The sequence below is a fragment of the Leucopleurus acutus genome (genome assembly GCF_964270905.1).
Source record: "Leucopleurus acutus genome assembly, chromosome: 2".
NCBI classification, from domain to species: Eukaryota; Metazoa; Chordata; class Mammalia; order Artiodactyla; family Delphinidae; genus Leucopleurus; species Leucopleurus acutus.
Window position 1 is genome coordinate 184,736,882 of NC_139143.1, and position 70,996 is coordinate 184,807,877.

A 70,996-nucleotide genomic window follows, 5' to 3' on the forward strand; every position below is an offset into this window, starting at 1 on the left:
AATTTAGTTGAATGTCACACTAGATTTTCATTTTATAAATTGCATTTTGGGGTTGGCAAATGTGTGTATCCTTCCTCCTCCCTTCCCCCCTTGCTTCCTCTCTTTTTCTAAAACAAAGCTTAATAATCCTGTCTTCTGGGATTCTACCCATAGCAGGAGGGTTGAACACAATTCAAGTCATAACAGGAGGCCTTGTGCATGACCACTCATCTTCCAGGAAGCTGACGCTGCCTTGTGAACAAGCCTGGTGAGTGACACATGGCCCTGTGACCCTTGTTCCCTCAGTCTGACAGCCAGCCCAGCCCCCAAAGCAAAATCACTCAGCTAACCCACAGTTGACTGCACACACACGTCGTAGCCCTCTAGGATCAGAAGAACCACCCAGCTGAGCCCAGCTTAATTTAATTAGCTCACAGAATCATGAGCTAAATGAATTGTTGTTTTAAGCCACTAGATTTTGAAGTGGTTTATTAGACGGCAAAAAATAACTGGTATATTGAGGCTCAGAGAGATCGTGTGGCTTGCACAAGGTCGCGCAGCAGCTGTAGGTGGCACCCAGGCAGGCTGATGGTCTGATTACCACACCACGGGGAAAGGATGTGTCCCGAGGTGTCAGATTCCTCAAAGTCTCCCTGGGACAAGGGGCCCACTAGGTGGGACCTCTGGAATTCAGTGACCCAGGAGACAAGGTGGGAGGAGTCTTACATCAGCTACACCATTTGCTTTGAGACCCTGGGAGAAGTCACTTCACCCTGCTCAGCCTCGGTTTTCTACTCTGTAAAATGTGGTGGTAATAAGCCTGCCTTGCAAAGTTGCGAGGAACCCATGAGATTCTGTGAGTTGCACAGGGTTGTACACATTTTGGGGGGGTCTCTCTTTTTACTGTAATAATGTCATTGATGCTCTCTGTCCCCTCTGATACCACCTGCAACACCGAGGTGCTCGGGATCATTGCTCCCTGGGGAGGCAGTTACAAGTAGTAGAAATTGACCTTGGGAGTCAGCCAGCCTGGGTTAGACTCCCAATGCCGGGTGAAGGTGGGCGAGTCACTTTCTCTTCTGAGAAATGGGGATACACCTTCCTTCCAAGGTGGGTGGTGGGGTTGAAGTGAGCTCATGGGTGGAGAGAAAGCATGTGGAAGAGACCCAGTTACATCTCAGCTTCCTTCCCTCCATCCTTCCCTCCCCTGCCCCGTTTCTGCCTGCCCTCACCAGGACAAGGCAGGTCAGTCCTGAAGGCGCTCAAGTAGGCAGAAGGGAGTGAGTGGGCACAGCCCAGTCAGAAACCCATCTCCTCTCCCTGAGCAAGCCAAGTGAGTACAGGCAGCATCTCTGTCAGGTAGATAGACTTGTGCAGAACAAAGGCTGCATTGACCTTCCGCTGACAAAACATGTCTTTCACCTCGAGTCCCTTTGAGAAGAGGCAGGGGAAGAGTCTAAAAGCAAGGAGGGGATGCAGGTGGCTGGAGAGCATGAGGTACCTGCTAACTCCTTCCCTGCAGTGAGACAAGGCACAGACATCGCTCTGCCCCAGTTCTGATGTGATTATCCCCATTTAACAGGTGGGCAGATCGAGACTTGAAGGGGTAGGAAGTCCATTCAGTCAATAAGCATTTACAATGAACACACTGTACGCCAGGAACTGGGGATACCCGGGCTTTGCCTTCACGGGGTGTGCCCTCGTGGGGAGAGAGACAAGTAGGAGGTCATTAAACATACAGGGCACAGGATGTAATGAACAATGCTTCCATCAGCTATTGCTGCAATAATGCTGCATAACAGATCTCCCCAAACTCAATGGCTTAAAACAATCATTAACGATGTCAGCTGAGAGCTCAGTAGACTAGGTCAAGACCACCTGGGCTTGGTCCAGGATACCGTGTGCGTCAAGTCTGCTCCATGTGTCTCTCAACCTCCTGGAACCAGTGGGCTCCCTGGGGCATGCTCGTCCCATGGAGAGGAAGAAGCTCGGAGGGCAAGTCCCCTTGGACAGGCACATTTCAAGCCTTTGTTTGCTGCACTCTCGCTGCCATCCCAATGGACAACGCAAGTCACATGGCGAGACCCAACATCGATGGGACACGAAGACATATGCCACCCGTGGTCAGAGAGAAACTAGTCAGAGAGGGAGCAGTTCCTATTTATTGAAGCGCTTTGCTACTCCAAGCACATAAATGCTATCCTGAGTTAGGAGAACTCTGTTTTAATAACAGTGATAACAGAAATTATGATGGTTTAGCAGCTCTCGCTATGGCCAAACCCTTGGCCTATATTACCTCATTTATTAATAAAACACAAAACCAGGGACTTCCCTGGCAGTCCAGTGGTTAAGACGCCGCGCTTCCACCATAGGGGGTGCGGGTTCGATCCCTGGTCAGAGAACTAAGATCCCGCAGGCCGCACGGTGCGGCCGAAAAAACAAAACAAAAAAGCCAACAAACAAAAACCCACAACCATTCATGATAGATATTGTTATTCTATTTAACAGATGAGAAAACGGGTTAAAATAGAGGACATGACTTGCCCTAATTCACAGTTAATGGAGGCAGAGTAAGGATGCTAACCCCCAGTTTCTGGAACTCCACACCAGGAGGGTCACAGACCCCAACTGCAGCCTCTTTCTTTGTTGTTTTTTTTTTTTTTTTTGCGGTACGCGGGCCTCTCACTGCCATGGCCCCTCCCTCCGCGGAGCACAGGCTCCGGACGCGCAGGCCCAGCGGCCATGGCTCACGGGCCCAGCCGCTCCGCGGCACGTGGGACCCTCCCGGACCGGGGCATGAACCCGCGCCCCCTGCATCGGCAGGCGGACTCCCAACTATTGCGCCACCAGAGAAGCCCTGCAGCCTCTTTCTATTACCCTGTGCTGCCCTCTTCCAAGCGTGCCCTCTGCCTGCTCAACTACAAAGAGGCGAGGGAGCGGCATCGAGCAATGCCACACCCCTGATCACTCCAAAGGCTCTTGGTCTCTTTGGCTCCAGAGCGGGTGATGGTCCACATCGCTACTCAGACACGGTGGCAGGGAGGCTGTTGCTAGCCCCACAGGACGCTGGCAGCGCCTGGGTTTAGAGCACTTCAGATGATGTTTGTTGATGCCTTCTCGGGGTGGGGGCACACCTTCCTTCCTTCCTCACTGCTGTCCCTGCCCCACTCCATATCCTCCTGAGTGCATCCTCTGCCCGCAGCCAGAGTGAACTTTCTAAGGAGTAAACAAAAACCATGTCTCGTTTCTGCTTTTAAAAAAAACAACCATCCAGATAATATATTCCTGCTGTCAAAAAATGCAAGAGTGTGAGAAGATTTGTAATAAAAGTCTTCCTCCCGTGGCTGTCTGCCATCCGCCTAGTCGCCCCCGCCCACCCCTAATTCCCACAGGTAACTACTGCCTTAGTTTTTCTTGCATTCCCTTCAGTTTCTTTATGCATATACAAGCAAAATTAGCATACATTCTCTCTCCCACCCATTTTTTCAACATATTTTACACACACTTTTGCAACTTTCCTCTCTTTTAATATAGCTTGGTGGTTTTTCGCATATCAGCACTTAGAGAGCTTCCTTATTTTTCGTTTATAGCCACAGAGTATCCTATTGTCTGAACGGACTGATCATAACTTATTTCATTTGTCACTGCGCTGATGGACGTTTAGGAGCTCCCAATCCTTTGATATACTAGACAAGGCTTCAGGGAATAACTTGCCCTGTGGAACTTTATCCGCAGGATAAATTCCCAGCAGTGGCACTGCTGAATCAAAAGGATCGTGCCATTGTGATATTTACTGCCAAGTTCCCCTCCACGATGGCTGAACCAGTTTAAACTCCTACCAGCAATGCATAGGAGAGCCTGTTTGCCTATGTAGCCTTGTCAACAGAGTGTGTTACCAAACGTTTAGATTTTTACCACTGAACGGGCATAAGATGGTCTTCTGCTTTAAAAACCCTTCACTGTGTCCCCATCCCCCTTGCACAGAGTCCAGCTTCCTTGGACAGTGTAGGGGTGAGCTCAGCCCTGTCCTTTCTCGAGGGCTCTTTCCCAGCCAGGGAGATGGATGTAGACACAGCTCAACCAGAGCACGGGACGCGGTGTTCCAGTCAAAGAGCAGTGAGAAAAAAGACGGAGGCTTCAGGGAGGAGGTAGCATCTAAGCTGAGCCTTTAGGGACAGGTCAGAGTTGGACAGGTGTCAGTGGGGGAAAAGAAAGGAGGATTGTGTGGGTGTAGACCACAAGGGAGATGGGGAATGTCTGGGGAGGGTGAAGAGCCCAGGATGGCTGGAGGAACTAGAAGGAGATGAGCCTGGAGAGGGGTCGGGGACAGGTCACGATGGACCTTGAATGTCACGTGAGAGAGAGTTGGGGATGTAACCTGTAAGTGATAGGAGCACAATGAAGGCTTTTGAGAGGGTGTGTGAAGTGGGTGGGTGGAGGGAGTGTTTAGCTAGGACTTTTGACTTAAAGTCAGAAAGAATATTACTCAAAGTGGCTTAAGGAGAAGGGGAGTTTATTGTCTTATTTATGAAAATAATCTAGGGATACATTAGCTTCAGGCATGGCTCTATCTAGGGGCTTAAGTGATGTCATCAGAAATCTGTCTTTCACCCCTGGTTCTGCTTTCCTCTGTGTTGCCTCGTTCCCAGGCAGGCTCCAGTCTTTCCTCCCACAGCCTGGAAATATAGGTCAAAAGAGAGTGTATCTTTCCCAAGAAGATGCTCATGGGACTGATTTGGGTCAGGTGTCAATTCCTCAACCAATCACTATGGCCAGGAGGATGGAATGCACTGATTGGCTGGGTCTGGGTCACATACCTACCCACCTGGTGGAGGAGGCGGGTAGGGATAATGTAAGGGGGTGATGGGAGGAGTGTGTATGGCGAGTTTGCCTCAGCTTCACCTGCATCACAAGGTCTGGATTGGGGGAGGATTCCCAAAGAAAAATCAAGGTGCAGTGTCCAGAAAAGGGAAGGATGGGCGTATGTCGGAGACAATTAAAGGTGGGGAAACGGAAGCAGAGGCTGTAGAGCTCAGGAAGAGGATGAGGGAACTAGAAGAGGTTCCTTTTGAGCTCCTCCCTTGGAGGTGTGGTGCGGGGCCCTGAGCGCCTCCTTGTGGCCGGGAGGCGCACCCCACCCGCTGCTGCAACCGGGTCCCAAGGTGAAAACTGCAGAGCTAGTCTCAGGCAGAGCCAGGCAGCCTTGGCGGGCAGGGCTGGGCAAAGACATCAGGCCCTATTCCAGCCTGAGACCTCCAGGCACGGTGATGTGTGGACGCAGGGCCTCCAGATGCTGGGCTCCTATTTTAAGTCCGTTTGGAGTGGCTGGGTTTTCACATGACTCCACTGAGCCTTGAATGCCAAAGGCAGTGGTATTTAGCCTGCTGGAGAGGACATGAATGCCACTCTGAACTCCTCTGGAGGCCCCAGGAGGAAAAGGAGACTCGGTTCTATCTGGGCAACTTTCTCTGCAGTGACCGAGGCGGGACTGGGAACTGTGCAGGCCATTCCGTGCCTCTCTCTCGGGTCACCGGGTGGGGTGTGTGTGTGACTCTGAGCTTCTAGAACAGCCAGATGTTCTCTCCTGACCCAGCGTGTTGCCACTTTCCCTGTCCACTGCCCCCAGAAGCTCCAGCCTTGTCCCCTAAGATACAACGGAATCCCTCCTTTTATGCCTTAGCATCAGCCTGCGGTAGGCTGTCCTGTGGCTCAAGAAGGCCTGTGTCTGGTGGGACCAACCCCCAGAGGCAAGGGAACTGGCCCTTATCCTTTATTTTATTTATTTATTTTAAGGCATTAACCTTCTGTTTATTTTTTTTTACATCTTTATTGGAGTATAACTGCTTTACAATGTTGTGTTAGTTTCTGCTGTACAACAAAGTGAATCAGCTGTACATGTACGTGGTCCTCATCCCTTCAATCCAGGGCAAGGACCCCTCTGCCAGCCCCAGACACAGGGCTTTGTGCCCCCACCCCTCACTCTTCTCCCTCACAGCCCTCTGGTTTGTGGTTAAATATCTGAGGGGTTCTTTTATTAAAGATTTTCCCCACCTCGACTGTAAGGTCCACGTGGTCAGGTCTGGGTCTGTTTTTGCGTTTTCTTGGATGGCTGAGGCCTGGAACAGTGACTGGCACATAGTAGGTGTTCAATAAATTGTTGTTGAGCAGACGACAGCTCCAGTGGGCATCCTCCTGCTTATTGGATGTGAACATGACGAGAACAGGAGAGACTCACAGGAGAAGACGGCCACCGATGGCGGGCACTGGGGCAGCTTGATTTAAGGAGACTCAAATCCTGGCAGCATAGCCCTGGAAGGAGGCAGAGCCCCGGACATCACGCTGTCCCCTGCCCCACTTTGAAGGGCATTGAATCAGTGTGCAGTGGCTTGCTCTAGGTCACCCAGGCAGGGCTGGAACCTAGACTTGGATGCTGGACTCTCCCCTCTAGGCCTGGACTCTCCCTTCTCCAAGTAGCACACAGGTGGGTGACCGTGAAGGAGGAAGGACCCTGGTTGCCCAGTTGGCCTGGGACTGGCTGCTTCTGTGAGTCAAATCTGCTTGCAGAAAAGGCTGTATCAGAGAGCGAGCACATACTCAGGAGCCATCAGCCTTGGGTGGGAATTCCAACTCTATCTCGCACAGGCTGTGTGACCTCAGGCCAGTTACTTCACGTCTCTGGGCTTCAATTTTGTTAGCAGTGAAATGGGACAGAAACACTCCCTGCGAGAATTCCCAAGAATGCATGGATGGGGCCTGGACACGGCCAGCACTTCAAAGCACCCGGCTCTCAGTGATTTCCTGGCTTCCAAGTGAAGGGGAAAGAAGCAAGGGCTCAGGGAACCTCTGTCGGTGCCAGGGGTCCCTCTCCATGGGCTCCCCTCATCGTCCTCTGCCCCTCCTTAGCCCACCAAATGCCTGCACACCCTCACAGACCCCAAGCTAACTGCGGTGCCTGAGCTAATGAAGGGCATCTCATTAATGCTTGGCAAAAGCTCATTAAGACCATGAGCTGTGGACTTCCCTGGTGGCGCAGTGGTTAAGAATCCGCCTGCCACTGCAGGGGACATGGGTTTGAGCCCTGGTTCGGGAAGATCCCACATGCCGCGGAGCAACTAAGCCTGTGCGCCACAGCTACTGAGCCTGCGCTCTAGAGCCCGCGAGCCACAACTACTGAGCCCGCGTGCCTAGAGCCCGTGCTCCGCAACGAGAGAAGCCACCGCAATGAGAAGCCCGCGCACCGCAACGAAGAGTAGCCCCTGCTCGCCATAACTAGAGAAAGCCCACGCGCAGCAACGAAGACCCAACCCAGCCATAAATGAATAAATGAAGAAAGAAAGAAAGAGAAAGAAAGGAAGGAAGGAAGGAAGAAAGAAAGAAAGGCCCATCCTCCAGAAGGACCCATGCTGCCAACACCTTGCTTAGGAATTCCAGCCTCCAGCAGTGTGAGAGGATAAATTCCTGTTATAAGCCACCCAGTTTAGGGCACTATGTTATGACAGCCCAAGCAGACTAATACAAACCCTGAGAAGGGCGTCTGGGACAGTAAGTGCCGTGTCAACTTGTACCATTAATCGCGTTTGGTGTCTGTCTGATGCTCCCTCAGCAAATACCGAGCACCTGCTGGGCGCCAGGCATGCACTGGGCGGGGACACGGTGCTGCGTGTCTGTCGTGCACGCCCAGCACCCCCCGACCCCGGTCAATATTCACAGATGACCAGGTGAGCTGATCTGGAGACAACCCTCAGGGATGTCTACCCCGCCCTAAGGGTTTAGTCCCAGCTCAGTCTGTGTCCAGCTTCCGAAAGCCCAGGGGCCAACGTCTGTCCTGAGGAAGAAGGTCACAGCACAATACCAGACACGCTGAAGGGGCCGATGGACGTCCCTGTGGGGAGCCAGACGGGCCCCCTCCCACGGTGCTCCCCCAGTGGTACCCAGCCTCCTGAGCCTGCACAGCACTCTGTGACCCTGCTCCCCAGAGGGTCTGGCACCTTCCACCCCACCTCCATCTCCTTCCAGGCCCGGCCCCACCCCTCGTGCCAGGTTCCGGTCGGGCGGCATGCGAACACTTAGTTATTTCAATTTTAAGAATACGATGGAGCCAGCGATGCTTAAAATGCTCGTGTTAATGGCAGCGGTCTGCAGTTTCATTTCACTTTAATAAGAACCATCTGCTGTGAGCAGGCGGCAGGCACGGCCAGCTCCCCCTCCCCCAAATTCCAACCCCAGAGTCAGGTGGGGGAGGTAGGGGCTCAGATCTGTAAGGAAGGCTGTGCTGGGGCCCCATGGCTTCCAAAGAGCAGGAGCCCCTTGAGGCTGGGGCCAGGGGTGGGACATGCAGTACCCCAGGCCGGTCCCTCCGTGCTCCCCGGCCAGGACTAAAAGCCCTGGGGAAGATCACAGGACCACCCAGCACTGGCCGCTGTAAAACTGATGGGGAGGTGGGGGCAGGGAGTGCGAGGCCCTGCCCTTGCGCCCACTGTGCTCTTCCTGCAAAGTCCCCGAAGGAGGCAGCTCTGGCTGTGCCGCCACAGGTCAGTCACTTTGCCTCCTGATGCCTCAGTTTTCACATCTGTAGAATGGGGGAAGTGTAACACCCACATCAGAAAGTTCTTGTGAGCACTGAGGCAGTGTGCGAGGGAAGCCCCCTGAAAAAAAATCACCTGACCCTCATGGTGACCAGGCACAGGGGGAAGGCTGGTCTCTTCCGCCGCCAGGCATAGTCCAGGGCGGCTGCCAGCTTGACCACCCAGCGGTGGCTGGCACTGAGATGAAGGCAGTGTGGGTCCCACAGGTGAGTGTCGCCTGGCCCAGGCCTGGGAACGTAACTAGCTGTAGCCAAGCTGGGAACAAAGTGCCCCTGGGGTCAGAGAACGAGCATCTCGTCCCCAACCCACTGGACCAAAGGTGTGCAAAGCCGGACGTAGTGCCAGGGCTATAGGGAGGTCCCATCGGGCAGGGGGATCTTATAGCCGCTCTGGAGGAGCAGCAGGCAGGCGCCCAGCCCCAGGGCCCCTGCCAGGAGCACGGCACCCAGGGCTTTGAGGAAGGAAGTCCTGGTCCGGGTGAAGGAGCCGGGCGCCATGATGCCGAGCAGGGCTGTGCTGACCGTGAGCGTGTAGAGGATGGAGACTCCAGTGTTGAGTGCGACGATCTTGCCAAACTTGGCAAACGGGGCGATGATGCAGAAGAAGAGGGGCACCGTGGCGATGACTGTCGTGAGGGCGCTGGAGACGATGGCCACGCCCACATGCCGCACAGCCTCCAGCGTCCGCCACTGGCGCTGCGAGTGGGCATCCTGGGTGTGGGTGAGAGAAAGCTGGGGCCCCAGAAGCAGGAGGGGGTGCCTCCCTGCCTGGGGCTTTGGAATGGGGGCTTGGACCCGGGATGAACACGCATCGCTGTCCAAGGCCAGCCTTGCTCTCACGGGCTCCCCATTCCACCTCCGTGAACGGGGGTGATAAGAGCACCTGCTCCCCGGGGTTGGCGTGAAGCTGAAGCGGTTCCCCTGCAGCAGCTCACGGTGCACAGCACACAGTAGGGCGTGTTAAATGTGGCTATGACAACCAGAGCATTGACGATCTGCACAGGAGGTCCTCAAACATGTGAGCCGTGATTGGAACTGATTTCCTTCTTCTGACCAAGAGCAGCTAAATGTATAACCGATTTAATTTACATGTTTATGAATGTTTCACACCAACACAATTCCAAACTAAGAAAAGCCAAAAACTTGACGAGACCCAGAGCTAGTTTCGGCACTGGTACACGGGCGTGTCCTCCCTGAGCCACAGGGTCCAGTGGGGGCAGGGGTTGGTGGCCTCAGGGTCACGACTAGAAGGGCTCAGACTTGCTTCCCGGGCTCCAGAGTGAGACTTAGACTCGGAACCGAGAAGCAGGAAGGGCCCTTGGACATCGCCTGGTTCAACCCCTCATGCTCACTCAGGGAGACAGAGGCTGGGGGCAGTGGGCCCGCCCACCACCCACAGCGATGCTTGGGCGGAGCTGCTTTAGAACTTGAGTCCCCTGGATGTGGAGAATGGCCCTGGAAACTGAGCCTCCTGGAATACATCCTGGCTGGGCATTGGGTACCAGGGGTGTCCAGCCACCCTTGGGGGTCCTCATTGGCACCGAGGGGGGAGAAGATTTGCTGGGGAGCGGTGGGGCAGGCAGGGTGCTCACCTCGGCTTGGTGCGGGGGCAGGTTCTCTCCGGCCAGCAGATAGCCCTCGACCAGATGCACGCAGTAATCCACGGAGGAGCCGACGAGGATGGACAGGGAGATGGCTTCCACGGCGCCCATCTCCCAGCCGCTCCAGTACATGACGGTCACCACGAGGCAGACGCTGCCTACGGGGCGCGGGAGGCGGCAGGGAGGCAGCTTGGACCTGGTCCCACCCATACAGTCCTGGAGGATTGCTGGACAAATTCTAAGGGCCCCTGGGGAAGGTGGTAAAGTCTACAGTGGAGCCCCCAGCTCTGGTGACAGGTGCGATGAGTAGGGACAGGGCCAGAGAGAGCTGGGTTGGGGGGGGCTGCTGAAAGAGGGGACAAGTGCAGCAACATGTCCCTGGGACAAGAGCTACCACCTGGTGACACCTGGCTCCCCTCGGGGAGCACATGGTCCTATGAATGACTGTCACAGAGGCTCTTTTTGCTTGGGGTGGGGAGTCGGGAAACCTTCACTGAAAAGACGGGACAGTTGAGGGTGGAGAGAAACCTCCTGACCTGAAGCCACCAGCGAGACCCCTGCCCGCTCCCGACACCCGGGCCACTTACCCAAGATGCTCAGGAGCACGGGCAACAGGAGCAGCACGTGGGTGGTGAACACGGTCACCGCAGCCACGCAGATGAGCAAGGAGAGGGCCAGGCCGTACAGGGCGCTCTGCACCCCTGGAAGGGAGAGGAGGGGGCCCTCAGCTGGGCTGCACCGGGGGCACCCACAGTCCCCTCACCCTCGTGGACCAGAGGTACTGGGGTTATGCAGACGGGCACCGTCACAGCCAGCTGTGCCACTCTGGGTGAGCCGCTTGACTTCTCTGAGCCCCCATTTCTTCATCTGTAAAATGGGGTAATGATAGTACCTACTCCCTAGGCCTCGTTTGGAGTTTAAAGAGATAACATAGGTCAGGCCTCAGCCAGGGCTTGGCATCAAGAAGGGCTCCAAATGAGAGACCACTGCCATGAGGGTCATTACCATTGCTTTTTAGGTGGCCAAATTCAGGATCAGAGAATGTGGCCCCCCAAGCAGGAGGGGACCCAAACTCTGGTCTCTGATCAGTGTTCCCGGCCACTGTGTCATCCCAGTTTCTCCAGGGCTCTCGGCCAGAATTGAGAAGACAAGTGTGGCTCAGACAGGCCAGGTCGTGCCCTTCCTGCTCTAGGTCACCTCCCCGTGTCCCTGCTGCCAGCGCCCACCCCACCGGGACCCTGTGGGGTGCGGGCTGGGCTGCCGCTTGCCTATGATCTCCATGAAGATCCGCTTCCAGTGCTCACAGGTCTGGAAGCCGCGGTGCAGGGCTGAGCCCTCGGGGACCGTCTTCAGCTGCTGCTGCAGGAAGCTCTCCCAGCGCAGGTAGTCCGAGTAGGTCTGGAAGGAGGACTTGCCCTTGTACGTGGTCTGCTGGGACATAAGCCAGTGAGACAGGCGGGCAGCTGTGGCCCACGCTGCTGCCCTGGTGATAGCTGGTCTGCTCTGTGCCAGCTGCAGCTGGCCTCTGGCCACTTGCAAAGAGAGTGCGCTGTGTGAAGGGTGAGCCCACCTGAGATCACTTCCCACCAGCCTCTGGGTGCACGTGTGACTCTCACAGCAGCGGCAGGTCCCCATTCAAGCAAAGTCCCCGTCCCTTTCCAACAGAACCACCTCCAACTTCCAGAGCCCCCCAGCTCCGCGTCCCACCCTCGGCCCACGCTGTCCCTCTGCCCTCTGCACAGCTTGCTCCCACCCCTCCCTCAAGCCCCGTGAGGTTTCCGTCTCCTCTAGGAAGCCTTCCTCGATGCCCCAAGATGGTCGTCTTTCGGGCTCTGCGAGTCCTCGGTGCTTCCCCATCACAGTTCTCGTCACTGCCCGGCAACCTGCCCCTCCTCTCCCGGCTGGACTGTGAGTCCGGGAGGGCAGGTGACCTGTCTGGTTCACGGCGCCCAGCTCTGGAACGTTTATAGATGTTACCTCGCTGGTCCCATCCTGCTCTCCCTGAGCACAAACCAGTGTACAGCGTGTCTGTGTGCACGTGTGTGTCTGCGTGCTGGTGGGGGAGCCTGAGCAGGGATTCTCTCCTCCAACTGTCTGCGGCTTCGGCCTTTTTGAAAAAGGAGGGAAATTCAGACGCCGGCTACAACATGGAAGGATGTGAAGAACGCTGTGCTACGTGAAACGAACCAAGCACGAAAAGAACAGCGCTGTGGGATTCCGCCTCTGTAGTCAAATCCATGGGGGCAGAAAGCAGTGGTGGCTGGAGGGGGTGCCTGGGGAGTCCGTGTTTCATGGGGACAGTTTCAGTGTTGCAAGATAAGAAGCTTTATAGCTGGATGGTGGTGATAGCTGCACAACGCTGTGACTGTGCTTAATATTACGGAACTATGCGCTTAAAAATGGCTTAATGGCCAATTTTATTATGTATATTTTACCACAACTTTAAAAAGCTACGTGGGGCTTTGAAGTGGTGTCTGCGTTAGCCTGGGGCTCACTGAGGGCTGGGAGGGGGTCTGGGTTCTCCTCGTGGTGGCCAGGGGCTTGGCTGCTCGTGCAGTGAGTGGCACAGGTGGTGGGACAGAAAGTAGGGCTGGGGCCGAAGAACAAGAATCGCCCTTGTCACATGAACTCTCGTTCCCCAACACCTTCACGTGACTGACCTACCCTAGCTTCTCGATGACTGCCAGAGGGCGGGCAGGGAGCCGTAACCCTCATCTTTAGAGGAGGAACTGGAGGCTAGAGGGGATGCGTGTTTTGCTCAAGGACACAGAGCGCAGCAGGATCAGAGCCAGGACTGGACCCCGGGGCTCAGCACGGAGGCAACAGGGGCAGACCTGGCAAGTCTCACAGTGCCAAGTGCTAGGGCCAGGCCCACAATGCCCAGGTCGGGGATGTGCGTGTGTGCAAGTGTGCATATGTGTGTGCACATGTGTGTGCATGGGTGTGTGTGCATGGGTGTCTCCTTGGCAGAGCCTAGGGGGTGAGAGGAAGCAGTGAAGTGTCGAATGGCTGGTCCCCTGTCTTCCGATCTCTCCTGGGGGGGCCCAGCACGGGGGCTCTGTGGTCCCAAACCTGCCCCCTCACAGTGGCAGAGGGAGTGTCCTGGACTGTCACCTGCCCCCGGAAAACGATGTGGACCTCGGGCTGTCGGGGAGGGAGGGTGCTGGGGGGTGGGTGGCGTCCCGTGTGGCAGAAAGGCCGAGCTTGGCGCTCACCAACCCCGTGGCCTTGGGCAAGCAATTTCACCCCTCTTGGCCTCAGCCTCCCCTCTGAAGAACAGCCACTCTGCTCTGATCTGGGATGAGGTCCGGGGACCCGTGGTGACACTGCACTCTGTGAGGTCAGCACACTGCCCTGCACCCGGTGGCCCACCCGGGGCTCACCGACTCGAAGGCCATGGAGATCCACTGCACTCGGCCATCCTTGACGCCCACGGCCCCGTGTGACAGCTGCCCTGGGAGCAGGTGGGGCTCAGGCAGCTCCTTGCACTCGGGGTGCAACATCTGCAGGAAGGAGGAGATGCTGTAGCCTGTGGGGAGAGGGGAGAGGTGGGTCGGGGCGGGGACCCGGGAAGGGAGCACCTCTTCCCCCGATCCTGCCTGCGCATGTGTACTTACCCGTCTGGGTGTGTATGCACAGGGGCACGCACCCTTCCCCCAACCTCCTAGTTTAAAAAGTGTCTGGAACCACTGGCAATGCCATCGGGAAACCTACAACACCTATTAGCCGGCAGGGCAGAAACTGACATCTCGTGCCTTCTCAGGAAGAGCCCTGGCCGGACCCAGGTCATTGTCTGTGCCGGCTCCCGGCCTCGCTCCCAGTTCTGGAAAAGCTCCTCCTGCAGGTGCGCCCTGCACACCATACGCCCGCCAACGCCCGTGCGGCTCTGCACCAGTTCACCTTTAGGCACGAGCCCGATCTCATCTGGAAGATTCGCACGCCCCCCACCCTAGCATGGACACACATAAGCTTGGACACATGTCTGCAGATGCCCTCACGCCAGGCACATGCGCCCTCGGGGCTGTCCACCCTCGGGTCCCCCACACGCACCTGAGGGCAGGCACTGGGCCCCGCCCGGCTTCACCAGCTCCGAGTTCCCCGCGATGGCCTTGCAGAGGCGACACAGGTGCCCGATTTCTTTGAAGAGGTCAAAGCTGCTGTCGTAGATGACGCTGCCCTTTCCCAAGGAGACACAAGCCAGTGCGACTGCTCAGTGAGTCGGGAACTCAATCCTGGGCCCCACCCCCGGGGAGGAACCTCCGGCAGCTCCTGCTACCGTCGTCGCCAGCACTTGGAGCCCTCTGCCTGGTCACCCGCGGTCCTGCCGGAGCCTGCTCTGCCCTGCCCCTGGCAGCACCTCTGTTGCCACTGCTGCCCACCCGCACGGGCCCCCTCAGCCTCCCCTCCTTGATCTTACTCACCATGCGCTCACCTGGGCTCCCTGCCTTCCCCTCTCCCTCGGCACAGCCGAATCCCACCTGTCCTCCAGCGCGGGCCTCCTCTCCTCCCTGCCTCCCCAACCCTCCTCTGAACACCTGCGGACTCCTGATCCAGACTGGACAGATCTCCTCTGACCCTACCTGGCTCCCGAATTACTTTCTGTCTGAAACCCTGTACACCCAGCCAGGCTGACTTCCCAAGGCAGGGGTCATGACCAAGAGTACCGACGTCCACGGTCCTTCCCACCATGTATCAGTACCCACCAAGTGCCAAGCACAGACCTAGTCACACCTCCGTGTCAGTTCCTCTCCCGTCCGACGCCCAAGAGCCCAGCCCTGGTACAAAAACGTACAAGGTGGGGAGACCACCCCGAGCGAGGGCACCATGGCCGAGGCACGCAGCAAGGGCTGTGGGCACAGGGAGGGCCCCGTGCAGGAGGAGGAGGGCAGGGAGGCTTTGCACACCTGTACTGCCCTCACCTCCGTGCCACCCCTAATGATGCAGGGCCGCTGGCTCAGGCCCCACTGTACCCAGATTCCTGGGCGATTCTAAGAGCTCAACGCTGCTCAGTCCTCAAGAGAAATGGTGCCGCGTAGCGGAGCCTGTGGGCCAGGTGAACAGCCAGGGAGCCGAGAGGGGGTGTGCGGAGCCGGGCCGGCGGGCCCTGGGCTGGCGCTAGCTTGCAAGCCTGGTGTGGCCGGGCCCTCTGGCATCTGCCAAACGTGGGCACGCGTACCGGGTCTCCGATGACATGGTTGTCCACCTGCCGCGTGCGGTTGATGCCAACGATGCCAAAGACCACGAAGACCATGGCCCCCGTGTCCACGAGCGGCCGCACCGCCGGCTTCCCACAGCCCGTGTTCACGCAGGGGTTGAAGCCGAAGGTGGCAGAGGGGCGGGCCTTGGGCACTGCGGAGGGAGTCACAGCTGTATGGGAAGGCGGGGCCCAGCCTCCCAAGGCCCCGCCGCGGCCTCCCCGCGTGTACCTTTCTCGCTGGGCACGTAGAAGAAGCCTTTGGTCGGCCCATCGGGGCTGGAGCCGAGCAGGCAGCCAGGAGGGGCTGCACACACACGCCCGTGGAAAGGGGGCTTGTGGGACTGGGCAAAGTACAGCTTCCTGTGGAGGCAAAGGAGGCGAGGCCAGGACTGAGGCCAGGAAGGCCAGGAGCAGTGGGGGAGGGGAGGCACAGGCGGCCGTGCGCAGGGGCTGGAAGAGCACAGGGGACGGACTCGGGCTCCCCCAGCACAGGGATTTAATCTTAGGTTCCGGCCTGGGGTTTGGACACCTGTTCTAGTCCCGCCCCTGCCAAGGCCCACCCTGTGGTCCTGCTCAAGGCACTTCCCCTCTCTGCATGTGTCTCCTCGCCTGTGGCAGGAGGGGTGGAAGAGACCAGCAGCTTCCAAACGGTCCTCAAGGGGCCCCAGGGCTAGCCTTGGGGGTCGGTGCTCAGAAGCCCCCTGCCCCACTTTAACCTGAACAGTGACAGAGCCTCAAGATTCTGTTTGAAGAAAGGATTCCACGGTTAGCTTATTCACCACTGGACTTGATGTAGCTCAAGGCTCTTTCTAGAATGTTCTAAGCTCAGCCAGGCAGCCTGACCCCAGTGGCTACTGTGTATGTGCAGCATGAGCCCGACCATGGAGGGGAGGCAGAGGGACCCCCTCATGCCCCGAGCCAAAGTGTGCCAGGCCAGAAGGGCCCAGTGAGCCCATCTTGGTCATCCCCCTGCCCCAGGCATCAGCCTCGTGTGGGCGTTCAATGTCCTGAGGCCAGGCCCTGTCAGAGACCATGGGTCCCTGGTGTCACCAGTGCAGGCCCCGTGCTGCTGTCCTCTGGACCACAGCAGCAGTGCGCTCTTCCTTTCAGAGCACGTATTGTAATTTGCAATGACACTGTGCTGTCTCCCGAGGGCAGGAGTCACATCTGTCTTGTTTCCCATCCCCAGCACTAGCCCCGTGCCCGTTCACAGTCGGTGCTCAGTGTTAAATGAATGAATGGATGAGAGACAGGCCCTCGGCTGACACAGCCTCAATGGTCAGAACGTGGCGGGGGGAACCTGGGAAAAGATGGCCCCAGCTGGCTCAGAGACATCCGGGGCACGGAGTGCAGTTGATCATTAGGTGTTCATGGGGACTTACTTCGTGCCAGGCACCAGGTAGGGCGTGCGTATTCAGTAGGTAAAGACAACAGACACGGGCTCTCTCCCATCACCTTACAGTCCGAGGGAGGGGGAACATTCAATAATTGTTTTCTGAATTAACTGTAGGTATTGAGAGCGTGGATAGTGGCTTGGAGAGGAATGCAGAGTGTACTCATTCATTCATTCATTTACTCAGCAAGTGTTTCCTGAGCACCCGCTACCTAGCACCAGGTGAGGGGACACAGCACAGAACGGTAAGCTGCTCACGCAGGATGCCTGCGTGCTCCTGAGCAAGGACAGGTAATAAACCAGCAGGTCAGTATGATTCCAGGTGGTGGTAGAAGCCAGAACGAGAGCAGCGGGGTGATGTATGGGGAGAGGCGGGTGCGGCTATTTTCCCCAGGGAGGGAAACCTTGTTGGGGGTGGGTAGGCATCTGGGTAAGGACCTGAATCTTGAGAACAAGTCAATCCCGGGAGGAGCTAGGGGCAAGCGGCCTAGGCCCAGGGAATAGCAAACGCAAAGGCTCTGCGTTGGGAACTGCCTGGCGTGCTGAGGGGCCAGACAGCCGCTGCGCCTCCCGCGGGAGCCATGCAGAGGGAAGGCCGCAGGTGGGGGAGCGAACTGCGGGCCTGGCGTCTTGGCGTCCCCGATCCCCAGTCCTGGGCGAGAAGCATCTGAACAGATGGGTAGAAATGGACTGGGGTTTCTGAAAGGTGTCGTGGGAGGGGCACACGAGTGGGCCGGGCTGGTGGAAACCAACTTATCTGCGAGGCTGTTACCGGGTGTGCTGGTGCTCCTTGGCGGCCACGTAGAAGCTAAAGTCAAACTTCCAGCCCCGCTTGGTGTCGCAGGCCAAGGTCGTCACCATCCACCTGCCGGAGGGGCTCGCCGCCTGGAGCAGCCCTACTGTAGACATACAAGCGGTCAGCTTCTTGGTGAAGTTACCAAAAGGCGCTCTATACACCTAAGCAGTGGATTGACAGAGACAAGACAGGTGACTCTGGGAGGCTGCCTTGGCCTGGGCCCAGCCTCAGGCTCGGTCCCCTCCCTCCTTGGAGCGCTCGCCGCCCCCTGCCCCCATTCCAGCCCCCAGAGTCGGGGGGTAGAGACCTGGGCAGAGGCGCAGGAGGCCTGGGTTCAAGTTTAAAGACGGAGCAAATCCTTCCCTACCTCTCTGAGCCTCAGTCCTTCCTTCAACTGAGGATCTACTCCAAGCCAGGCCCTGAGCTGGGCTCTGAGGATGTGGCTGTGAGCCAGACAGGCTTGGTCCCTGCCCTCCTGGAGCTGCCAATTATGATGGCTTCAGATTCTTTGAAGGGCCTTGAATTAACTATTAGGCCGATAAGGCACAGGACGAATGGGGCAGTGGAAGAGGAGGCCAAACTGGTAAGGATGGTCAGGATAGGGTCCTAGGAGGAGGTGACATTTGGGCTGAATGGTGAGCCAGCCACGCATGAAGCTGGAAGGAAAGCCCTCCAGGCAGCGAGAACCACAGTGCAAAGGTCAGAGCCAGGGAACGCCTCACACACCCCATCTTTCGAATGGAAATATAAACCCCGAACAAATGAGTTGACATGTGGAACTGTCACCCAGGAGGTGTAACATGTTAAAGAAACACAAATTATTCCTGAGAGGAAAAATCAGAGGCCTGGGTTGGCCCTGGGAGCCCCTTTTCTGGGGCGCTAGAACAGACGGCTGAGAACAACAACCTAACTAACAGCTCCCATTTTACTGGGCACTTACTATGTTCCAGATGTTACAGAACGCACAGGCCTTGGCTCACGTACCTCCAACATCCCTGGCTGGTACCTTTCATGTCCCTGTATCACAGATGAGGAAACTGAGGCTCAGAGAGACTACATAATCTTCCCAAAGACATACAGGTTATAAATGGCAGAGCCAGGACTCGAACCCAGGCCTGGCTGACTCGGCAGCCCGTGCTCTCACCACTCTGCAGGTCCCTGCCGCAGGCCTGGCTGACGGTGGGAGAGGGTCCTCACCTGCCTGGAGCAGCTCCATCCTCGCAGGCCCTGCCCCCACCCCCATGTGGCCAGTGCCCACCAGTGTGGCACTGAGGGCCCCTCCCCTGGTAGTGGCAGCTCACTTAACGACAGCCAGGCTCACCTGGAAGGAGGGCACCTCCCCGTCCCCAGAGGACACGGTCTGCCAAGGGCCAGGCAGGCTGGCGTTGAGGGAGAACCTGTAGACAGCCGGGTGGCCTTTGCTCTTCACCTTGGAGACGTACACAGTGCCCGGGGAGTCTAGGGACAAATGAGGGGAGGAGGAGGGACAATCACCTCGACTGGCTTCCCCTAACCCTGCAACAGCCCAGCCTCTGCTCTGTTGACTGAGGAGCTGAGCCTGACCTTGGGGTCATCTCTGAATGGTGGCTCTGTTCCTCTCTACCGGACCGAGCCCATGGCAATGATGGGGGACTGGTTGTTGTTGGTGGACACTGGATGGGGTGGAGGTATAGATGGAGGGGAGGTGGTGGTGGACACTGGATGGGGTGGAGGTATAGATGGAGGGGAGGTGGTGGTGGACACTGGATGGGGTGCAGGTATAGATGGAGGGGAGGTGGTGGTAGACACTGGATGGGGTGCAGGTATAGATGGAGGGGAGGTGGTGGTGGACACTGGATGGGGTGGCAGCACGGGTAGAGGGAGTGACAGTGATGGTGGGAGCCATGGTGTGGTGTGCCAGTAGGAACTAGGGTAGTCGAGGTGACGCCAACATCGATGCCCAGGCCTGGCGTGAACGGTGGGGGTGTGCTGCTGGTGAGGATGGTGGGCACAGAGGGGTGACGATGGCCATGGATGACAAGGACATGCAGAACTGCCCCATGTGGGGGGTTTATTCCCACGTGCATCCTGGCATCCCACATCTGATGGAGACCCCAGCAGGGGTAAGCCCGCCTCCAGTGTTCAGGACGCCCCGCCCGCCCCCAGACACTCAGGATGGATCTGCCACACAAGGCAGTTCACAGTGCACCACACGCCAGGCTGGGGTGGCGGCAAGAAGGGACCGCCCTGTTCTGGCTGAAGAGAGCTGGTGGGACGAAGGACAAGGGCCTCAGGTTCACCCCCGCACCGACCCTTCCACGGTGACCCAAGAACACAGGCTTTTGCTCCCGAAGGAGAATCAAACCATGGATTTAATGTGCTCTCCCCACAGGGCCCCTGCACCCTTGTGCCAGGACCTCCCACTGCCCCACCCAGCCAGTGCACACTCCCCACTGACCCTGTAGGGCGGCCTCAGGCCGGCCAGCCCAGGACACCCCTGAGCCCCGCTGCTTCTTCTCCAGGGACGTCCGGATGTTCTGCAGGCTGTGGGGCTTCTCCTGGAACAGACCTACCCACCCCCCCCCCAACCCCCGCACCGTGTCAGACAGCAGGGCCTCCCTGGCTGGGCCCGGCCAAGGCTGGGAGAGAGACGACCTGAGGGACATGGGCCCCAGGGCCCTCAGCTTGGGAAGGGGGTGGTATCAGGGGTCTGAAAGAAACTAGATGGAACTGAAGAAAGGCCAAATGCTGAATTTACAAGAATCTTGAGGCAAAGGAAAGAACCTGCCAGCCCCATCCAGAGAAGGACACTCGCAGCCCACCCTGCTCATCCTCACCACGCCTCACTTCCCTCCTCTGTCAAGTGGGATGACACCCAGAGGGTACCTCCAGAGGGTGGGTGAGGGACAAAAGGGGATGCTGCGTCTCAGGCGCTTAGCAACGTGTCTGGCTTGCGATGAATGCTTGATAAACAGGAATAATTAGAAATGGCATGTTAGCAACTAGCAGAGACAGGGGGACCTCCTGTTTTGCCCCAAGCAAGCAGAGGTTCAGGGAGGTTACATGACCTTCAGGGGAAGTGAGAGGCACAGCCCCATCAGGATGGGTCTTGTCTGCCCCTAAAGCCGAAAATCTTTTTGCTACAGCCTGAAGGGCCCCTTTAAGGGGCAGTTCAGAGGCTAAGAGGTACAAGGGGCTGGGGCTGGACTCTGGCTGGGGTCCTGGCCCTTCTCCAGATGTTTCCAGGAACTTCGGGACCATCCCAGGGTTTGTCCATCTGTGAAGTGGGAGCAGACAGGCCCTGAAGGACGGTGGGAGGCCTTGCAGCGGCAGTGACATTGGAGCGAAATTCGATGCCCAGGCAGGTGGGAGAGGAGCGGGGATGTGGCCAATTTAGGAGGGGCTCCTCGGGCACCTCTCTGAGCTGCAGCCAATTATCATGCATTCGGCTAATGCCATTTACCAAGGGGAAGGCCAGGTTAATCTGAACACCACCCTAATTACATGAAGGCAATTACAGCAGTCAGCGGGTCTTCCCCCGGGAGCTGGAAGCAGTCACCCAAGCGTCTTCTCATTTGGTTTCTAACCACCCGGCAAAGCTGTATGACCTTGGGTCGACTTCCCCCGCCCCAACTCCAACCTCAGGCTCCCCTCTGTAAGAGGAGAGCCTGGATCAGACTAACTCTAAGGCAAGCAGACATCTTCATCTCACCTCTTAGCTCATCCCCGGCACGCGCTCCATCACCAAGTCCTGTGGGTTTCACCTCCTAAAAACCTCGAGTCTTCACTGTCACCATCGGCCACACCGGCTCCAGCCCCCACTGTCTCTTGTCTAGATGACTGCACGAGACTCCCACCTGGGCTCCCAGCCACGCTCCACGCTGGCCCTCCGACCACACAGCAGCTGGCCCTTCTCTGCTTAAAGCCCTCCACTAGCTTCCAGTGCCAATTACGATACAACCCAGACTCCTCACTGTGCCACAGCAGGCCCTGGCCCAGCCCGCCTGGCTAGCCTTAGCTCCTGCAACTCCCTCCATCAGACTTGGCCCTGGTCCCTCCCATTCTGGTGCCCGCCTCTGCCTAGACCGCTTCTCTCCTCTCCTCTCCCAGCTTGGTCAACTCCTTCCCTCCCTCCCTGCCACCCAGGCAGGCTCAGTCTTGCCTTAGACATTCCCTCCTCCAGGAAGAAGCCTTCATGCTGAGCTCCCCAGTCACCCTCCTTTTAGTCCACCACAGCTCAGATCTACTATTATATGGCCTGCCCCAGCAGTGGAATGAACTCCCTGAGCTCGAGAAGTCTGTCCTGCCCACTGCGGCCTCCCCAGCACCAGCACAGCTGGCACCCAGTAAGTATTCGTTTAATGAAACGTGAAAACACTTAGAGGTGGGGTGATTTGCCTGATTTGCCATCATACTGTGATGGGGAGCCTGGATCTCACATCTCTCGTCTTGGAGACGTGGACTCCAAAAGGGGCAGGGGCCCACAGGGGACACCCTGGCAGGAAACCCTCACCTGAACAGGTGATGCAGGAGATGCCCTCGGCGCTCAAGTTGTACTTGAGGTCTAGCAGCACCTGGATGTTGGTATCCGGCCGGAAGAGCAGCGGGGCCCGGCTGGCGGGGCGGAGCCGGCTGGCGAACACCAGGGACAGGATGAGGATGGAGACAAAGAGCCCTGCGAGGAAAGGATGCTGCGCTAGGCAAGGCTGGGGCCAGGGGTGGGGTGGGGTGGAGGCATTCGCAGCCGGGGCTTCCAGAGCCCTGGGAAAGAGCCGCTCCCTCTATGGGGACGGGATGGGGAAGGGGGGGCAGGTATCCCAAGGGAGCAGGCAAAGGCCCAGCGTGCCAGCCTGTGGGTGAGGCTGCTAGGGGTCCGTCCCTTGGAGGTAGGGGCCGGTTGTTACATGTGTCATTGGTGGTCAGACTGTAAGCTATAAGCTCACATCCCTGGACAAGAACCAGCCACCACCTTAGCGCCCTTAACAGTTTGTAAACAGCCAGCATATCCACTCGATCTTACACAGACCTGAATACAGGCAGTGATGATAATAATGATAATAATAGCAATAGCAGCACTTAACTTTCGTTGAGCACTTACTACATGCCTTGCGCTGGGCTCAGTTCTTTACATACGCTGTGGCTTTCCTCACAGCTGCCTTAGTAGATAGATACTATTCTTATCCTCACTCATAGGACAGGGAACGGAGGCTCAGACTAACTGGCACAGTCAAGGTGACACTGCTAGTACACAGCAGAATTAGGATTCCAACTTAGCCAAGCTGGTCTAAATCCAGAGCCCAAGCACTGGGCGCTCTGCTCTGCTGCCCAGCCTCACGACTGGCACATAGTAGGTGCTCAATAAGCAACAGCTGTCGTGGAACCAGCTTTATTCTACACAGGAAGCGGGGTAAAGCTCCGAGAGTGAGGGACACCAGCCCAGGTTTCTGACCTCTAGCTCATTTGGGGAACATGGGTGGGCTCCCAATGCCTGCACGTTCTTTGCATGGGGTGGGGTCTGTCCCCCACACCTTAGGCACTGGGAGAAGCTGCAAGATGGGGGAAAGGAGAGTGGAGAGCCCACTTACCCACAATCACCCAACGGCTCTTGACGGCCGACCACAGGACCCAGTGGTGCAGCAGCTCCTGCAGCTGGGCGATGAGCTGCCCCCGGCTGCCCCCATCGGGGGCTGGCTTCAGGCCCTTGGGGGGCACAGACACCAGGGACGCGTCTCCCAGCTCCAGCGACACTGCCAGGGCAGAGCAGCGGCCTGTCAGAGGGCCGGCCCAGAAGCGGGTCAGAGCCCACCCTGGTCCCTGCCCTCTCCAGGGAAGCCCAAACGCTCGATGGGGATCTCATCCTGCCCTCCTCTCAGGACCAGCCTGTCCTCATACCAGCTCGCCAAGGGCTACTTCCCCTGGCCGAGGCAGCCCCTGGGTCCCGGCAGGCTCAGCGGGAGGCCCGCACCAGCTCTCACCTGGCTCCTCCTCCACATTGAGCAAGGGGATGTCATCATCCAGGTAGGGCACGGGGCCCTGAGCAGGGCTGCCCCCAGCCCGCTCAGCAGCAGCAAACACGTCCCCGGGGAAATGCAGGGAGCTCCTGCAGCCGCACTTCTGGTGGCAGCTGTGGAGACAGTGGGAGGAGGGGGTGAGTCCTGGGTGTCCAGGGAAGGGGGCGAAGGTCCCGGCTACATGTGAACCCAGGTATCACACCGCTGCCGACAGCTCACATAGGACACTCATCACAGGTTTCCAGGAGCCTGCACCTGAGTCCTCTCTAGCCCTGGGGCCCTTGGGTGCCACTCTTCCTCTGGGGACACAAATGGTGACAGCAGCCATTACCCAGGGAGAGGGGACGATGACTCGCAGCCCAAGCATCAAGGTGACCAAAGCAGGGGAATCATGTCTCCCACATCGTGTGCCCAGGGCCCTGACACCAGGAGGACGGGGAAGCGGGGCTGGGCTGAGGACGTAGCTGAGGCCTCGGCTGGAGTGAATGTGAGGGAGACAAGGCTCACCCTAGGGACTGGGGACAAGAACAATGCACGCGGTGAATGTGCCAGGAATACTATGTGCCAGGCGGTGAGTAAGATTCTCTCATGAATCCTCACGGGGTGACATGTACCCATTTTATAGAACAGGAAGCTGAGATGCAGAGAGGTTAGGTAACACGTCCAAGGGTCCGCAGCCGCCAGGCAAAGAGGCTGAGGCTGGAGCCCAGGACTGGAAGACTGCTGCGTCCACTGCCCCCAGACTGGCGGGCGGGACAGGGCGGGCTTAGTTGGGGTCTCTGTAGAGATTAGAAACAAGGAGCCCTTTACCCGAGACACTTTGCTTCTATGTCACAAAACTGTCATAGAAATAGTCAAATCTGAACGTCTATCGTGCAGACCACTGTGCCTTGGCCAGAGTGCCCTTGTCCAGTGCCCAACCCGTACCACCATACATGGTGGCCCTGAAGCAGGGGGTGTGTGTGGGAGAGCTGAGTGTGTCCCAGGCCCGAGTCTGAGCTCCTCGCTGCCCCTCCTTGGCTCACCATGGTCAGGTGGATGCTGTCATGGACCCCTGACAGTCCTGCCCATGCATGCCCTGCCCCAAGCCCAGACCCTCCATCATTCCTCAGGACTCCCAACCCCAGCAGCCACCCAGGCTGGATTCCATTTGGTCACTGTCCCCACCCCCCCACCCCCCGCCACTGACCACCTGGCCCACGAGACCCCCAACCCCTAGACCTTCAGCAGCAGCTCCGGGCTGATCCATTCAACTCTGCACACCACTCACTGCACCTAAATATTGTTCCTCTCCCAGGAGGGGAGGTTAGGACCTCAAGGTCCTAACCTTGAGGACACTTAACGTGGCGGCTAAGAGCATGGGATCCGGAGTCAGGTTATGTGGTCTAAATCTCAGCTCCACTGCCTATTAAATGGGTAACCTTGAGAAAGTTGCCCAACTGCTCCAAGCCTCTGTTTGCTTGTCTATAAAATGGGTGAACTAAGAGGACCCAGCTGCCAGGGTCCTTGGGGAGGGTGGCAGTAAGATCTCGTACGAAAGCTCATTGCCCACTTCCTGGCACATAGTAGGTGGTCAGGTGTAACTGCTGGACAGGATTCTCTTCTTCCTCTGCTCCCCCAGTAGTGCCCAGCATAGGACTGGGCACACGGAAGGTGCTCAGTGGTGAATCACGAGGCTCTTGGGAGAGAGGAGGGTGTGCTGAATGGCCCCCCAAGGGCCTGCTACGGGTATTCTGTGAGAGGAGGACGCGCCCCCCTGCCTGGCTCACCTGGTCTGGCAGGCAGTCTCCAGCGGCGCCATATAAAGGCTCCAGATGCCCAGGGCAGCAGGCATGGTGAAGAGCACAGCCAGCCAGCAGCAGGACACGATGAGAGACATGAACAGGCCGAAGTCGTGGACGGCCGGGATCTGGCAATGGGGAAGTAGAGGGGGCATGTGGGACCACCAGGCCTGGAGCCCAGGGGGCCTGGGGGCTCTGCAGCGAGGCACTCAGGACCCCCGACCACCCTCAGACTGAGGCAGGATGAGGAGGCCGGGGCTGCTGGAACAGAGGCACTGGCCTAGGAGGTGGTCAGAGGGCCGGGCTGGTGCCAGGGGCAGGGCAGGGGAGGAAGAGTCCCACCTCTGGTCCACACTGCAGCCCTCTGCCCGGAACAGTGCTCAGCACAGAGCAAGCGCTCCATAACTGTGATTACATGAAGGACAGAGGAAGACGTGCCCTGCTGGAGCAGGCCACGGGTCAGCGAGGGGGAAGGGAGGGAAAGCTGCTGTGATGGGAATAGGGAGGCTGGGTGTGCTCCCTGCGCAGGGTCACAGGGGCCTGCACGGGGTGTGGCAGTCAGAAGGAAACTGTAGCCCACAAGCAGACAGGCCTTCACTGTTTGTGAAACACTTTCACAGTCATCTCATGTCAGTCCCGGATGATCCACACATGAGGAAAGCGAGGCTCAGAGAGGTTAAACAACCTGCTGAAGGCCACACAGCCAGAAAATGGCAGAGGTGGGATGTGAACCCAGCTCTGCCTGTTTTCTGGATGTGGTTCTCTAGGAAGGCCTGGAGAATCCCAAAGCACCTAGTGGTTTCTAGACAGGATCCTCAGCCCAGTCACAAAACCTCTCAGATTCAGGCAGGCTCACTGTCCTCTAGGCTCTGTTGGCACCAAGGACCTGGCCTAAGATCCTTCTCCTGAGCCCAACTCAGACGTGAAGGAGCGTGGGGTCAGCGAGAGAAAAGTGAGTGTGAGGCATGACCATGTGGCGTGAAGCCAGTGGGTGGAGAAGGCCCTGGACCCCGCTCAGCAGACATGGGCAGGCTCACCACTTACCAGCCGGGGGCCTCTGGAAACTGCCAAACGCCCTTCAGGACGGAGGTTGGATTATCATTAACGAGCATCAGTAAGAAACACTATTTGTATTATTATAATTCTCCCATTGGTTAAGTTCTAGTAATGACGGCTAGTAGCAAAAATGGACTCTAAGCGGGGGAGGGGTAAATTGGGAGACTGGGATTGACATACACACACTACTATATATAAAATAGATAACTAATAAGGACCTACTGTAGAGCACAAGGAACTCTACTGAATACTCTGTAATGGCCTATATGGGAAAAGAATCTAAAAAAGAGTGGATATATGTAAATGTATAACTGATTCACTTTGCTGTACACCAGCAACTAACACAACACTCTAAATCAACTCTACTCCATTAAAATTTTTTTAAAAAATGAGAAAAGAATGGACTCTAGGGACGTGGCAGGAGCCTTGAGGCAGAGGCTGCGTGGCCCCAAGAGAAGGGGCGGGTAGGCAGAGCAGAGACCGGGGCCAGGCGTGCACGGGAGGGATGGGGAGGTCAGGGCGGGGGGAGGGCGGGCTCCCACCTGGGAGAAGACGTTAGCTGCATAGGCGGCGGCCGTGGTCAGGGAGGTGAAGAAGGTGGCCTTGCCCGCCGTCTGAATGGTATGGGTCATCCGCAGCTGCGGGTCTTCCAGGTGGGTGGCCTGGCGGTAGGTGTTGATGAATACAAAGACATCGTCCACGCCTGTGGGAGGGAGCCCCGGGCCAGCAGGGCTCAGGGTCATTCTGCTGTGTCCATGGTCAGACCCAGCCTGGGCCAGGAACCCAAGCCCCACCCTCCATGCTCCTGGCTCCTCACCCCCGTCCCCACCAGCACCGGGCCCTTTCCTCCAAACCTCAGCCCCCTTCCCACCTTTCCCACCATTCTTAACCTCCACCCAGAAGAGCTACCCATTCCTTCCAGCCCGTGGGGGCTCCACCTATCATATGCCAAGGATCCCCCACCACTCGTATTCTACCCACCCACCACCCCAATTCCAAGGCTCCGAGGTCTGGAAGGGGACTTTCTGGAGCCCCCATGGAAGCCAGGCTTTGCCTCCTGGAAGAAGGCCCTTTTGGGGACAGAGTTCCCAAGGCCCATTACCATGGCAACAGAGGCAACTCACCAATGCCCACTATCACGAAGGCAGCCACCCCATTGAGGATGCCCAGGTACTGGATACCAAAGACCACATGGTACAGGAAGAGTGCCACCAGGCAGCTGAGGCCGATGCTGGCAATTCCGAAGAAGGACAGGAACACTGGGCAGGGCAAGAAGCACAGGGGACGGATGGAGTGGGTGGACCCAGAGGAGCGCACCTCTTCAGTGTCCCTGGCCCCTGCTGGGTCCTGCCTCACACCCCCCAACCCCAGGGAGTACCTCTACCACCCTATCTGAGCCCAGCACAGCTTTCTGCACCCAGAGAAGGGGCTGGGCAGGAGGCCTGAGGGGCAAATGAAGCCGTTTTTGAGTAGGTTCATCTTTGCAGAACTTGTCTCAAGTGCTAGTGGGGAATTATTACATATGTACATCTGTCACCCCAGTAGACTAGAGGTTCCATGGGGGTAGGAAGTGTGTCTGTGATGTTCACCACGTGTCTGGATCCCTGGCACCTTAGAGCATCTGGCACATAGTTGGTGCCCCATCAATATCTGTTACATGGATGAATGAATGTCTTTTCCATTTTTGAAGGTACGACCAATCTCTCATTCACTTGAGCAACCGGGAGTACCTACTGTATATGCAGAAAGAAGCAGCTAGGGTATATGGGGAGATGGTGGTGGAAAAGTAAACTGGGGGACTAAGGGCAGCTGACTGGGACTATAGAACAAGCTACAGAATAATTCATAAGGTGTCCGATACTCCAGACTCCCCAAAACTTATCAGCAAGTTTATCGGCAAGAAAAAGATGGTCAAAGGGAAACAGGTTCAACTGTGGGAGGTCATGGGGATGGGGGCTCTTGGGCATGGCCCAACCTGCCTCTGAACCTCAGTCTACCTGCCTGGGGTTAGAAGGTGATGTCTGAGCACCCCTCCCCCCACCAGTTCCGACATAGTGGATTCAAGACCATTTCCGGCATTCCTGAGCAGGAAGGCTTTGTCCAGAGAGAAGCACACTGGAAGAAGAGAAGGGGCTGGCTCCACGCGGGGCTTCTGAAGAAACCCTACCTGAGCAGGAGGTGAGAATGTAGACGAGGGCGGCAATGCAGCTGCTGCTGATGAAGGCCAGGAGCATGTCATTGTTGAAGGTTCTGCGAACCTCGTAATCAAAGAGGTCCGTCCCCCCATACAGAACCTGCACTTTGCTGAAGGAGGGAGGACACAGAGAGAGGAAAGACGGAGTGGATCAGAGATAGAGGAGGCCTGGGAGCCATCCACCTCACCAGTGTCTCTTTACCTTGGCTGTACATTATGACCACCTGAGGGACTTCCAAAAATCCTGATGTCCAGGCCATACTCTAGACAAATGAAATCAGAATGTCTGGGGTGGGACTGAATTATCAGTGAGGTTGAGGCCACTGCTCTACACAAATAATAATCAATTATAGCCAAATTCTATGTCACCTTCCAATTCTCAATTATCCACAGCAAAATTCTAAACTCAAACCAGCTTCCAGATACTGTTTTACACCGCTAGTGTGCATTTAACAGCAGTTGTTCTTAATAAGAAAAACTTCACCAAGCCGGTCAAGTTGGGTTTTAAAATACAAACAGGAGTGAGATCTGCTTCTGGCCAAGATGGAGTAACAAGGTGAAATCTAGATTTACCTTCCCAGTGAAACTAGTGAAAACCATAGAAAATACATGAGACATGAGATAACAAAGAATGGTGATCGCTGAGAGGTGAGAAGCAAAATGGACCCTATGCTTACCATGACTTACTGGCTTGAGAGAGTTTCCAGGCTTCACTGCAGCCTAATATATGGGTTAGTGACTTCTCAAAAGAGGCTGAAAGTTTTCCAAACTTGATGAAAACTATAAACCCACTGATTCAAAAGGCTCAAACAATGGACCCCAAGCCCCCCAAAACCATGAATAAAACAACAACAATGCACATCATAATCAAATTGCTCAAAATCAGTGACCAAGATAAAATCTTAAAAGCAGCCTGAGGAAAAAGATGCATTACACACAGAGGAACAAAAATAAGGATAACAGCAGATTTCTCTTCAGAAACAATGCAAGTGAGAAGATGATGGAGCAAGGTCCTTTACCAACTGGGGAAAAAGTCAACCCAGAATTCTATACCCAGAATTCTGTATCTTGAAAAATATATTTCAAAAACAAAGGCAAGATAAAGACTTTTTCAGTATACAAAAGCTGAAAGGGGGCTTCCCTGGTGGCACAGTGGTTAAGAATCTGCCTGTCGATGCAGGGTACACAGGTTCGGGCCCTGGTCCTGGAAGATCCCACATGCCGTGGAGCAACTAAGCCCGTGCGCCACAACTACTGAGCCTGCACTCTAGAGCCTGGGAACCACAACTACTGAGCCTGCATGCCACAACTACTGAAGCCTGCACACCTAGAGCCTGTGCTCTGCAACAAGAGAAGCCACCCCAATGAGACGCCTGCGCACCGCAATGAAGAATAGCCCTCACTTGCCACAACTAGACAAAGCCTGCACACAGCAACTAAGACCGAACGCAGCCAAAAATAAATAAATTTTTTAAAAAGCTGAAAGAATTCATCTCCAGTACACCTGCACTACAAGAGATGTTAAAGGAAGTCCTTCAGGCAGAAGGAAAATGATTACAGATGGAAATATACATCTACACAAAGGAATAAAAAGGACTGGAAATGGTAACAACATGAATAAATGTACAAAATTTTCTTATTCTTATGAAAATTCTTATTCTTATTCTTATTTTCTTATTCTTAAAATCTTTTAAAAAGATAACTGACTGTTTAAACAGAAATAATAATAATGTGGCATGGGGTTTATAACATATATGAAAATAAAATATATGACAACAATAGCATAAAGGCCAGGAAGAAGGAAATGGTGGTATACTTTTCATATATAGTATACACTATACATGAAGTGGTTTAACATCATTTGAAGATACACTGATAATTTAAGGATGTATACTATAAACCTTAAAGCAACCACTAAACTAAATATTTAGAGCTAAAAAAACAACAAAGGAAATAAAATGGAATAAAAAATTCTCAGTCTAAAAGAAGGCAGAAGAGAGGAAAAAGGGAACTGAGAATATATGGGACAAAGAGAATAAAATAAAATAGTCTTAGGTCTAACCATATTAACAATGCATTAACTGTAAATGGTCTAAACACCCCAATTAAAAGGCAGAGACAGTCAGATTAGATTTTAAAAAATCAAGACCCAGCTGCCTACAAGAAACTCACTTTAAATATAGACACAAATGGTTAAAAACAAAAGTGCAGAAAAAAATATACCACGCTGACATGAATCAAAAGAAAGCTGGAGTGGTTACATTAATAACAAATGAAATCAATTTCAGAGCAAAGAATACTACTAGGGATAAAGAAAGTAATTTAAAAATGATAAAGGGCTCAGTTCATTAAAAGAATACAATACTACATGCTTTGGACCTAACAACAGAGCTTTAAAATACATGAAGCAAAAACTGATAGAAATAAAAAAAGAAATAGACAAACCTGCAATTATAGTTGAACATTTCAAAACCCCTTTTCTCAATGATTGCTAGAACAATTAGACAGAAGATCAGTAAGGATATAGAAGACTTGAACAACATAATCAACCAACTTGACTTAATTGACTTTTATAGAATACGCCACCGAACAACAGCAAAATATACATTCTTTTCAAGTGCACAGGGAACATTTAGCAAGACAGACCATACTCTGGACCATAAAACAAAACTCAATAAATTTAGAATAACCTAAGTCATACAAAGCATGTTCTCTGACCATGATAGAATTAAATTCAAAATGAGCAACAAAACACTATCTGGGAAATTCATAAATATTTGGAGACTGACACATTTTTAAATAATACAAGGGTCAAAGAAGAGATCAAAAGGGAAAACTGAAAGTATTCTGAATTGAATGAAAATGAAAGCATATGTCAAAAAGTGTGAGATGAGCTAAAACAATGCTCAAAGGTGATTCTATAGCAATAAACACCCATATTAGAAAAGGAGAAAGCTTTCAAATCAATGACCTCAGTTTCTACTGCAAGAAAGAAGAGCAAGAGGAAATTATATATAAAGTAGGTGTAAGAAAGGAAATAATGAAGATCAGAGCATAAATATATAAATAAACAAACAGAAAGACACTAAAGAAAAATCCATGAAACCAAAAGCTAGTTCTTTGAGAAGATCAATGAGATTGATAAACTTCTAGCCAGACTGATCACGAAAAAAGGAGATAAAACACACATGAAAGAAGGGACATCACTACAGTTTTTATAAATATTCAAAGATAATAAGGGAATATTATGAATCACTTTGACATTTTAATGAAATATACTACCAAAGCTTGTGCAAGAATATAGAAATAACTTTAATAGCCCTATATGTATACTTAAGAATTGAATTTGTAGTTAAAACATTCCCATAAAGAAAACTCCAGATCCAGACAGTTTCACTGGTGAATTCTATCAAATGTTTGAGGAAGAATAATACCAGTTCGATACAAACTCTCCAGACAGCTGAAGAGAGGAGAATACTTTCCACCTCATTCTGTAAAACATTTTGATACCAAAATCAAACAGAGATATTACAAGAAAACTACAGCCTAGTATCCATCATGAACATATACCAATGAACAAAGAATACAAATAGAATCTAACACTATATAAAAAGGATGATAGATCATGACCAAGGGGGATTTACCCTAAGAATGCAAGGACGGCTTAAAATTAAAAACTCAATCAACGTAATTCACCATATTAAACTAAAAAAGAAATACTGTATGATCTCTCTCTAGATGCAGAAAAAACATTTGAGAAAACTGAATATTCCTTACTGATTAAAAAAAAAAAAGACACCAGCAAATTAGGAATAGAAGGGAACTTCCTTAACCTGACAAAGGACATGTACAAAAAACCTACATAATCCGGTCAGGGATAATACAGGGTTCTCCATTCTCATCACTTATTCAACATTGTACTGGATGTTCTAGCCAGTGCATTCAGGCAAGAGAAAGAAATAAAAGGCATCCAAATTGGAAAGCAGGAAGTAAAACTGTCTTTATTAGCAAAAGACATAATTAACTATGTAGAAAATCAAATGTAATCTACCAAAAATCTTCTAGAACTTATAAGGGAGCTTAGCAAGGTTGCAGGACCCAAAGTCAATTATATTTCTATATGCTAGCAACTAACACTTTTCAAATGAAATTTTTTAAAAAATACCATTTACAATAGCATAAGGATATGAAATAGGGATAAATCTGACAAAAGACATCATATACACCACATTCATTAGTCATAAGACTAATATTGTTAAGATGTCAGTTCCCCTCAAACTGACCTGTGTATTTGACACAATCATAATCAAGATCCCAGCTGACTTTTATTTGGAGAAATGGACAAGCTGATTCTAAAATTCACAGGGAAATGTGAAGGACCTAGAATAACTAAAACAACTTTGAAAAAGAACAACAAAGCTGGAAGACTAACACTTGGACAAGACATGGTATAAAGCCACCATAATCAAGACAGTGTAATACTGGTGTGCAAATAAAAAATAGATCAATGGAACAGAGCAGAGCATCCAGAAACAGACTCACGTATATACGGACAAAAGATTTTTGTCCAAGATGCAAAGGCAATTCAGTGAAGAAAGAATGATCTTTTCAACAAATGATGCTGGAACAACTGGACAGTCATATAAAAATAATAAATAAATATCGGCATGTTACAATATATACAAAGTGTTTATAGTGTATGCCTTGCACATATACAAAGATTAATTAAAAATGGAATATCACAGATCTAAATGTAAAACCAGTTTTAAAGTGATCAAAAGATCTAAATAGTCACCAATGAAGATAAATGGATGTCAAATAAGCATGTGAACATCACTGGTAATTAGGGAAATTCAAATTCAAATTGCAATGAGATATCACCACACACCTAGTAGAATGGCTAAAATTTTTTACACTGACCATACCAAGTGTTAGAGAGGTTGTGGAGGAACTGGAGTTCTTATACACTGGGTGGGAATGCAAAATGGTACAACCAATCTGGAAAACAACTTGACAGTTTCTTAAAAAGTTAAACACACACCTACCATATGATCTAGTCATTTCACTCCTAGGTATTTATCTAAGACATATGAAAGCACTTGTTCACACAAAGGCTTGTTCATAGCAGCTCTATCTGCAATAGCCAAACCTGGAAACAACCCAAATACCCATAAACAGGTGAGTGGATGAACAAAAGGTGGCATCTCCACACAATGGATACTACTCAGCATTTACAAAGAATAAACCATCTACACATGCAACAACATGAATACAATTCAAAATAATTAGGCTGAGTGAATGAAAGAGAGCAATCAAAAGTGTGCATACTATATGATGCCATGTATATAAAACTCTAGAAAATGAAAATGAATATACGGTGATAAAAAACAGAAAGTGGTCCTGCGGTGGCAGTGGGAAGGCAAGGTGAGGCAGGATGGAGTGATTATCAAGGGGACATGAATAAACTTCTGGGGGTGACGGGTCTCTTTATTATCCTGATGGTGGTGAAGGTTTCATGGTGTATACATGGGTCAAAACGAATCAAATTGTAAACTTTAAGTATATGCAACTGGTTGTATATCAATTATACCTCAATAAAGCTGTTTAAAAAACCAAACAGGACATTTAAAAACCAAGTAGAAAAGATCTTTGGATTATCTACTTTGTTGAACTAAATGGATTAATTGATCTTTCATTAGAGTAGAAAACTGAAAGTTCAATCAATTGTTTATTCATTCATTCATTTGTATAGCTTTTATAGAACGCCTTCTAGGTTCCAGGTCCTGTCTTAGATACTGGCTATAAAAAGACATGGGCCCAAACGTTTACTCTCAAGTAGAAAGGAATAGCTCATGCAAGAACAATATTCTTGCCTAGAACTACTAAAAAGTCAGATAAAATTGAGAAGTCATCTGTTTAATGACATTAGAGACTTCCTGAAGCAATGAGAACTAGAGGGCTAAGACTCCAGAAAGCAAAGAACCGACAAAAGGTAAGCTTCCCTTCTACAGCTGCATTTACCCTAGAGGTATTTGCTGATTCTGAACACAGGCATGAGGGTAAAAATCTAGGCGGGGAGTCAGAAAAACTAGCAGAGCTTTGGGCAGAGACTTGCAGACCAGCATAGCATAAAGCCAGTTTCTTCCTCAGCACTTCTGCCAAATACTGGGGCTGTGTGGAGTATGAGGCTACAGAGCTAAGCAGAAAGGCTCTGAAAAACCAGAGTAGAGATATTTTTAGCAGTTTCAAGAGACAAAGATTAGGGTCTGAAACCTGTCAGGGGAAGGGGCTCTGCAGAATACTCCAGGCTCTCAGTTGAACATCTTAGAGAACCAAGGGCAAACTAGAGGTAGGCTGAGAATTTTCAGTATTGCAAACCTGCCTCGACTTTGTGTAACTGCTGACTATTTAAGGTGATCAGTCACAACTCCATCTGCCTAGTGGAGGGAAGGATGAACTTTCTCTGGAAGAAATAACATCATCTGGACCTCTATGTTTTTATATATAATGTTCATCACTCAGTAAAAATTACCAGGCATACTCACAGGTAGGACCACATGACCAAAAACCAAGTGAAAGAACAGACCAAAGAAACAAATCCACAAGTTATCCATAATAACCTAATAACTTAATATGGTTAAGATGCTTATGGTGTGTATAAGGGGCTCAGAACAGTGTGTGGCACAGGGTAAGCACTCAATAAATGTTAGCTCTGATTATTACAGTAGTTGCTCAATAAAGGAACGAGGGTATTTCAGTCAGATTCATTCCTCCTGTGCCGGGGGATGACTTGTCAGGGCAGAGGACCAAGAGGCACTGGAGTTACTGCCCTGCAGGACTGACAGATGAGCTATCCAATGGTCTTTCCTGGTGGCGAGAGGCCCATTTGTATTCTCAGACACACATCCCAAGGGCTGGAGGATGATCAAAGCACCCACTGCCCAAAAGCTCTTTCATATCTCTTAGTTCGTCTCCTCCTAATGACTGCAGAAGGGTAGCAGGAGTCATCATCCCCGTTTTACCAGTATCAGAGGCCCAGAGAAGTGAAGTGACTTGCCCACTATCTCCCTGGATAGTAGAAGCAGAGAGGAACTCCTTATGCCCTGGTCAATACTCTTTCCACAAAGCCTTCTAGCACCACCTCAGGAGAAAATCAATACCAAAGACCTCGAGGGCAGAAGTTCCTCCAAAGCTGTCATGTTCACTAAACCATCAGCACTGATCAGGAAAAGCGTCCTTTCATCTGTCAGAGTGATGATGAGGATGTATCTGGCTCTGCCCCTGATCTGAAAAGAAAGATCTCCTAGGGAAAAGGTTGCAGGTAAGGGGATCTGGGGTTTATGAGAAAAGAACCACCTGGAAACCAATTCCCTATGCTAATACAGCCCTTTCCTGGTACAAACAAGGACAGGCCAGGCACACACCGGGTGCAGCTGAACTGCCTACCTAGTGGACTGCTTGGCCAGCATGGCCACATAGGTGACCACAAAGCTCTGAAACTTAGCCTGCTGCTCCTCCCAGCGATCGTCCACCGAGTAGTAGTTGGGCAGGGGTGCTCCAAAGAGGATCTCGCTGCGCAGGAGGGAGCTCTTGAGGTTTTCTGCAGAGAGGCCTTCGTCCACATACCAGTAGAACTCCGGGTGAGTCATGGCCAGCTCTAGGGAGCCTGCAGGGGCACAGGTCAAGGGGTCCAAGGAGCTCAGTGGGTCAGCTCCCAACAACCCTCCATCAGGGTCATCCTGCCTTCCTCAACACCTCACCCCCTTTCTGAGGAAATGGAAAACTGTCCCAGCTTGGGCTACCTCCAACTGTCTCTAACAGAACGGATGGTTTAGAGAAATCACAGCTGTCCAAGGGGAGCAGCCCCCCAGATATGCTCAGGCGGCTCCCACTAAGTTTACACCTTCATTTCAGCTTGAACCTCACCTAATTCAAAGGCTCAGTCTCTGCAGTCCTGTAACTCCTTCCCATCCCAGTCCCACCTCCACCTGCTTAGAACCCCGCCCATGTGCCCCTTAAAAGGCAAACCCAAGCCCCGCCTCCACAGCCAACCTCTGGCCCCTCCCCATCCTTTCTCAAGTCCCATCCCTAACGTACTTCAAACTAATGCACCTTGATCTTCCTGCAACCCCAGCCTCTCTCCAGATGCCAGTTCTCTGTAACCACACCCCACTTTCCCTCTAACCAACCTCACGCCCAAGCCCCACCCCAAGCCTAACTCTGGCCACAGCATAACTCCCAGTCTCCCTCAATCCAGGTGTGCACACAAACCTTCCTTAACTCCCTCAGATCCCATCTTACACCCAACCCCAGCTCCCTGCCCTTCCTCAATGATGGCCCCCAGGCCTGCCCAGCACTCAGCTCCAGCCTGACTCCACCTCACAGCCAACTCCGACCCCATCCTCCGACCAGTCTGTAAAGTACTGAGTCAAGAATCAAGCCTTCCCTTAACCTCCAAGCCCCGCTCCCAGCCTCATTAACCACCCCCTTCCCTTACAAGCCCCACCTACCCTCAGTCTCCACCCCTTACAAGCCCCGCCTCCAGCCTCCTTCAGACCTGGTCCCTACAGGCCCCACCCCACCCACACCCAGGGCTGCTCACCCCGGATGTCGGCCAGGTCCTGGCCCATGCCATCATAGTAAATCTTGCCACCCCTCTCAGTGGGAAAGAAGTAGGTCATGAGCGAGCTGGGCGGGGAGCAGTAAGAGTAGGAGCCGAGCGGCAGGTCTTTCAGCACTTCATGGGGCTTCCAGCAGAACTCCCGGAAGCCCGGGTGGTCCATGATCTTGCGCTCAATCTCGTGGATTGTGACCAGCCTCTCACTCGTGAAAATGTTGCGCTCTGCGTCGCCACGCGCCAGGAAAATGAGCTCGATGCGCCAGTGCGCGTGCGTCTGGGTGTTGGCGCTCACATAGGAGCGTGAGTAGTCCCAACGCGAGGCGCCGCGGCGGGCACGGCTCTGATTGGCCGCAGCCGCCGTGGGGGGAGGGGCGCTGGGTTGGCACCGCCCATTCTTGTCCAGTCCCTGGTTCACCTGGGCTTCACTCTGGTTGGCTGCCAGGCTCCCCAGGGGTGGAGTCGCTCGCCGAAGACGCCCACTCCGATTGGCTGCTGGCTTCTGAGCGGTGGAGGTGTCCCACAGTCCTGGGCCCAGCCGCACCGCGGCAGGGACCTGGTACGGGGCCCGGGTGGCCGGCCGTGAGCGATTGCCTGGATGTAGCTGCTGCAACTGCTCTGTGATGAGGCGTTGGAGCGTCTCAGAAGTGAAGTCGGCCAGGTCGCGCCGGTTGCGCCCCCAGGACCCAAACTGGGATTTGAGCGCCAGCGCGAGGGCGTCGAAACGCTGGGAGGCCTCATGGTTGCGGATCTCAAAGGCATTGTAGGAGATGTCAATGTCCAGCGGCGGGTAGTAGAGGAACATGAAGGCTGAAAGAGCCATGGGGATGCTGCAGCCGAGGAAGAGCACCAGCCCCGCACAGCACGGATTGGTGAAGGCCCAGCCCAGTGTATTCCAAAAGCCTGACGCTGGGAGCCGGGAGGGCAAGGTCCAGTGCCGCCAGCAACACTGCCCCCCTGCCCCAGCTTGGGGCCCCGGCTTCTGGGCCCTCCTAAAGGCCTCACCCGTTGCTTCCTCCTCCTCTTCCTGCGCCTCCTCTAGCCACACATCCTGCAGCAAGGGGTCATCCTCCGGGTCCATAGCCTACAGGAGAGGGAGAGGGTCAGCAGGCTGCAGAGAAGGAGAGGATGGTGCCCTGTAGCTGCAGTCGCCCACCCTGAGCGTTAACCCTGCCCACTCATAACCAAGACAAATACTACAATGGAATTGCATCAAGCAGGCACTTAACTGAATTCAACCACATGTGTACAAAACAGAAAGAAAAATCCTATTATTTGCCCATCACATCTCCCAACTAGATCAGGGCTTTCAAGGTCACAGAAAAAGGAGAATCACAGCCCAGTTGCAAACAGAAGAGAAATTCCTCCCGTGTAAGGGATATTCGAGGGGAATTTTGACGATGTATGATTTCCCAATTTTTGCTGCATCCTCTGATTTTAGAACTCAAAGCCAATGTGAGGTGTGACTTTGCTGCAATCACTTTTATTTAACGAGCAACTGTAAAGGCATCCAAAAGTATCAGGGTAGAAGGGAAAGGGCATGCTCTTCGGAGTCAGACCCTAGTTTGCATCCTGAACCTCAGTCTTCATCTGTAAAACAGAGGTGGCCATTCCTGCCTCACATGGCTGTGGGGCGTGTCAAGGGTGGAAGCACTTTCAGTCTGTGTAGTATATTATCACTTGAGCAGATTTCTTTGCTCCTCTCTGGGGACTGTAGTGTGCTCAGCCAGTGCCCATGCGGCTCTTCCAGGGCTAGTTGCCTGTCATAGTTCTGCTCAAGAACTCTCAATAGCTCCCCACCCCCTCTTTGGGACACTGCAGCTGTGGCCACTGTTTGTCGGGCTCAGACCACTTAATATGCAGCTCCAGGGACGTCAAACCTTTAGGCACAGACAGGGGCCGGGCATCTGTCTCCCCAAGACGTGGGCACAAGCAGCAGGAGGGCCTGGCAGGAGAGGGCAGCCTGAGGACTCCAGCAGGGTGGTCCAAAGGCAAGAGGCCTTCCGGCATCCCCAGGCATGGCCTGTCCCCTTGTCCTGCCTGCCCTCTGTTTGGACGGAGAGAGACTCATTATCCAGTTAGAGGCCAGGCAGTGAGAAGGGGAAGCTAATTATGCCAGCGCTGGCTAATTAATGCTGTCTTTCCTATTAACATTCTCTAGAATGCTCCATTTCAATTAGACTGTCTGTCCGGGAAGAGAGGGGGCTGCCCTCAGCCCAAAGAAAGTGAAGGAGAGAGCGCAAGGAGAAGGAGGAAAACAGAGACTGAGAGACAGGACTTGGGAGAGATGCGAGACAGAGAAAGATGAAAACTGGAGAGGGACAGGAGAGTGGAGTTAGGGGACAGAAGAGGAGGGAGGGGGTGCCGAGGGTGGGTGGGAGAGGAAGACTTGAAAGGGAGAGAGGCCTGGAAGGGGTGGGAACTGCTTCTGTAATATTCGAGATTCCTACGGATGCAAACATTTAACTTCCCATTTCTGAGGCCCTAACACAAGCCTGCCGAGGGGACGCTACCTGCACTGAGGCCCAATTTGCTTTAGCAAAAACTTGTGCGAGTGAACCAGAGGCAGCTCAGACTCACCCCATCTCCAAAGGGCAAACCCAGGTCTGCACGTGGAGGTGGGGGATTGGGGGAACCTCCACCCCATTCCCAGCCGCTGAAGGAGGAAGCTGATGGTAATACGGTGGAAAGGGACGGGGGCCAATTTTGCATTTTTTTTCTGGGGACTAAGTTCATCCACTGGCCGCCAGCCTCAGCCTGCCTTGCCCAAGGCACAGTTTACAATGTGTTGGTGTGTGAGTGGGTCTAAGACCAGGATTCCGAGTCATGTCAGCACTCCCTGGGTGATCCCTCTATCCCATTGCTACTCCATCAGGAATGCTACTCCCTTCCCCAGATGTCCAAGTTTAAAACATCTTTCAAGGCCTTGCTCAAGTGTCACCTCTGCCAAGAAGCCTTCCCAGATCTGAACACCCCGCACCCCCCACCCCCAAGCTACTTGTCTAAGCTTCTCACCACACTTTGTGGGTAAAAACTACTAAGGGACAGGGAGGGAGAGGCAGTGTAGCAGATTGTTAAGAGCCATGGTTTTGGAGGCAGACAGATTTGGGTGCAAATCCCAGCTGTATGACTTAGGGCAGACAGTGTAGCATTTCTGAGCCTCAGTTTTTCCATCTGCAAAACGGGGCTAACAGTACTCACCATCGAGGTTGCTAGATGATATACAGAGCAGGCTGACCACAGTGCCTGGTAGGTATAAGTACTTAGGAAATGACAGCTACTATTCTTTAACACTCTGCTTCTCCCCAAAGGCTGTGAACTCCTAAAACACCCACGGGGCCCATTGTATTTGCCAAAGATGGCCACAATATCTCCCACCTCACATGTTCTTCTCATGTTGTGACTTTAAGACTTCTCCCATCAAGAAGGAATGTCTGCATTCCTTGCCTTGAATCTGGGTGGGCTGTGGCCACAGCAGAGTGATGCTCTGTGACTTCTGAGGCTAGCTAAAAAGGGAGATGCCGCTTCCACCTGGCTGTCTCGGGACACTCATCCTTGAACCCCGCCACCATGCTGTGAGGAAGCCCAAATTAGCCCACGCAGAGAGACCACATGTGGGAGCTCCTGCTGACAACCTGGCTGCCAGCCAGCATCAACCACCAGGCATATGAATGAAAATGCCTCCAGTGATTCTGGGCCCCCTGCCATCAAGTTTCCCCCAGCCTTCTAGTCTTCCCAGCTGAGGACCAGGTACCGTGGAGTCGAGCTAAGCCACCCTCTCCTGTGCCTGCCCTATCCTAACCCACAGAATCCACGAACATAATATATCAGCTGTCACACATCACTAAGTGTTGGGATAGTTTGCTCCATAGCAACAGTAACTGGACAGTTGCAGTGCAGCCCTGTCGCTTATGTATGACTCTGTGCCCTGCAGGCTGTACTTGCTAGATTTAAGTGACCCATTCTGCCTCCCAGTGAGAGCCCCACAGCTCGGTGGACATGAGCTCCAAGGGAGCAGGGACTTGGCTGTCATGTTCCCTGCTGTGTTCCTGTGGCCTAAAATACTCTGGGGAGGGACGTTAGGGCCTAGCAGATATTTGTTAAATGAAGGAAGGAAAGGGAATCTCTGAAGAGGCTGGGTTTGATATTAGGTAGAACTTTCCCCTGGACAGAGGACAGTCAGACACCAAACAGTGTAAGCATAGGGCAGAGAGTATGGTTTCTCCTGCCTGGGGTGGGAAGGATCTTGGAGAGGCTGAGATGGAAGAGGAGGAAGTGGACCTGATGAGTTGTCCAGCACGCCCCTCCCCGCCTCCACCACCATGCCCGCCTTCTCAGTCTACCCCTGAAAAGGAAAGTTGCCAGGTGGGAAATGACACATGGCTCCAGACCCAGCTCAGCTTCCAGCTGTCTGTATGGCCCTGGGCATGTCCCATCCCTTCCTGGTACCCTGTCTCTGCCATCTGGCAGTGGGATGGTGAAAGCCCAGGTCCCTCCAGCTTTGACACCTCCAGACTCTCTGAGAAGCCCTAGTCTGCAGGCCAAGGGGAGGGTGGGTGCAATCTGAGAGATTCCACCAAACCAAGGGAGGCCCGGCTGGCAGCTGGGGTCTGACACCAATGCCTCAGCTGGCAACCCTGTCCTCAGCAGCCCCTCCCAGGATGGGCAGCAAATCGCAAATGTGTTTGCCTTTCTCAAATTATGGGAATTGATTAGCTTAGTGAAGAGCTCCAGCTGCACCACGCTGGAGCTCTTCACTAAGCTGATGGTGCCTTCAATACCTCTCATTGACTCAGACAAAGAGCCCACAATAGGGCTGTGATCACGGGGGACTGTCACCCTGTCCTCGTGATCTCCCCTTAGGGTGCCCCTGCTCAGTGACCGACAGGTTTGCTCTCTCCCTCCATCTCCATCTGTCTCTGACACACACACACACACACACACACACATACACACACTCAGAGATAGTCAAAACTCTGGGCCTCCCGGGGGCCCATGAACCAAGGTGGACACACATCCATGGAACATGGTTTCCCCCTTCTTGAGAAAAGCAAATGAGACAGCAGCCTACAAGGGAAGAGCAGACCCTGAGGAGCCTCAGAAGAAAGAACCTGGCCCAATTTCAAGGGCCAGGCTTGGGGCAACCCAAGGCCACATTTGCAGCATTATCCCAATTTTATAACAGAAAAAAAAATCTACATATAGATGCATTAAAAAACCCCATTAATAGGGCTTCCCTGGTGGCGCAGTGGTTGAGAGTCCGCCTGCCGACGCAGTGGACACTGGTTTGTGCCCCAGTCCAGGAGGATCCCACATGCCACGGAGCAGCTGGGCCCGTGAGCCACGGCCGCTGGGCCTGCGCGTCCGGAGCCTGTGCTCCGCAATGGGAGAGGCCGCGGCAGCGAGAGGCCCGTGTACCGCAAAAAACAAACAAAAAACCCCATTGATAGTGGTTATCTCTCTGTCTGGGAGGATTATGGGTGATTTTTATTTTCTTCTTTATACTTGTCTATTTCCAATTTTTCTACAATGATCAGGTACAGCTGGACTTTTAGAATCAGAAACAAACGTTATTTAAAAATAGAACATGTGTGTATGTGTGTAGAAGGGATTTTGTTAACAGCCTTCAACTCTTTGAGGAGTTACTATAACAGGCATGGGAGGGTGGAGGGTTCTGTCCTCCAAGGAGAGGCAACATGGAGAGTTGCAGCAAGAGAGATCCTGGTTAGAAAGCAGAAGGACCTGGGGAGAGCGGGAGGCAGCAAATGCCCGATGAGTGAGTGCGTGTGGGATCTTCTATTCCCCTGAGACGGACAGAGGAGTCTTTAAAATGACCAGGAAGTAGATTCTGTCTTATCAGACTCAGAAGGGCCATCAGAGCACACCTGATCCCACTCCTTCATTTCACCTCTTAGAAACTAAGCCCAGCAAAGGGTCTTACCCAAGGTCATGTTTCAATGGCAGAGCCGGGACACGTGGCTCAAAGGAGTGCTCTGTCTGCTCCGGCACCAGATTCTGGAGGCCGTTTTTGGCAGCCCTAGGGAATAACCAGGCCTGGGGAAGATGACATGGGGACCCAAAGAGCCAACATAGGGAAGCTATTTTTAAAGTCGAGGAAAGAGGCATTCTTCAAGTCACAAGCCAGATGGACTTCCCCATCCAGACAGAACGGGGCTTTGGCGGGAGGCGGTATTGTCTCAGACACCCTCAGCCCCTCACGGGGCTCTGCTCCTCTCCAGAAAGCCTCCAAGGGATGTGGCCCCATGCCTGCGCTGCCTGTATCCCTGTTTACAACTTCCCTCCTTCTGACGAAGGGTAACAGAGCCCTTCCTTCTTCATTTCCCCATCCCAGCCAGACTATTAAAATGTAATAGCAGAATCACACTAGCCTTGCAGATTCGGCTTAAAGCACGTATATGTACACATAGTTTAAGGTAGTTGGGAGCTAATCAGCGTTTTCTTCCCGTCTGGGGGTATTTTGCCTCCCTGGTTCAGCTCTCGTTCCTGGAAACATCTTGGGGTCTTTGACTTTCCTACTCTTGGGCTGAGAGATTTGGGCAGAAATTCAAAATGAGATATTTTGAGTCAAACAGCTCCATTTCCTCCCGATGTGCTGCAGTGGGGACATTGTGCCCTTCTCCACTCTCTGGTTATGGATCTAGCCCTCTGGTGAGTTTAGCTCATCAGAGGTGCAGAAGAGAGGAAAGGAAAGACGAGGGCTTGGTCCCTACTAGGCGCCACTGTCCTAAATCCTCATACCCCATCTTCTAAGAGTCTGCCAGCCTCCATATGCCCCAGCTATGTGCCTGCTATCCAGAATTCCAAATTCTTCTTGGATACCTGAGTACTCCATCTCAGGCCAGGAGGATGCAGATACATTGGAGACATGGTGATAAAACTGGGTCAAGGGGCTTCCCGTGTGGCGCAGTGGTTGAGAGTCCGCCTGCTGATGCAGGGGACACAGGTGTGTGCCCCGGTCCGGGAAGATCCCACATGCCGCGGAGCGGCTGGGCCCGTGAGCCATGGCCGCTGAGTCTGCGTGTCCGGAGCCTGTGCTCCGCGATGGGAGAGGCCACAACAGTGAGAGGCCCGCGTACCGCAAAAAACAAAACAAAACAAAACTGGGTCAGAATCACACAGATGGGATGAAGCCGGAAACCCAACTAGCTCAATGCAGAAACTGACACCCAGGAAGAGAATCATAACATAATAATTAGCTGTGCACCTACCATGTGCAAGCACCTTCCCTCATATATCAGCCCTGCAAGGGAGGCTTTATAAGCATCCCCATCTTACAGAGTAATAAACAATCAGAGAGGTTAAGGGACTCTCTTGTGGTCACACAGCTAACAAGGCATGGAACTAGCGTTTGAACCTCAGGTCTACGAAGCCCGAAGTCTATGTTCTTTTCACCATTCCAAGCAGCCTCTGAGTTCCTTGAGAGCTGAGATGTGAATACTCACTGAGGAAACCCACTGCCCTTTAGCAAGCCTGTAGCATCCCCGTAAGACCTGAAAGCACGCAGGTCTCAGCAATTCTGCTTTTAGCAGGTGACAGGCAGCTCAGGGCATGATGCAGAGGAAGTCTCCACCAGCCTCGGATGCTTGGCCTTCCCTTCAAGGAAAGCATGGACGTGACGGTTAATAGTGTGTGTCAGCCTGACTGGCCCATGGGATGCCAGACATTTGACCAAACATGATTCTGGATGTGCAGACTGAGCAAAGCAGACGGCCTCCCCTAGTGTAGGTGGGCCTCATCCAATCAGTTGAAGACCTGAATGGAACAAAAAGGCTGAGTAAGAGGGAACGCTTGCTGACTGCCTGAGCTGGAACATTGGTCTTTTCCAATCTTCAGACTCAGACTGAAACATTGGCTCTTCCTGGGTCTCGAGTCTGCTGGCTTTCAGACAGGAACTTACATAATCAGCTCTCCTGAATCTCAGGCCTTTGGACACAGACTGAAGCTACACCATTAGCTCTCCTGGGTCCCAGCTTGCCAGCTGCAGATGTCGGGATGCCTCAACTCTTCTCAATCTCTCTCTCTCTCTCTCTCTCTCTCTCTCTCTCTCTCTCTCTCTCTCTCTCTCCTCTACCTAATCAACATCCTATTGGTTCTGTTTCTCTGGAGGACCCCCACTAATATAATTTCCCCAGAGGGAAAGTGGGGGTGAAGCAGGGAGCCCCATCCCAGCAGCTGGATCCTAGGATCCTCCTGGACTCTTCTCTCAAGAAGCCCCAAGTCCTATGCAGAATCTCAGATGAAAATGGCAACAGAGACAGGGAATGCCCTTCAAATCCACAGAGGAAGGAGTGTGGCTGGGTGGCTTTCTGAGCCTTTTCCCTAACAAGAAGACCCTAAATCTATCACCCCCATCCTCCCTGCCCCAGCCCTGAAGAAATCTGGCTTCACAGCCGCAGCTGAAGCAAACACCTGCACCTACTCCCCATTAGACCTCCTGCCCCCTAAGAAATACCATTCTATCGGCTAAATCTGCCAACAGAAGGCAGGAAGAGGGAGGTACACGACCACTTCTCCCCCCAGAGGAAGTCTGGGCTTATCTATTGGGAGTCCAGGTCGGGTGGGAGAGGGAAGGGATCTGGGAGAGGGGCTCTGTGGTGAGCCCGTCCAGGCGCCTCATTTCTCAGAGAAGGGCAGGCTGCAGAGACGGATCACAGGAAGGACGGTTGGCCTCCCCAGGTTGACAGCCGGCCAGGAGACTGTGGGCACTGACTCGGAAGCCCAACAGCTCGATATATATCAGGCAAACCAGCTTTGATCTCATCAATATATCACCCGGGGAAACATCCCAGCCAGCACCAGAGGAACCCAACATTAATGGTCACAACGGCCTAAGCGTCCCCCTTTCTGTGTGTTCTCTCTCTGGTGGGCTCAGTGGAACAGAACTGGTCCCCAAACACTAAGAGGGATGTCAGGTATTAAGAGCACCAGGGCCTGATTTTGGGGGGAAGGGGGAGAGACAGCCCTGGGTTCAAACCCTGGCTCTGCCACTAACTGGGTACCTTGGGCAAGTCTCAGTTTCCTGATCTGAAAAATGGGGTGGTGACACCCTGCTGGCTGAGTCACAGCAGCTAGTATGGTCATGATGAGCTTCAAAGATGGGAAGAGCCCCAAACCTGGCCCCTGCTCGTGGCCAGGTCTACCAGTCGGCTGGAGCTGACTTTTCTATCCTCTGCTACATCGGCCCTCACACTTTAATATGGATCAGTCGCCAGGTGCACTTGTTAAAAGGCAAACTCCTGGGCCAGACACTAGATCCCATCAATCAGATGCTCAGGGGATGGGGCCCAGGAATCTATTTACACCACCTCCCAGGTGATTCTTTTGCAGGTACTCCAAGACTATTCTGTGAACGACCCTGCTGCCCTGGCCACCCTCCCCTATTCCCAGCGGCTTCCTCCAGCAGGTGACCTTGCCTTTGGCCTTCCCCTTGCTGGGGCTCACACTAGCCTCTCCTCAGGCTTGTCCTACCCCCGGCTCTAGGGATGGACTCAGGCTCCTGGATTTCTGGCCAGGGCTCACTCCTCCAAGCACCCCTTCCTTCAGCCATGGGGAGGGGAGAAATGATGCCATTTGGGCCAGGAATAGTACTTTATGTCCAGAGAAAGGACACACACAGGCCATCCAGATCTGCCATCCAGCTCCTTCTGGTGGGACAGGCAGCGAAAGAAAATAGAAGGCCCTACGGAAGGGGCTTCCCATCCACCGAGCACTGCTGTGTGCTGTCACTTGTGCTTTACTTGTTTACGCCTTGTCTGATCCAGCCTCAGCTCTACAAGGCAGCAGGAGTGGGGCTGGGATCTGAGCTTCTGCAGGCCTGAATCAGAGCCCATCCTTTTAGCCACTGTGCTCCACTGCCCAAGGGAATTCCACTCACTGTCCCTGTTGTCCCCTCCCTCCCCACCTTGTTCCGCCTGCACAACTCAGGCCTCACAGTCCAGACCCATCAGCCCTGCCCGCCAAGCAGTCTTGCATTTCTGAGAAAAAGTCAATAAAAGCTTAATAGGGGACCTCCCTGGTGGCACAGTGGTTAAGAATCCGCCTGCCAATGCAGGGGACACGGGTTCGAGCCCTGGTCCGGGAAGATCCCACGTGCCGCGGAGCAACTAAGCCTGTGCACCACAACTGCTGAGCCTGCGCTCTAGAGCACAAGCCACAGCTACTGAGCCCGCGTGCCGCACCTGCTGAAGCCCGTGTGCCTAGAGCCCGTGCTCCGCAACAAGAGAAGCCACCGCAATGAGAAGCCCGCGCACCACAACGAAGAGTAGTCTCTGCTCACCGCAACTAGAGAAAGCCCGCGCGCAGCAATGAAGACCCAACACAGCCAAAAGTAAATAAATTAATATTTAAAAAAAAGCTTAATAAACCCAGCGATACTTACAGAGCCTGTGAAATTCAGCCAGGGCCCCAGACACCCCTTGCCCAAAGGATCAGAAGGTTCCTGAAAATCCTCACTGCATACCTTGGTCAACCTGTCCAGGCCACCCCTTCCCACCACCTCTCCCCCACCCCCAGTTCCAAGTCCTGGCTGCTGCCTGGAATTCGTGGGAGCAGGAGGGCCCACGGGGCCCAGCAGCCGGTCAGCTCCCCAGCCCCCAGACCGCTGGATTAATAAAAAATAAAAAGATCCCCACAAAATACAACCAATGACAACGGCCATAAAAGCCAAATGGGATTCCTTCCTGGCTGACGAGCTCAGAGCCCTTCTCTCTCTCTGAGACCCAATTAACCAATATGTAAAACAACTCCTCTTGCATCTCCTCTCCGGCCCCAGCCGGTTCCTCCTGCGAGCTCAAGCTCAGGGGCGAGACAGGAGACGTCAGTTGGGGAGGGGTCCTGGGGCAGCAGCAGTGGCCCCGGAGGCTGGGAGTAGGGACCTGCCCTGCCACCAGCCTGCTGTGTTACCTAGAACAAGTCACTTAACATCTCTGGGTGGGTGGTTCCCCATCTGTCAGACCGTGGGTTGGGAGAGATGCTCTCTAAACTCTCCACCTCTGATTGTTAGCTGCTGCCCAAGAGGGGGAGGCAGAGGAAGGGGAGGGGTTCCCCTTCATCCCTATTCAGAAGCTAACATATAACTGGATGGGGGTGGGGACACCCAGGCTGGGTCCTGATGTATCATCAAGCCAAGAAGCAGGAACAGCCGAATAAAATGTGCTGGCTGGGTGCCATAGGCTTCGCTGGGACATAGCAGGTGGTAACCTGCCAGTCCTTAGCTCTGAGGAAAGCTTCGGAGACCACTACCCCTCCTCTCCCACCACGTACCCAGACCACATCTGTGGGTCTGGGGACGTTCCAAGACTCTTCTTGGCCCCATACCACAAAAGCGAAGCTCGAGGGCTAATTGGAAGCTGAAAGATAGAAAGCAGACACTGCAAAGTGCTCAGACACACCGACGGGCCACCACGACTGGTTTGGGATGGAGCTGTAGAAAGGGGCTGTATCCCCACCCTCACTGCCCAGAAAGAAAGTGAGAAGGCTTAGGACAGATCTCCCCTTCTGAGAACCTGGGGCTCCCCCAGCCCCTGCTGCCTGGGCTCGTGGAAGGCCAAGGAGGCCAGCCCCAGATGGAAGCAGCTCAGCAAGGAGATGCTGGCGACTGCTGGGGCTCTCGTGTCCCTAAGCCATAGCCTTGATCCTATCCTTGATCCTCTCATCCTGAGGGATTGAATGATGCTTCATCTCTGTAGCAACTTACCGCTCGTAGGTGATTTTCATATAGGTTTTCTAGTCTTAGGAATTATTTCCAATTTGCAAGCAAGAAAACTGAGGCTAAAATAAGTAAAGGGATTTATTTGAACCTGACTTCTGATAAGCTCAGTACTCGTCTCATTATACTAGGTTTTATTTGAGTCTCATGTGTTGGAAAATTCTCACAGTGCTACAGTCTGCCTTCCCAATCCCCACTGGTGTGTGCACGTGTTGCCCCCCATCCCCCCGCCCAGTCTCTGCCCCCAGGAGTCATTCTGGCCACAGGAACAACACTGGCTCCTGGGAAGGGAGGAGAGAAAAAGCACCAGGGGGTGACATCCAACTTCATCATCTTGGTTGGCCGGGTGGAAACGCACCTTCCGTGCCTGCACGGGGAAGTGCTTCCTGGCTACCCTGCTGATTGGCAGTGCAGGTGCGTATAGTTGGGAGGGAGGGGTCAGTCCAGGAGTTGCACTCAGAGCCCTTCCACAGCCGGGGCCAGCAGAGAGGCCCCTGGCAGGGTGGGGAGTCTGACCCTGGCCCTCAGCCCACCCTCCATGATGGTGTAGCTGCCTACAGAGACAGAAACAGAGGGCTGGAGCTCAGCTGCCGGAGCAGAGGGTCCAAGATGAAGATCAGACCCCAAGTAGCACCCCTCCCCAACTCTGCTGCCTTTCCCATGAAATGCTTGGGAGATTCAAGGCCCCAGGAACTCAGAACTGTTGCTCCTGGCCCTGCTTCAGAGGCCAGGAGAGACCCAATGAAGCCACCTGGGCTCCAGAATGTCGGGCCCCTTCTGTCCCACCCCCACCCTGCTCTGTGATGCAGTGTTATCCAAGGCCTCATAGGAACTTCCCTCAAATCCTCCCACAATGATAGGGCTCAGTCTCCTATTTGCTCATGACCTTGGGCTAGTCTTTCTTCCTTCCTGGGCCTCAGTTTGCCCTTCTGTAAAATGGGAGGGCTGGACTCAATGAGATTTCAGGTATTTCCTAGTCCTGTCATTTGGAGTCCTCAAAAAGCCAGGACACAGAAGTGTGATAACAGAGAAGACGGGGTGGCTTAGGGCTAGGGAAGCAGCTGGTAAGGTGAAGAGGGTTGCAGATATTTCAGGGTGCTGGGGCTGCAGCCTCCATCAGCTTTGGGGTCTCCTGGGTTCCAATCCCTGCCACGGCCAGGAGCCAGAGGAGCCCGGTGACCAGAGGGCCCTGCACAATGGGGTGGGGATGGGATATGCAGTGAGAGGGCAAGGTTCAAGGATTCAGACTCTGTCTCCCTGACTCTGAGCTGAAGGGTGTTCCAGCGGACAAGAACAGAATCCTTTGCCTTGTCAGTACTTGGGGTCAGGTGTGGCCAAATCCAGGCCCTGGCTGTCAAAGTCTCTCGGCCCCATTCACCAATTCTACGTTTATGCATTCATTCACTCATTCACTCATTCATTCATCGTCTTCATTCATTCACTTGTTGGTGCTTGCTATATAAAATAAGGACTTTCTGTTAAATCATCATTATCTTAACTTTGTGGTGTCTTGAGCTCCTTTCCTCCGTAAGGCTCCATGAACCTTCACGTCCCAGATCTATTCTCATGAGCATTAATGCCCAAGAGTGCCTCTTGGCTGACTCGTCCCTGTTTATCACGAATTTCTGGCTCTGTTACTCTGGGATCATCCACTCAAAGCCTCTGAAAGACCAGGTCACCAAGTCAGGAACCCTTGCAGGGAACATGCAGCAGCTACTAACCTACAAGGCTCTTCGCCAGCCAGCCTCTTCCCAGCTTCTCCAGTTGGAGAAGGGAAGGGGGTTACTTTTCTTCTGGCTGCTGAGAGATCAAAGCCTGATTTCTCTCTAGCTTAGCTGAATGTCTCCCAGGCCTGGGTTGCAGAGAGGAACCAAACCCAGCATCCTGCCTTTGTGAAGTCACAAGATGATATTATAAAACCAGCAAATAATATTTCAAACAGAAAGTTCTCACATACGATCGTGTCCAGAGGTATGCAAGTCCCAGCTGTGTCTACATGGGATGAAAAGGGGAAACTTCTGGATGAAGCCAGAAAAGCCCTGCCAGTCTGCCAGATGTTGCCCACATCTGGATATCCAAAGTGATCTGTTCGGTGGCTTGGTAGCCAAGGAGCAAATGGTCAATCCACGTCACCCTGTCAACCAGGACGCAGACCGAGCCCATATGTACAAATTACCCAGATTACTGAAGGATCCAAAGGGTCGTTTGATCTCAATCATACTCATCTGTAAGGACCCAAATCAAGTTGATATAAAGGCCAAAGCACAAGCCACAGTCACCACAGGGTGGTCATGACCGTGCACTGAGGCCAGCTTGCCTGGGTTTGGGTCCTGTCTCCGCGGCTTTCTGGCAAGCTGTTCAGTCTGTGTTTCACATTTCTCATCCTTAAAATGGAACAATAATGGTAACTCTCTCGCAGAGCAGGTATGAAGATGCAATAAGATAATACCTATAAAGCCCTAAGCCCAGTGCCTAGCAGGTAGTAAACAGTCAAAATATGTTGGCCACTATGATAATCATCGTTATCATTGGGGTGATCACCCGGCAGACCCTCTCGACTAAGAACACGAGAAATCCTCCAGGACAGTGCAAAGGCCAATACAGTGGGAAGGGGGCGGGGTGAAACACATACTCCTCCCCAAACACCCCAGGAACTCCAGTTTGCCACAGCTGTTCCAACTCCGACCCCATTTAAGCTGCCTTCCTCCGAGACAAGATTGCCACATTCTCCTTCATGACAGGAGTGGCTTCCAGCGGGCAGTCACGTCTCCTCTACTAACAAGGTTTGGCAAAGGACGCACCGTCCAGGTGCTGGTATGTGTGTTGGATGCCTCAAGCAGATGGCTGGGCGGAAATGAGCCTTCCCTACCGTACCCCCTCTCCCACCAAGACATCAAGCTGGGGAGGGCACCCGAGTGTACTGCAGGTACCACCCACAGGAAATTCCCTTCTCACTGTGAAATGATCACTGGCCTGGATCATGTTCTCCTGCCCCAGAGGGCACCTGGGTCCCTCTTCTACTTCTGGTGGGGGACCTGGGTGAGCTATTACTTACCATCCATCACCTCTGGTCCAGGTAGGCGGTGCTGGGGCAGGGATGGGAGACTCTGGTGAGCTCTACAAGGACAGAGACTGAGGCTTTCCCACTTCTGCATGTCTGGCGCACAGTGGGGCTGCTTAGGCAGACACTCGTGGGATGGGGGATTAAGGAGAAGGCTTTTTCTGGTAGAGGAGATTTAAGCCTCTGGACACTGTATCCCAGGACAGCATTCCCTAGTTCCAGGGAGTGCCCCCTATAAGAGACCCGGATGGTACCTGCTGATATCTAAATCCAAGCCAGTCCTTCCCACTGTCACCACTACTTCCTCATTCCCTGTGGTCAAGTTCAAATCTTCCACCCAACTGCCCTTTCCAAACTGCCCGGATTCCCAGTCTAGTTCCCTCAGAGGGAGGAGCAAAGAGAAAGCAGGATGCCAGGACTAAGGGCATCTCTGGGAGTCCCACATGCCTAGCGGGTTCTTTCCCTTGAGTTCAGGGAGAAACATACCCAGACCCTACGCTTCGCTAACGTCCCCCAGGGGCTGGTCCCAGGACCCTGCGCTGGGCTTCTTCCTTCCAGGTTTTGGCAGAGGGTCAGCCTCTGCTGGCACCGATGCCAGCAAGTGTGACGAGGCCTAAAGGTGGGATATAAATAGGCTGCTGCTGCCCATGAGCTCCTCCGTCCCCTTGGCTTTGGTTCCAAACCTTCTCCCTCCTCACCCCCAGAGTAAACCTGCTAGCAGGGGCTCTGCGGGGCTCCACATGCCTCTTTCCTAGCTGTGTGGCCTTGGGCAAGTGAGTCGACTTCTCAAGCCTGGGTCCTTCAATTGCAAAGTGAAATAAGTACACACTTACCTTGCAGGGTCGTTGTGGGGATTACATCAATTAGCCCACGTCAAGCTTCTAGCACTGTGCCTGGACCATGGCAAATGTTCTGTATCTGTTAGTGCTGTTGTTCACAGTGACGAACGGGGGGGACCTGGGCAGGTCAGCAGGGTCAGTCTTGATATCAGGGGGGATGCGGAAGAGAGGGCTTGGCAGTGAAAACCAGCTGCATCTCACCTCTGTGCTTGGAAGGGGAGTGTTAGGTTTACTGCCTGCACCCATTCAATCCCCTTCACTGGGGCCATGTGGACGCTTCCCACATACTCAAGGAGGCCAGCCTGGCCACACGGCACGCCAGCCTGGGATTCTGAGATTCAGGCTCTGCCACCAACATGCTGTGTGATGCTGGGCAACTCACTTGCCCTCTCTGAAGTAACTTCCCCATCTGCAGAGGTCTCTCGCAGCCCTAACCTCTTACGGAGTTAAATTGTTTTTCATAGTCCAGGCTTCACAGCGGGACTCCCGTCTGAGCTCACCCCCCCAGGCAGACAGGTCTGGGCTCTCATGGTTGGGGACACAGCCCAAGATACAGAGGTAAGACACCCAGTTCCAGCCCCAGCCTGGAAGCCTGGAGTACTGATCCTGGAATGGCCAGAGCTAAAGTCTGCCCTTTCCCCCTGGCCCAGCCGGCAGATGAATTTACATTCTTTTGAAAACCATCACATAAGTGGGTTTCTTGACAAAAAAAAATGTATTGAATAAATGAATGAATGAATGGCAGAAACAATGCAGAGTACTGGGCAAAATAGGGGCTCTTGCTTCATTCAGATGAAAATCTGACCCCAGCTTGGCCTCTTCTAGCTGTGTGGCCTTGGGCAGACTTCTTGGCTTCTCCGAACCTTGGTTTCCCCTCATATTAAATCCACATGCCATGGGATGGTTGCGAGGTTAAGTGACCCCTTCCATTTACACGTGTAAATGCTTGCTACCTGGCACATAGTAGGTACTCAACAAATGACAGCTGTCATTATCAGGATTGTAATTACAAGCCTGCTGCCCCCATTGTAAGGCAGAGGAACCAAGGCCATCAGCCTTGCTTGGTGCCCATTTCCAAAGAGCTCTGACTGCCAGAGACACATGATCTCAGTCCTCCCACCTGTGTACCTTCCAGCTGGTGAGGAACAGAGCGCCGTCTGGTCTCCCAGGGCCAGGCAGGGAGTGAGCTCGCGGGGGAGGCTCTGCCACCTTCCCTGGACCAGTCCTGGCAGCATACTTGCTTCCGGCCTTAGTCGAGCAGCTGGAGCGTGAGCCACGCTGTCTTGCCCGTGAAATGCAACTTTTGGAAAACATGCATATTTGTGAGTTGGTGCGTATTTCTATTTCGGGCCAACCCTGCCCTCTTTACTTATTTTCCCTGGGCTTTGCATCTGGAACCCAGCTTGCAAGGGTGTTCTGACAGACTTTGACGCTGCTCCAGGCTTCTCTGGCTGGAGACATGCTCAGGTGTGGGAAGGGTGGGCAAGAGAAGGAAGATTTCAGATGACAAGCCCTCTTCCTTGGCTAAGAGTGACAGATGATCAGACACCCCTGCCTCACTGTCCAAGCTCTCGGTTTCTCCAAGTATAGGTGGGGGAAGAACATAAGAGGTTCGGGTGGGGAGCAATTTCAACGAGGGGGAAGGGGACCAAAGAGGCAAATCACTGAGTTTCCAAGCCTCATAACGCTCACATCATGATCAATACCAATAACGTCATTATCAACCACTGCTGCCGCCACCACCACCCTTCGGGGGGCACCTTTTTTTTTTTTGCGGTACGCGGGCCTCCCACCGCTGCGGCCTCTCCCGCTGTGGAGCACAGGCTCCGGACGCGCAGGCTCAGCAGCCACAGCTCACGGGTCCATCCGCTCCGCGGCACATGGGATCCTCCCGGACTGGGGCACGAACCCGCGTCCCCTGCATCGGCAGGCGGACTCTCAACCACTGCGCCACCAGGGAAGCCCTGGAGCACCTATTGTTATGACTGAGAGCGGGCTGGCTGATTACCCTCAGGGAAAGCACCTCATCTTTCAGCATCTCGCTTCGCTCATCGGTAGAGGTGATTTTCGCAGTACTGGGGTTGTGAGAAGTGTTTGCTTAGCCAAACGGCAGCGATGAGCGTCTTCCCACCCGGCTGCAGATCCTGGCCAGCTGCCCGTGGACAGTCTACTTGGTAGAGTCTTCGGGACTTGGCGTTGACTGCCAAGCCTCTACCCACCAGGCATGGTCTCTAAGGCTGCTCGCAGCTAGCCCTTCTCTGTGGCCATCTGCAACCAGCCCAGAGTCTGCCTTAACGGGGGGAAGGGACTCAGACAATTCCATCCGCCTTTGAATGACCAGTGAGTGGAAGGGGAAGTGAGGAGACAAGGGAAACATGTCTAAACTATCAGAGAAAAGGGCTTAAACCATAATTCCAAGATTCCGAGGGGCAGGGGATCCAGGTTTTAGTCCTGACCCTTCCACTCATTCATTCATTCACCAAGCTGCCACCAGCACAACCAGTTCATGCAGAGGATATGCTGACAGTAGCATCAATGCCCCAGTGGAGGTGGTGCTTCAGTGGCGTGACCTCAAGAAAATTACTCGACATCTCTAGTCCTATAAAGGAAATCATCTGAACATCCATTGCTCAGGGGACAGGATGCCTTCACCGGTGGTGGGTGCTCTGAGGAAGGGGAAAGGTACCATAAACTCTGGGGTTAGAATCACAATTTTCAATCCCACCCACACTCAGGAGAAAGGAGACTCAGGAGACTCGGGAGAAAGCCAGTGTCCCACATTATTAGGGCCAAACTGGGACCCTTGAAGGTCACCTCAACCAGCCCTGTCCTTGTACAGATGGGGAAGCCTAAGGCTCAGAGAAGGGAATTTGCCCATGGACACACTGGGAGCCTGTGTCCACGCTGAATCTAGGATCTGCCTCCCCGTTCCCCACTTCCACTCCAGCGTTCCTTCCACTACGTCACTCTGTGACTCTTCCTCTCTCAGCTCAGTTTCCCCGATTCCAGAACTGAGGAATCCTGGCCCCTTGGAGAGACTGTGAGGGATCTGTGTCATCTGGCCCTGGAGATTTTCCCGGGGAGGGGGCAGAAGCTCCCCATGGGGAGGAAGGTCAGACTTCCAAAGAGAGACGTATGGGGGCGTGGATTCTGCTGGGGGAATGCAGTCAGCTCCCCCTAAGGGTCAGCTGTGGCCGCACTGGAGCAAAGACCGACTGGATCAGACCCCGGCTGCAGGAAAGTTGGGGAGAGAGTGAAGGCAGCTGGGAAAGAGGAATTGGGAAAGACAAAAGGTGTGTGTGTGTGTGTGTGTGTGTGTTTGTAAGATAAACATGGGGGAGGGAACCGAGCAGGGAAACAAAGAGACAGAAAGTGCGAGCAAAGAATATGCAGAGAGACGGATGTGGACCTTGGCTGCAGGAGCTTTGTCTGAAGTAAGAAAGGGGAGCAGGCATGAGGGTGGTGAGCTGAGAAAAATGGACTCTGAGCCCAATACCAAGATTCTGTAAGGCTGGGGTTCTGTTTGCTGCTTCCACTGGGCCAGGCTACTCCTTCCATTTGGCACATACCCTGGTTCCTGACCAAGTCTGCCCTGGGGTGGGGGGAGGGTTTTCTTTGTGACCCGCTGCTTCCCTCAAAGGGTGTGTGTGCATGGGGGGAGGGGGGAGGGCTGAGGCTGAGGGAGGGAGCCTGAGCAGCTCTGTGAGTCACTGGGCAACCCTGTGAGCACCCGGAGGTGAGCTCTGAAGTCTGAGGCTCAGTCAGGTGTCCAGAGACAGCAGGACCTGAGGGAAGATATTGCTCGGCTTGCTGGTGCTTGTGGGAAGATCTGTGTTTGTTCACGTGCGTGTGGATCGTCCCCCCATGTGCCGATTGTGGAGTGTGGGTGGATGTGTATCGCGTGAGTGGACTATGAGTCTGTGGGGATTGTTTGCGGGTCTGTGGTTTGCGGGTAGACCCGTGCCAGTGTGTGCATGGACTGTGGGTCTGTGTGCTCTTGGGCCCGTGGGCACGTGCGCGGGGGCTGTGAGTCTCCAAGGCCGCTTCCAGGTGCTGTCCGCGGAACTGACCCCGGGCGTGGACGGGCGGGCACCTGCGCCCAGTCTCAAGAGGAACCTGGGGCCAACTGTGGAGCAAAGAGGGGCCGAGGAAAGGACGCCTCCTAGGAGGCGCCTTCCTAGCCCAGCTGCGGGCCCCCCAGGGAGTTTGGAAAAGTTCTCCCAGTGGCAGGGTTGCTCCCAGGAGTCGGCGCCACTCGCGCCGAGAATCTTCCCCACACCCTCAGCGCCACCACTGCTGGCTGCCCACCCCATCTCCACACTCACTAGCGTTCTCAGCAGGGCCCGGAGACCCTCTGGTGCTCAGCTTCCAGAGCCTACCCAGTCTGCCCCAGAGCTCCCGCGCGCCCGGTTGGACCGGTTGCCAGGTTAATTGGGCCCCAGCACTCCGGGAAGGTCCAGTCGAGAGCATGAGTGCGCTAAGGTAGAAAGTGGATGGAGAGGAGGTCATTATCTTTTCCAGTCCCCTCCCTGAGCTCCAGCTGGGGTGAGAGACTGATCCCGGGCGGCTTCAGACTGATGCTCAACTTTTCCGGAATCAGTCATCCATCCGCAGGGACTAGCAGGGGACTAGAGGTCGGAAGCCTCGCCGTTTGTGGGCATCAAACAGGCTGGTGCAGACCCAGGCTGCTCGGGCCCCGCGGGGAGCTGGTGAGGAGGGAGATCGGCCGCGAGGGGCTATAGCTCTGGGCTCTGCTCCCCACCAGCCGGCTTTCCCGGAGGGTCCGAGGCCCGCATCCCGGGCTGGCTGGACAGCGGGAGAATTTCACATACAGAGCCGCGCAGGCCGGGGTGGGGGCGGCGCGGAGGGCTTGCCCCCCTCCTCCGAGCAATGCATCCCCCTGCCCCGACCCGATGGCGCCCAACGGCCGTCGCACTCACCTCGGCTGGCCAAGCTGAGCTGGCTGAGCCGCGGGCGCGGGAGGGAGGCGCGCCGTAGGGGGCCGAGGGCTGCGGCCACCCTGCCGTGCGGACTTGTCCCCTCGCGGGAGTCGCAGGGAGAAGCTCTTCGGAGCTGCAGGAGTCCGGCGTTGCCCGCTCCGCTCCAGAGCGCACAGACTGCGCTCGGCCAGCTGTGTGTCTCGCTCCCCAGCGCGCACCGGGAGCTCGCTGCGCCGCCGCCGCCTTTTATTCGCCGCCCGCCTTTGTTTGGGTCCGGGCTCCTACCACGGGGCGTGGGGGTGTGCAGGACAGGCTCTGGGGCCACACCGCCCCCCAGACCCTGGCGCCGCCGGCCTCCGCGCCGCCCGGCTTTGAGTCAGTAGCCGGCGAAGGCTGGCGCTCCGCCGCTCCCTGCTGTCTCCAAAGCCCGCCGCCAGGCGCCACGGTGGCCGCCGCACCCCCTGCGAGAGCCGCGCTGTGGTATAGCCGGGCTCTCAAAGCCTGCGGGCGGGGACTGCGAGGGGCGCAGCGACCCCTGTGGGTCAGTCCCCGCCTCTGCAAACGGCCCTGACAGGGTCCCCTGCCCCGCCCCCCCCCCTTCCTAGATTCCCACCTCTCTCCTAGCCCGCGCTCCTCTCCCCGTCCGCCCGGCCTTGGCAGGTCACCAGCCTCCTGGACACTGGAGGGCATCCTCAGGTCTCCTCCGGAGGGAGCTGCCAAGCCCAGGTTCCTGGCGCCGTCCCTTCCTCCCATCTCCATTCATCTCTCTGGCACCAGAGCCCAGAGCCATGCCAGCGCCTGGGACCGGGCATCCCTCCAGCCTTAGTACACGCTCTGCCTATATCCCTGGTTCGCGGGCCACAAGGAGAAGGGGCCAGGGAACCAAGGCTATTATTGCCTGGCTCATTTCTCTCCATCAGGAGAGAAAGACTCAGAGGACATTAGCATTGGTGTCACCCAGGGAGAGCCAAGGGGAATGCCTTGAAAGAGGACCTGTTGCCAGCCCCCAGCAGCCGGATGGAGGGGTTTTACTTATAGAAGCCAGAACGAAGGGAGGCCATTGCTGCTGTTGTGTGAGGGGTGAGCTGGGAGTTTACGATACATCCTCAGTGTGTGCTGAGAGCAGAACAGAGGAAGTAGAGAGGGGGTCGAAATGCAACCCCTGTCTCTAGGAAGTTCCCAGCTTACAGGGCAGATAGAAACACGGTTGAATTCTAAAATGAAACACCAGGCCCCATACCCACACACGGATGCTCAATCCATGCCGCAGCCTTTCTTTTTAAAAGAGGAAAACTGGGGCTTCCCTGGTGGCGCAGTGGTTGAGAGTCCGCCTGCCGATGCAGGGGACATGGGTTCGTGCCCCGGTCCGGGAAGATCCCACATGCCACGGAGCAGCTAGGCCCGTGAGCCATGGCCACTGAGCCTGCGCGCCCGGAGCCTGTGCTCTGCAATGGGAGAGGCCGCAACAGTGAGAGACCCGCGTACCGCAAAAAAAAAAAAAAAAGGAAAACTGAGTTGGGAGCACCTCTAACATGGAAGGGCTGAGTGGAGCTTCTGTTTGCTCCTCACCTTCCATCCCTGCTCTGTCTCTCTGGTGTGTAGCCCCTGGGGGCTGTTTCCAGTGGCTGGCTGCCAACCGGACACATGGACGTTTATGATTCTGGATGCCCTGAGAGCTCATCTATGAAGAAGCGAATGGCCCGAGCCGGTGTCCCTACCCTGGCACTTACTCTCTATGTACTCAAGATCGTCATGGGAACGACTGCCAGGCTGGCCAAATCTATCAGGGTCCCATCTGGCCTCGAAGACATTAGGGTTTAGGACAGCTCCTGTGTGAAGGGTGCCTCCCTGAGCTGTGAGCGGAGAGAGAGACAGGAGACCTTTCCTGAGAAGTGGAGAGCACGTGTGTGTCTGCCCCCAGATCAGAGGCCAAATCTGACACATGCGCACGGAGGAACAGACTCAGCACGGCCCTGCAAACGTCTAGTCTCTCTTGCCACATCCCAGAGGGAGGGCAGAGAACGTGGCACCATGGGAGAGGGTGGGAGGAAGGAGAACCAGGAGAAGATCTGTTTATAAGGGAGACACAAAAGCGTGTTCCCAAGCCCAGCTGAGAGCAAAGGGTTTTCTCCGCGGGCGAATGGCTTACGCTTTTCCATTGGCTGCTTCCAGGGGCCTCCTCAAAGCTCTCCAAGGCTCATTCACTGTTCCTCCCAGTTGGACAAATCCACAGGGAGTGATATTGATGTGCTCCGTGTGTCACCCTCAGCCCATGCCTGGGGACACAGCCCTCACTTCCCTGGGAACTATTTTTAGCGGATTTGGGTCCTAGCTTCATGCTGTCTAGCAGGTCATAGCTGTGGCCCCTCGGCCACACCCTCCTTGGAGTCCTCCCTGGCCTCCTGGGACCTCCAGATGATCTCCGGGGGGGCTGGGTTTGGTCAGCCCTTGATGTGGGATCTTCTGGGAACAGAAGGTCCAGAGGCAGAGGCCCAATGGAGTAAAGGAGGAGGTGGGAGTGTGGTGCCCAGGAACACTAGAAGCATGCAATTTTCTCAGGCCATCAGCGGGGTTTTAAAAATGCAAATGGAACTAGGCCTTTGAAATATACCTGCCATAAAGTGGAACTGGTGGTGGCAGCGGAAGCTGGCGCTGGTGTGGAAAGTCACAAGAATTCCCCTCCTAGAGCCTCATCCTCGGACTCCCCCCTGCCCTCTACTCCACATTTTGCCTGCAGGAGAGAATGCCTGTTTACAGGGGCCTGGGAATGCTGGACTCAGAGATCCCTGCCCAAGCTCGGGGCCCCTCCCTGAAGCCTTCTTTCCCTCCAGGTGTTAATTAAAGATGACTCCAATAGTCAAATGATCCACCCAACTGCAGGGCTGCAGAGAATGAGATTCTACGTTCCCCTGGCCCCCCACTCTAGTGATGTCTGTTGGAAGTTCTTCCAGGGTCTGATTTAAATGCCTCTTGGTGCCGATAAGCTGCTTCCCCCGTTCTCTGTCTTCACGACTAATTGAAAGTCCTTCTTCTGTAAGAAGTTGGAGCTATAAAGGGCTGCTTTGTCCTTAGCTCTTATCCCTTTATTTCTATTTTCTCTCCAACCATGTCTGAAGCAGAGCCTCTGAGCCCAGCATCTGATTCCACTACTCCCAGTAAAGCCGTAGTTCTGTTCCATTCCTTAGCAGCTATGTGACCATGGGAAAGCTCTAAATAAATATTAGCTGCTGCTTTTTCTTCTCCTTCTCCCCCTCCCCCTTCTTCTTCTTGCCTGTTGGGCAAGAGTGACCTACAGGGGACCATAATACCTCTCACTTCTTTGTCCCACCCCTGGTGAGGGGGACTGTGTGCAGATCAAGTCCTCCCACTAAATGTTTAAGCAGCTAAGGGAAAGTATATGGTGACGGATGGGGTGTTCATTTTTAACAGTGCAGTAGATTAAGCAATTTCTCCATTATCCCCCCCATCAAGGAATAGAGTAACTATATTTATAGGTGTTTCCTTCTTCAGTCTGCTAACACACTGAGTTTGGCCCCAACACAAAGAGATTAGAGGTTTCCCTCTAATCTCACCTTCTCCAGGATGCCCAGAGGCAAGTGAACTGGGGTGTGCTGTAAAGAATTCTAGATTTAGGAAACTGAGTTTGATTTTTCTACGTGTTTTTATTAACTGTATGACCTTGGGCAAGTCACTTCATTTCTCTGAGACTCAGTTTCCTCAACTGCAAAATGGGAGTAATAATGAACTGCCTATAATACTCCTGCAATTTTCTTTTCAGCTGAGGTGGAGCACAGATTTATAGGTAACAGTTAGGTAATTAGTCATATATATAGTTATATATAGTCGGAGAGCCATATGCTAGGTAGAATGAACAATCCCTGTTTCCATGACTTTCAAGGTCGATTGCTCATCATGTGATATAATGGACGCAAAAGAGCTCAGGAAACCTGCCCAAGTTCATGGTGAATGAATTTCTGACTCCAGGTCGTGTAGCAGGTCAGTGGAATAGTTTGGGTTGGACCCAGGCCTCCTTCAGTCTCCAGCTTCTCCCAAGACAGCGTCTTTCCTCTCCCCAGCCCCGTTCTCCCTGAAGTTCTGTTCAGGAGGTGAGTGTGAGTTTATGGGGGGAAGAGGATAGAGGGGCCAATAATTCAAGAGAAGAAAAAGAGGTCTGGGGAAAGGTGATGGGGCCGGGCTGGGGTGGCGATGCTGCAGACAGGGCCTGGGGCAGGCTGGGCAGGTGGCAGCCCTTCACTCCTGCCTCTCCAGAATTTCGCAAGCAGCAGGTTTTGCACTCCTTTCCCAGCCTTGCCTGCCTCCTCCAAGGAAGCAGGCAACTTATGCCAGAGTGAATACGATCCAAGTTATTAGCTGCCTGCAACAATTAGCCCCAGCGCCTGGGCCGGCTGACACCTCGGCTTGGAAAGAGGGAGCCAATTACAGCATCATCAGTGTTCACGCTGCCACATAATCCTCTCCCAACACGCCGTCCCCTCATTCCCCATCCAGGTTTCTAGAGGGCTTTGCCCGGACTTCAACACCTGGAGAAGACCAAGTAGAGGCCTTCAAGAGTGAAGGTCAATGAGGGGTTAGACCCCAAGGGGCATTGCACACAGCGGGGCTAAGGCACTAGCAGGGAAGGGCAGGACCCTGCCACAGGTGTGGACAGTGCGGCACTAGCCAGAGACTGTCCCGTTGTGAGGGAGAAAGTATAACCTCCAGGTTGTGGGTTTTAAGTAGATTCCGTGCGGGTTTATTGTTAGAACTGGCTTGAAAGGGAGAGGTCAGAAATACCCAAAAAGTTCTCGTTTAAATCCCAGCTCAGTCACATACTAGCACTGTGGCTTTGGGAAAATCCTTTCATGTCTCTGAGCTCGTTTCCTTACGTATAAACCTGCCACAGTGGCCACACCTCCCCAAGGAGGGAGATACTGCACAGTAGCACATAGTAGCACAGCTAGTGGCACAGAGTGAGCTGGAAATAAGTGGTAGCTATTGTGTTCTATATGGAAGGAGCCCTGGAAAGAGAGTCTATGCTTCCTGTGAGTCCCCTGTCCCTGGGCAGGGGGGTGAAAGTGTGGGGCAATGGGGAATGAGGTAGCTGGGGAGTTAGGAGACCCGGATGCTGACCCCAGGTTTGCTACAACTTACAGTGTGGTCTCGGTGCCCTTTCCACTCTGGCCTCTTGTTCCAACCTGACAAATGAGGGCATGAGACTAGATGAGCTCTAGAGCCCCTCTCACTATGATCTTCCAAGAGAGTGTGGGTAGAGGGAATGAGTGTAGGGTGGGTAGGAAGCTGTGGGGAGTACGGAATCCCCAATTCTTCAAGAGGGTGAATGGCAGCAATGGTAAATGTGATGGAACTGCCAAAAGAACATGAAACCAGTTACACAGTTAAGCCTAGAGTCTGCTGGTTCTGCATCAGTAAAAGAAACCACATCCCTTCAATCAACACAGGGAAAAAAAGATCACCGCCTGGTGCAGAGCTCCTGGGAGAGGCTGAGTAGAAGTCCCCAGTGCAGTTCTTGTCTTTGGGGGTGTTTAGAACAGCTAGTGGCTGACGACATCTTCCAAACACCTGAGCCGTAGCTGAGGCAAGGGCAGAGGGATGAGGACATTTTGGCCCCTTGGAGGTGGTGTGATGCTCAGGGTGAGCAGTGCTGAGGCTCCGGAATAACTCAGTTACGCCTGATGGAGGTTTCTGAGCACCCAGTGGGGCTGCGCGAGCATTAGAGGGTGGGGTCATGTATAGGCAGGTGCACCAGGAATACCTAAGGCTCCGGATGCTCCTGCCTGTGTGTGAGCTCTTTCATGACTCGGCATGGAATGCCAGCCCCATCTTCCCACCCTTTCCTGCCCTTTTATCCCTCTGGCCTCGGCTTCCTGGCACAGGCTGGTCAGCAGCTCCCCCTGCCCCTACCACCCTGGATGGGGCCAGCTTTAACACTGACCATCAGGCTCTACCTGGGCCTCTGCAGTGGCAGCAAGAAAGAGCTTTTCTGGCATTTTCCCAGTCAGGAATCTGTGCAGCTCTGATGGGCTGCCCCAGTGCCAGCTCCTATTCTAGCGCATCCCGTGTGGGCAGGGCAAGGAACATTCCATGCCAGAGAACTCTGTGGCCAGGGTCCTTAAACTGGAATGAAGGGCTGGTAGACAGGTCATCAGTGCCCAGGCAATTAAAATACATTTTGGGGAGCTTCCTTGGTGGCGCAGTGGTTGAGATACCACTCTCAGAGACCCCTACTGTGGCATTTAGGTCTTATCCTAGGTCTAAAACATAACAAAACTCACCTCCCTATTCGTCCTTAGGGAGGTCACTGCCTCTCTCTGTGAGCCCCAATCTACCAAAAAAAAAAAAAAAAAAAATCCTAAGACAGAGCTTACATTCCAATGTGAGAATTGTTCTGTCTGATGAGATTCTCCCACACAAACTAGAAGGGCTATCCGGCAAAATGGCAAGACAGTTCCCAGGACCCAGGAGGGCAGGGTCATACCTATACCTTCCAGGACAAGATGTAGGGGCCAAGGTCTCTGGTTGTGGACACGTCATGGGATTGACATCCCTTGATACGAAATGCCACGTCATCTCCTAGCTTCTCCTTTACCACTGGGGAGACTGAGGTCCAGTGCAGTGATCGCAGTGGTGTGGTTGCCTCCTGACAGAACTGTCCTCTTGGCCACCCCTCCAAGGCCTCTGTGTCCTTCACAACACTGCTGGGTCCTCATTTTGCAGCTGGGCACGTCTGGGGACAGCTGTTCTTGCTGGCATCCAGGGCCGCATCTGACAGATGTGGCAGAAGGATGCAGGGGGAATGCGTGAGTGGTCTTAATGGCCACTTGGGGAGTAGACCGGGCCAGGCTGGCATGGCTGGGTGTGTCTGGGGATGCAGACTGATGGCATGTTCCCTTACTCCCCCCTCCTCCTTTTCCTCCCTGTTTTCTTTCCTATCTCTCCCCCAGCACGCCCAAACTCCCCACCTTTCCTCCTTTACACGTCTTCCTTCCCTTGATAATGGCCACAGTAAACATATATCGAGCACTTACTGTGTGACAAGCCCATACCAAGTGTTTTACATGCACCATATTCTTTCATCTTCATGATAGCCCTTGGAGAGTAATTATTTCCCTTTTGAGGAAAATATGACTCAGAGAGGTCGGAGTCTGTAAGGCCCAGCTGGCTTCTGAGCCCACATTCTCCTGTCCTTCTGCTCTGCTGGGGACAGTAGCACCTCATCACACGTAGGGCAAGAGGGCCAGATGCAGTGCAACCCGTCGATTGATTGGCATTGACTGGATTGATTGGCAAATGCTTTTTTCCTTTAAAACTCTAAGCTGATTTCATCTCCCTCCCTGAACTGTGATGTTCTCTGTACCTTCTCATCCTTCTATTCCCAATGTATATTTGGGCAGCCCAGGGTCAGCCTATGAAGGTCCTGAATCTAGGCCCTGCCCTCTACTGGGCCTGGTACGGGAGGGCTGGGGAAGCCGGGAGAGCTCGCGGGGCTCCCAGGAAGCCCTGATGACACCTGCGACTCCCTGCAGGAGAGTCTGCTGCTCCATGGCCCCACGCTTCCCCACTGCCTGCACGACACAGTCCTGGCCCTGAATATGCACTCAAGGCCCTCTCTCCTCAGTAGCCTCTCTCCAACCTGCTCGACTGGCAGTCCAATCCTCCCCCGCAGCAGCCCTGACTCGGTCCTAGCTGAAGAGTTAGCCCCTCATCACTCAGGCACACCAGGCTCCTTTGTGTCTCTCAGCTTTGACTCACATCCCTCCCTCTGCCTGAAACATCACTCATACTCAATGCCGAACTCATCCCTTCCATGATGAGGTCACTCCCAAACCGACCCTCACCCTTTCCCCCAAAGAGTCTTCAACGCTCTCTCTTCTTTGCTCCTAGAACAATTTCACACATCTATTTCTGCATTTGTCACAGTCGGACTTGTCTTCTATATAGAGTGTTGTGTGAGCACGCACGGAGTGCAAGGTTGCGTGAAGACTCCGCAGGGGGGCCGCTTCCCAGGCTGAGGCTGGGGGCAGGCGGGGGCAGATCACGAGAAGCAGCAGAACCTGGAGTTCCGGGACCATCTCTACCGGGACCTGGATGCTGAGCTCAGAAGTCAGAGTCAGACATTCTTCTGCTCATTTTAGAGATGGGACAACTGAGGCTCACCGAAGGAAGGGATGACTTTCCCATGATCACGTGGGATAGTACCATATGACCTAACGGTAGACCCCGGGGTCCCAAAGTCCGGTGGGGTCCCCAAAGTCCCAGTTGTAGGGCTGGGCTGTGGCGCACACTCTTTCTCTGTCACCCAGAGCCTCCCGTTCTCCTTGCTACCTTTATCAGTCAGCTATTCCCACAATAATGCTGCAAAACAAACCGCTTCAAAGTCCCAGTGGCATTTAACATGAACACTTCTCTGTTGCTCACAGGTCTAGACGCGGCGGAGAGCTCTGCTTCGGGTTGTGAGCCCACTCACGTCTGCTCCGTGTGTCATGTTGGGGGCTGTGGCTATCCCGGTTAAGTTCCTTTTCTGGCTACGGCAGGAGTGCAAGCGGGCAAGCACAACCACGTAAACACATCTCAAGCCTCTTCTCTCATTATATCTGCTGCCATCCCATTGGCCAGAGCAAGTCACCTGGTCAAGCCCAAGGTCAAGTGGTGAGGAAGTAGACTCATGTAGCCTTGGCAAGGGTGTGAATGTGAAATACTACTCCGGGAGAGTGAAGAATTGAGGCCAATGATTCAATCCTCTGTGCTGTGCTTGTGCCTCTACCTTTCCTCTTACAGATTCAAATTGATAACCGACTGCCCCCCAAAGCCACGAGACAGGCCCCCCAGCTTCCTTCCTGACAGCCACTAATCACAGAGCCTTCAGCTCACTCTCCACCTTCCCCATCAGAAGCTTAGCCATGCTATTTTCAAACTAACAGCAGAGAAGAGATGTAAGGAGAACACTCAGTCTCCACGAGTTGAATGTAAAAGAAGAGTAAAGAGGCATGTGGTTTGTTTAACCTGGAAGAGTGAAGAGTTATCTCCACCCTCACCTTCCAGCCCCACCCATTGTCCCAAATCTGAAAGGTGAGCTTTAGGGATCCCTCAAAGCTTTGAGTCAAGTTCTCATAGGATCTCTAATCTACACAGCCTCAGAACCTCTTTTAATTTTTGCCTTCCTGCATCTGTTCACCACCCTTTCGATAGCTATCCACCAGTTTCCAACAGAGAACGACCATTCCCGTTCAGCCCATGTGATTTCGGTGAGGGCAACGCACACGTGACCCAGGCGTAGGCCAGAGCATCCCATCACCCCGTGGCTACAGTGATTGATTCAGGGACAGACTCACAGCAAATTAAGGCCAATGAGAATTCAGTCCTGGGCTTTTTGTCAAACTGCTGGGCTTGATATGAGGAGTTAGAGGAAGCCAGAAAGAGACTGCTTTTCCTGCAGGACTTGGAACTTAGAGGATATAGGCTTTGTGTTACCAGCAACCGCAATGCCACCATGTCAATTCCAAGAATAAAGTGTGCCAACATCACCGTGAACTGAGGGACAGAGACAGACTTGACTTGAGCTCCTGGATCAAGCTATGCCTGAAGTCCTAAACTGCTTTTGGGTTTTTCAGCTATGAGACCAGGTGGAACAGTTTTTCTGTCACTTACAACTGAAAGCGTCCAAGTAAACTTGGACTCCTTTAATCATAAAATACTGGACATCTAGAGCCAAGGATGCTTCGAATCATCAGTTTGTTGAATCCCAGGGAGTTGAAGTCCTTAGACTTTGAGCATGACTTAGAGGAACATGGAGAGGGTCCCGGAGCTATGGGTGTGGAGAAGGGGAGGAACCAAGGTATCTTTAGGCAACCCCACTGATGCCAGCACATTTGTCCTGTACCAGGAGCTCCTGTAGCACCAGACACTAGACTATAGATTGGCCCGGGGCAGGCTGGGTGGAATGAGATGCATAATCCCAGCTTCCTGGTCTCAGCAATGACATCAACTTATAGCCTTTCATGTTTGTGCTCCTACAAGGCACTCTCTCAGCCCTTCATTCAAGGAGAAGATGCGGTCTGAGCTGGCCTGGGGCGATGAGAGCAGTGTTGCTAGGAGAGGCTGCCGCAGACAAGGGACTGGAGAGCACAAGGGAGGCACAGAGGGAGAGGTAGACAGTGAGGATGCCCCTTGGAAGGGTTGCGTTTGGCCGGCAGAGAAGCCTGCCCCAGACTGGACTCCTCTGTGCCAGGGGCCTGGCCCCAGTGTGCCAGCCTCCAGCGTGGCATCAGTGCCCACTCTTGCTGGCTAACCTTTCTGAGCAGATATTTCAGGAAGGGAAATGAAGGCTCACACTCCACTCTGGCTTCCTTACCTGCTGAGACAATTTTCAAAAGTGCCAACGGCTGACCTGGCTCCTGGGCTATATCCCTCTGCCAGGGCTGAAGCTGCCACTGGCCCAGCTCACACGGCCTCCTGCCTGACCACAGCTCCTGGATCCAGCTTCACTTCCCGTCTGGCCACTGTTCCTTGAGAGCAAATGGCTCTTTTGCTCTGAATGAAGTTTCCTGGGTGTAACAGACCTGGGTTCTAGTTTCACTCTCTCCAGTGACTTGCTTCTTGTGTATCTTGACATCGGTTTAGCCACCTGTAACCTGGAGGCCTCCCCACTAGTGATGAGCCTCGCTACACTCTTATGAAACAGGTCTTACCACTCCCGTTCTACAGGCAAAAAACCGAGGTCTGAGAGGTCCTGACTTCACTCATTCAGCAGCACCATTTACCAAATGGATGAGCAGTCTACTTGCCAGGCACTATACTAGACTCTGAGGACACTACGGTGACTAAAATAAGGTCCTGACCCATAAGCTGCTCAGTTAGGGTGAGTGAAAGACTTGCTCAAGATCAGAGAGCGAACTGTCATCCCCTTTGCACACAGTAGGTGCTCAATCAATGCATGAATTGGCTGAAATACCGTGTGGGCAACTGACAAGGAGGAATCATGGGCAAAAAGGCAGTAGGATACAAAGGATGCAAGAGGAGAAAGGGAGATGTCCATTTCCAGCCTCGAGGCTGGGTTTGCAAACAAAAAATCTATCATATCTGATGCTGTTTGCTAAAGATCAGAATGGAAATGAGGGGTGGCGAATGGTGTGCTTCGCTCCTGCCTGACAAAGCAGCGTGGGGTCTGCAGGGGCTGCACTTGGCAATGAGCTCTGGAGTGGTCCCCAGCTCCCCCCAGTCAGGGCTGCAGAGAGGATGGAAACAGTTCATTCAGCGTGGCATGCTGGTAATGCTGGGAACAGGAAGGGAGGATGCAGACATGAGAATGAACGCTTAACTGCCTAGTTAAAATATCCCGAAATGTGCCCAGCCTCACAGATGATAAGAGCAGGTTCTTCGTCTCCTCTGGACCTTGTTTCTCAAAGCGTGGTCCATGCAGCAGCAGCAGCAACACCTGGGCATGTATTAAAAATGCAGATTCCGGGCTTCCCTGGTGGCGCAGTGGTTGGGAGTCCGCCTGCCGATGCAGGGGACGCGGGTTCGTGCCCCGGTCTGGGAGGATCCCACATGCCGCGGAGCGGCTGGGCCCGTGAGCCATGGCCGCTGAGCCTGCGCATCCGGAGCCTGTGCTCCGCAACGAGAGAGGCCACAGCAGTGAGAGGCCCTCATAATGAAAAAAAAAAAAAAAAAATGCAGATTCTCAGTCCTATCCTGGACCTACTGAACGCGAAGCTGCATTTTCAGCAAGGTCCTCCACTCTCTCCCAAGGCTGGCCGCATGTTAGAATCACCAGAGGAGGTTTAGAAAACCCTGATGCCTGCATATACCCTGGGGATTCTGACTTAATTGGTCTGAGCTGTGGCCTGGGCAGCAGGACTTTACTGAGATATAATTGACATCTAACATTGTGTAAGTTTAAGGTGTACAACGTGTTGATTTGATACACTTATACCCTGCAAAGTGATGACCACGGTATCATTAGCTAACACCTTCATCACACCACATCAATGCCATTTCTTTTCAAGCAGGACTTTCTAATGTCCAGCAGGTGACCCAAATGTGCAGCTGAGGTTGACCATTGCTTTTACTTTACAGAGACATCCCCAACTTGACCTCCTATGCTCTTTGCTGTAACCCTAGGAGCTCAGGAGGGTATGGTCCTCCCCACTTTTCAGAAATGAGGTTATTCTCATTTTTCAACCCAGCAGGAGGGTGTGGAGCAGGGATTCTCCAAGTGAGGTCCCCAGACCAGCCGCAGCAGCATCCCCTGGGAGTTTACTAGAAAAGTAAATTTCAGGATCAGAACTCTAGGAGTGGGACCCAGAACCTGTGGTTTAACAGGCTTTTCCGGGTGATTCCTACGCGTGCTCAAGTTTGAGAACTGCTGGTATAATGGAGAGAGCCCTGGACTGGGAGAGGAGATCTGGCATCTCCCCCAGCCCTGTGCGTCCTTGGGTTTCCATCTCCACATGTGGAAACCGAGGGGACTGGACCAGATGAGGGCTGCCCCGCCCACACAGTGTTCCCCTGGCAGACATTGCTAATCCATCCCAGCACTGCTTCCCACTGAGCCTCGGTTGACCAGAGAGCTTTTCTCAGCACATCCTTCCCCTGCCTCCGCCACCCTCAGGGAGTGCAGCCCTCCCAGGTGGTCAGGGTTGGCACCCAAATTAAACTCTCTTTGCGACCCCAGATGCTCCCTGAGCTCTGAGAATGCCTCCACCTCTGTTAATGGCAAGTGTGGGCCTCAGACCTTGGAACTGGTGCTTTTTCTGTCCTCCCCCTTCTCCTCCACCGGCTCTAAGAAAGCTGTGGAAGCTGGTGCCTCCGCATGGGTCAGAAGGCGGGTGTTGGAAGGCAGGTGACCCGCCCCCAGCTTCATGCCCTGTCACACCTCCACGCTTTGCAGGGTCTTTTGCCGCATCTCACGCACTCTTCTTTGCCTCCTCCTCTTCTGGACTTATCTTATGCAGCCACCAAGGCCCAGGTCAAGTGTCACCTCCTCAGTGACACCCCCTCCCCCCCCCGCCCCACGTCTCCAGGTAGGGACAACTGAGCTTCCTTGAAGATGGGTGCACTTCCCACCTGCGTTACGCCTCTGCATTACAATCTGTCTCCCTCCGTGGACTGCGGCTCCTGGAAATCAGGGAGCATCAGGATCCCTAGCACGCAGCCCTGAGCTTGGGAAGGAGAGCTGCTCAAGACAAATGCGATTGAATGAGGCACCCAGATTCCCAGTGTC

At 53.7% G+C, this 70,996-nt stretch overlaps 1 protein-coding gene across 1 annotated transcript; it reads right to left on the reverse strand.

Annotated features, from left to right (window-relative positions):
* Positions 1–8,911: 8,911 nt before the first annotated feature.
* DISP3 (dispatched RND transporter family member 3) lies at positions 8,912–38,269 on the reverse strand (the record flags this gene model as incomplete). The annotated part of the gene is made up of 20 exons (XM_082832915.1): positions 8,912–9,274; positions 10,156–10,318; positions 10,748–10,865; positions 11,433–11,592; positions 13,548–13,693; positions 14,215–14,341; positions 15,341–15,513; positions 15,591–15,721; positions 17,527–17,711; positions 18,872–19,008; positions 19,988–20,098; positions 22,043–22,204; positions 23,115–23,276; positions 23,505–23,653; positions 25,310–25,449; positions 26,920–27,080; positions 27,502–27,636; positions 28,545–28,681; positions 36,018–36,237; positions 37,174–38,269. 20 exons carry the CDS (start codon positions 38,267–38,269, stop codon positions 8,912–8,914), a joined length of 4,176 nt encoding a protein of 1,391 aa, XP_082689041.1.
* Positions 38,270–70,996: the final 32,727 nt, after the last annotated feature.